The 72,089-nt window shown below is 37.0% G+C and overlaps 1 protein-coding gene and 2 non-coding genes across 3 annotated transcripts; all 3 read right to left on the bottom strand.

Moving 5' to 3' along the window:
- Positions 1-29,303: 29,303 nt before the first annotated feature.
- Positions 29,304-68,968, bottom strand: PHF6 (PHD finger protein 6). Its single transcript, XM_052663596.1, has 10 exons — positions 68,831-68,968; positions 68,488-68,589; positions 55,953-56,086; positions 55,644-55,687; positions 46,218-46,387; positions 45,924-46,067; positions 40,564-40,668; positions 37,996-38,129; positions 29,758-29,887; positions 29,304-29,427 (listed from the first exon to the last, which is right to left on the bottom strand). The coding sequence occupies exons 1-9, from the start codon at positions 68,966-68,968 to the stop codon at positions 29,758-29,760; spliced, it is 1,101 nt and encodes a 366-aa protein (XP_052519556.1). The 3' UTR covers positions 29,304-29,427.
- Positions 33,485-33,591, bottom strand: LOC128070704 (U6 spliceosomal RNA). Its single transcript, XR_008201674.1, has one exon. It is a non-coding gene; the product is annotated as a U6 spliceosomal RNA (small nuclear RNA).
- On the bottom strand, positions 55,403-55,509 carry LOC128070731 (U6 spliceosomal RNA). The gene has a single exon (XR_008201700.1). It is a non-coding gene; the product is annotated as a U6 spliceosomal RNA (small nuclear RNA).
- Positions 68,969-72,089: the final 3,121 nt, after the last annotated feature.

Here is a 72,089-nt window from a genome sequence, read left to right as displayed (position 1 = left end):
ATGCGAAGAGTTGACTCATTGGAAAAGACTCTGCTGCTGGGAGGGATTGGGGGCAGTTGGAGAAGGGGACGACAGAGGATGAGATGGCTGGATGGCATCACGGACTCGATGGACGTGAGTCTGAGTGAACTCTGAGAGTTGGTGATGGACAGGGAGGCCTGGCGTGCTGCGATTCATGGGGTCGCAAAGAGTCGGACACGACTGAGCGACTGAACTGAACTGAACTGAACTAAAGAGTTGAGACCTAGAACCGTAAACCCGAACAGGGTATAAATCCGAAGGGAAACCTTAACTGTTCTTTGACTTTGTGTGAATCAGAATCACTGAGCCACTCTTGCATCTCAGTAAAATGAGGATATTAACTTGGATCGTTGAGAAATAATGATATGTACGTAGATGGTGTTCTATGAGCACACACTATGTTTATATATGTGTGTGTATATATATATATATGTTGTGTGTGTGTGTGTGTGTGTGTGTGTGGCACAACACTGAGGACGGTGCATGATCAGTAAATGAGAACTATTGCCTTCACTGGTCTTTATTCTTTGCCACCACAATTCTCTTTTTTTTTTTGCCACCACAATTCTTGATATGAATCTGGGGTTGAAAATCTTCCCCTACACTCCAGTAGGTCAAGCACACCAATAACAGTTGTTCCGTTTCTACTGTGCTCATCTGTGTAGCTCCAGCACCCACCACAGCGCCTAGCACATAGTTGGTGCCTGGAATGCTGGAGACCCAGGTTCGATCCCTGGGTTGGGAAGATCCCCTGGAGAAGGAAATGGCAACCCACTCCAGTATTCTTGCCTGGAGAATCCCATGGACGGAGGAGCCTGAATGGGCTACAGTCCACGGGGTCACAAAGAGTCGGACACGACTGAGTGACTTCACTTCATTAGGGCCACTGACAGGTATGTGGTGGGAGGAGATTTGTGAAACTGGGCAAGTCATTGAACTCCGAGCCTCAGTCTCTTTCTCAGTTACGAACTTTTTGTACCTATCTTTTGGTGATCATGAGTGTATTTCCATTGGGTATAGACAGACGTTGACGTTCATATCAGCACATTTTTATTACTTGTTCCTTTAACAAACACTGTTGCCCTGGGAAGTTAATTCAGAGAAGTTTCGGTTATACATTTGGCCTGACACATGCGGACTCAGCTGCCCACCTTGGCTTCTAAATCACTTGATTTATGACTTCAGAACCCTTCCAGCTTGCTTCTACTTCGCAGTTTCTTTCTCCAACCCCTATACTCCTGCATTTTAACAGAGATTTAAAATAAATTGTGAAAGCCAGTGATTTAAAGATAAAAAGAAACAAGTCATTATTTCAACCCTGTCATTGTAGGTGACAACTTGGAGTGAAAGCACTTGTGAAAAAAAAATCTAAAACAGCAAACAGTGCAGTCTACAAGAGGTAATCCTTTTGTTTGGTAAGTGAAAATCTGGTTCATATATGACATCTTTTGCTGATTTTGGACAATATATTTTAAATTGAAATGTATTATTTAAATTTTTAATTGTTTTAAGACAAGATGAAACAAGAAAATAATGGTTTTTACTAATTACTATTTTTTCTGTAGTAATTAGTAATAACCATTATTTTAACAGAAAATAATTTTGTCAGGCAAAATAATTTTCTCACATAATTTTGTCATTCTGGGTGTCAAATAAGCTAGGTATGCCACCATTCTTCACTAGAAGATCTGCATGCAGGAAGAAATAAAGAAAGCATGGGTATAACACAACATTCCCCTGCCTGCCACACCCCTGCCTTTCAAGAAACAATTTTGTAATCCACTTATGTGGACAGAATGAGGAATTATTTCTGTACTACAGCCAATTCTGAGTATATTTCTGCTCCACAGGTTTCTTTGTTTAGGAAGAACCTTGTTTTTACCATGGTGCTATGTATTTCTATGGGGAAAAAATCACTGAAAAAATCCGTATCCTAAATGTTGAATTTTCAAACTGAATTTACGATAGCCTTCTCAATGTCAGATGTTTCTCCATCAGAATAAATTCCCATTAGTTTTACTTTGATTCCATGAATTGGATGAGAAACTGAACAATTACTGGGATTAACTAATGGGATGGTTCATTTTATGTGCCAACTTTGCTGGGTTGTGGTGCCCAGATATTTCATCAAACATTATTCTGGATGTTTCTGTGCAGGTGTTTTTTGGGTGAGATTAGCATTTAAATCACTGGATTTTGAGTATACCAGATTACCTTTCCTTATATGGGTGGGCCTCCATTTCAAGGCCTAAATAGAACAAAGGCTGACCTCCCCTGCAGGCAAGAAAGAATTCTGCCAGCCAGACTGGAACTGCAACTCTTCCCAGTCTCCAGCCTGCTAGCCTTCTCCATCAGATTTTGGACTCAACCAGGCCTCCACAATCACATGAGCCAAGTCCATAAAATCTCTCTCTCTCTCTCTCCACACACACACATCCTATTAGTTCTGTTTCTCTTAAGAACCCTGACTAATATAACTGATTTTCAATTTGAATCCTCGCACGATATCGGTATAAAACTGACATCATTTAACTGTGAAGTTCTCCTGCTAGAAGAGCTACATCTTAAAAGCTATTGTTTCACTTTTCATCATGTACAAGGAAACTTGACATCAAAAAGTAAATGAACGTTGAAAAGTATTTGATCTAAACAAAAGTCATTCATAAGCAATATGAAGCTACCCTCTCTGCAGCTGGACCTCCTTAAGTCATCCTCTTTGGGCACAATTTTCTTAAAATAACTACAAACCTTTGAGGTAGACGATGCTGTCTCTGCAGGCATGCATACGTTTTCTGGTTTTCATGTGATCAGTGATATCACTGAGGAGCCCCACCCACGTGTGGATGGTAATTATCAATAAATGTTTTGTTCACATTATACATTTATGATCAATTTTCTTAAATAACAAGTTCAGTATTTTTCATTAGTTATGCACTTTAGTTTTTTAAACTCATGCTGAAAGGGTGGACTGCAAGTTTTAAAAAAATAAGGGTTGTAGATTTGCAACATGTAATGAATAACTATTGTACCAAGAGCATTCAGACTATTTGCTGTATTATGTTCTATGGCAGGACATATTTCTACCTCTATTTCCTGAATATATTTTACATACATGTACATATGTAATTTCCTATGTCCACTGGCCTAGTGGCTTCATGTATCTTGCAGGTTTTGGCATGGGCACACCCAGCTGGCACAGTCAATGTCCAGCAAGAAGCAGAGTAGTGAATACTGCTCTCCCAACCCCCACCCAGGACAAGAATGAGTTGGTTGTCTCTAACTCATAGTGTCAGTGCACCTGCTGACACCAGTGAATACCCAACACACTGTCCTTGAGAGGAAAAGGGAGAAGGTTTATCACTGGCTGTCCACTGGTTGTTGCTTAGGTTTAACTGTGTCAAAGTGAGAATTTGGTTCTCTGCATATTGCATCTCACAAGCTAGTAGACAAGACCAAGGCAGAAGCTGGAATCAAAAAGTGGTATGCAACTGACCCACCCTGGCTTATTTCGATTCAACTATTAATACTTACACTTGGGACTTCCCTGGTGGTCCAGTGATTAAGAATCTGCCTGCCAATGCAGGGAACATGGGTTTGATCCCTGGTGCAGGAAGATCCCACATGCCATGGTACAGCTAAGCCCATGAGCTGCAACTAGTGAAGCCCTCATGCCTAGAGCCTGTGCTCCACAAGAAGAGAAGCCACCACATTGAGAAGCCCACACACAGTGCAACAAAGAGTGGCCCCTGCTTGCCACAACTAGAAAAAGCCCACATGCAGCAACAAAGACCCAGCGCAGCAAAAAATACATTAATTAATTAGTAAAAAAAATACTTGATAGGAAAATGAAAAATCTGGGACAAATGCTAAATTGGACAAGATGCAGGGTAATACATAAACTGGGACTCTCTTTGGCAAACTGGAATATATAGTCCCCCTATAATGTTGTAGGCCAGGTTGAGGATGCTTTCCAATGCTCCTGATTGGCAGCTCCCAATCTCTGACCAGTTTTCTTCCTCTCCAGTTCATGTTGGCCACCATGCCTAACATAATTTGTGCTTCAGATTCACAGCAGTTCTCCAATTTCATCATCTAGCATTCTGTTCTTGGCTCTCCTTACAACCTTTACTTCCCACTTCAGTTTGGATTCCACCTGCAGCACTCTCTCACCACTGCCAGAGGTCCTTTGTACCCTCCTAATTCTGCTCTGCCACAATGGCAGTGCCACACCCTTGTTCAACCCACAGCCTGCTTTGCCCACCCTATTAGGCCATGAAGGGCTGCAGGAGAATATTCCACAACCATGGACATTGATTCCTCTACAGATTCATGGTCTCAAACTTCAACTGGGCCCTAAACACCCATGTACAATCCTTTACAAGTGCTTGGTCAGTTCCCCTTCTTATTCTCCTCAGGAATGTTCTGAACACATTCTCCTTCAACTCCATCAGATTCACTCTAGAACACAGATTCAACCCATTAACTTATGAAGAGATGGAAGGAATCAGACCTGAATCCCATCAGTTCCTTCCGCCAACATCTACACTGCTTCTTCACCTCTTTTCTCCAGGCCAAGAGATGATGAGTCTCTCCATACTTGCTCCATCTGCTTTTTCATTTCCCATCTCCTCTCAACAAACCTTCATTACCTCTGTCTCCTGCACCAACCATTGTACTGAAAAAAACTTTTAACAAAGAACACCATTGACTACTATCTCGCCAAATCCAATGGACATTCTCTTTGGCCTTATGTAATTGTCCTTCACATTGCATTTGATACTCTTTATCACTTTGTTCTTGAATGTCTCTATATCTCTTTGGCTGCTGGAGCACCGCCTACCTGATTCTCCTACTGCCCTATTTCTTCTTGCTCCTTCTCTCAAACTTCCCAGTATACCCTTCCCATGTTAACATCCGATACAATCACACTTAGTGCAATGATCAAAATCAGGAAAGTAACATTGCTACAACAGTGTTAACTAATCTAGAACCCTTATTTCAATTTCACCCATTGTCTCATTAATGTCCTTCTTGGACCACGACTAGTTCCAGGAAGGCATACTGCATTTCCTTAACTCTCCTTCATTCTGGAACAGTTCCCCAGTCTCTGTGGTCTTGACATTTTTGAAGGGCACTGGTGTGACTCTGAACAGTGTCCCTCAATTTGGGTTCGTCCAATGGTATGACATCATTAGATTTCAGGCAGTCCACTTTGGGTCAGAAATTGTCTTTCTGTCAATTCTGACAGTTGTGATGGTGTGTTCCTCACAGTGCTTCACCTTAGGTGGCACATGCTACCCATCTGTCCCATTATGGATGTTCACTTGGATTACTTAGTTAAGGCAGTGTCTGCTAGGTTTCTTCACTATAAAGATACTATTTTCCCCTTTGTAACTAATAAAGATTTCGAGGAATGATACTTTAGGACTATGTAAAAAATATTGTTTCTCATAAACTTTCACCAATTTTAGCATTCTTGCCTGAAATAATTATCACTGGGATGTTGGTCAAATGTTGATTTCTCCTATTAACATAATTCCTTTTTAGTTTAGCTTGAATTCCATTACAATGAAGAGCTTTCCTTTCTCCCTATTCATTATTTACATCATCATAGACTCAGAGATTCCAATTTTACCTTATACGTAATGATCCACTAGTAACATGACTTTGTTACCCAAATTGCCCAAGATTTGGCCATTGGGAGGCCCTCTATGTTGGCTCCTGTATCTTGATATTTCCCCACCGTTCTTTGAGCACCGTGTTTTTCTTTTTTAGGCTATTCCACACAGCATCCTAGTTCCCTGACAAGGGATCAACTGGTGCCCTCTATCTTGGGAGCATGGAGTCTTAACCATTTGATTGCCAGGGAAGTCCTGAGCACTTTCTAATTTCTGGTACTGCATGATTTTCTATGCTCATCATGTGCTTTCCCAGCCCTAGCCATGGAATCAGCCATTCCCCGAAAAGCCCTGGTTCCTTTAGGTTGTAACTTTTAATTCATGATGGTAAAAACCAAATGTCTTATTATAAGCTTTCAGAGATTCATTCATTCATGCCTCACTGCCAACTGGCAGGATCTTAGTTCTGGACCAGGGATGGTACCCCGGCCCTCGGCAGTCAAATCATAGAGTCCTAACCACTGGACTGCCAGGTAAATCCCAAGAGTAATTATATTTTAAAAACTAAGGCTTAAAATTTAATGCCATCTATCAGTATTTAGTATGTGTGCTGTGTGTGTGCTCAGTTGCTGAGTCATGTCTGACTCTTTGAGACCCTATAGACTGTAGCCCACCAGGCTCCTCTGTCCATGCAATTTTCCAGGCAAGAATACTGGGGTGGGTTGCCATGCCCTCCTCCAGGGGATCTTCCCAACCCAGGGATTGAACCTGCATCTCCTGTGTCTCCTACATTGGCAGGCAGATTCTTTACCACTGAGCCACCTGGGTATGTGTATGTATACTTAAGTTTGTACATTTAAATACTGATATATGTACATTTTGAGGTATGTTAAATTCTTTTTTGAAGAGAACCTTACATAAAATAGAATTAGTAGCTCACAAAAATAAAAAATGGCTATATACTGAGTATACAGTTTGTTCTCAAGGTGAGGCAATAAAAAAATTAATTTCTACATGAAGACAGAGTTGTTGCCTCACCCAACATAAATGTGTACTCTTAAAAGGTCTACCTTTCATGCTTCTGTGCTGCATTTGAGCGTTTTTGCTATAGAAAACTGTAAAAATCAGCAAATGAAACAGAAAGAATAATAAGGGTTCCTTGCTTCTAGAGAAGCTAAAATCCCTGAGGTTATGTTACTTTCTGTTTTGGTTTTCAGAAAGCACTGTTACTCTGGTTATTAATACAGTTAAAGCTGTGCTACTTGACGTTCTCAGGTATCTGTATGCTAACATGACATCTCTTTCTGATGGTGCTCTTTTCCAGGATCAGGCTCAAAATTCAGAATATTAAAAATAGACAGGGTATTTTACACCAAACTATCTTTAACACCTTCTTGGATGGCTGCTAGCACCAAAGGCTTACTCCTTCATCTCTTGACCCACAGTGTGTTATCACAAACAAAAGGATTGAGGGGTGTGTGTTAGAAATTATTAGGTATAATGATATGCTTCATATATTTTTAATGAGTTCAACAGTAAACTGTCTTATACAGTTCAGGCTCCCATTGTAGGGAAAGTTGTAAGTCAAAGAAGCTCAGGTTATTTTAGGTTAATTTTGTATAGGCCAAATACTACTATAGGAAATTGTGTCTTTTCAAGCTGGGCAGTAACAGGGAGACAGATAAACTGACTTCTAAAAAAGATTTTATTGTTGAGCTTAAAATACCTCTGTTGTTTGAAAGTGATTATTTTATGGAACACATGGTACAGGACAGATTGTAACACTGAAGATTTATCAAGGCCTTCTCTGTTCATATGTTCTTGCCTCAGGGTTATCATACACTAAGTAAATAAAAAGTTACAAGTAGGTTCATTCGCTTGTGTACTGTTCTCTAATCAGACATTCCATTTTCCTCCATTCTGATACTTTTGGTTATTCAAATGAAGCAATCATTCCATCATTCAGCACAGTAGTCACTGCTCTCCCTTCATGCTTACTTAAAGGGCCCTGCTATAAATAAGATAGAGCTGTGCTGTCTAAGAGAGCAGCCACTAACCACATGTGGCTCTTTAGATATAATTTAAATGAACTAAAATAAAATCAAATTAAAAATTGGTTCCTCAGTCCTACTTAGCCACATTTCTTTAAAAAAATTTTAAATTGGAGTATAATTGCTTTACACTGTTGTGTTGGTTTCTGCTATACAACATGAATCAGCCATATGTATACGTATGTTCCATCCCTCTTAGACCTCCCTCTTGGTGGCTCAGACGGTAGAGAATCTGCCTGCAATGCAGGAGACCCAGGTTCGATCCCTGGGTTGGGAAGATCCCCTGGAGAAGGGAATGGCAACCCACTCCAGTATTCTTGCCTGGAGAATTCCATGGACAGAGGAGCCTGACAGGCTACAGTCCATGTGATCGAAAGGTCAGACACAACTGAGTGAATAACACAACACCCACCTCCCCCAATCAGTTCCCTCTAGGTCATCACAGAACATCGGGCTAAGCTCCCTGTGTTATACAGCGGGCTCCCTCTAGCTATCTATTTAACACATGGTAATGTACATGCATCAAAGCTACTCTCAATTCATTCCACCCGCTCCTTCCCCATGTCTGTTCTCTGCGTCTGTGCCTCTATTCGGGCTTCCCTGATAGCTCAGTTGGTAAAGAATCCTACATTGCAAATAGGTTTATCGGTACCATTGTTCTAGATTCCATTTATATTTAGCCACATTTCAAATGCTCAACAGCCATTTGCAGCTAGTGGCTATTGTATTTGTGTGGACACAGAACATTTCCATCACTGTAGAAGTAGAGTGGGTCTTCTGGAAGGAATGCCAAAGAACAGTCTCAGAGCCTCAGGAGGAAGGAAGCAGGCTTCTCAGTGTAAGCTGATACTGATCCCAGGTGTATAAAACTGACAGACTGTTCCACTGTACCAAAGACTCACAATTTCCAGGACTATTTTAGTGTAGAGGGAGATGAGTTCACAAAAGCAGATGACTATGGGGGGAACACATGTATACCTGTGGGTGATTCATGTTGCTGTATGGCAAAAACCATCACAATACTGTAAGTATCCTCCAATTAAAATAAATTAATTTTTAAAAAAGTAGATGACTACTCCAAGTGGAAAACAAAATAGGACTGAGTAAAATGGATGAGAAATCTATGTATGGCAAAACCAATACAATATTGTAATTAGCCTCCAATTAAATTTATATTAAAAAAAAAGAAAGAAATCTAGTTGTGGTTGTTTTAGACTCTTATCAGAATTGCTTTCAATATTCTATTTTCCGACAAAGGCCCCATTCTTTTTGCTCCATTTGTAACCCTCAGTTTAGCAGGAGGCATCAAGGTCCTTGAAATGAACACATCTGCTCAAAAGTCACTATCAGTGGACTTCCAACTGAAACAACATTTCTAAAACAAAAGCATAAATTCCTCACACTGATACGTTATTTCCATTATCTGAGGGAGGAATAGAAACAGGAGAGTGAGAGTTGTGGGCAAGGATAGGGAGCCCTGGACTAATCTCCTGCAGGAGTCCTGTCTTCAAGCCCAGATGACAAGATTTTGTGTTCTGGTATCCCTGGCTACCTGGGAAGATGGGGAGTGGACCCTCTCAAGCTCCTATCAGTCAAGCACAAGAAACCAGAGGTCCCTGTGTAAGGTACACTTGAAGCTAATGCAGGATGGGGGCATAGATAGTAAAGGGGCCTGGCAGGGCACTGCCAGCACAGAGCCATAGGCTACACAAAATAGCTACCAGTGGAAATGAAGTATGGGATCTTCCTTGGAAACACCTTCCTAATATAGGAAACTAGTTTGAAGGAATATTATCAGTATGACTAAAATAATGGTAAAAGTGACTTTGTTACTACATAATTAAGACTATGCCTAATTTCCACCATTTATTAGAAGCAGCTGCTTTGTAAATAACTCATTTTCACCAGTAGCTATTGCAAAATAATTTAATGTTTGGCTGAATCCAGGTAAGATTCTGTAATTTTCATGAATATATAGAAATGTTTCCACTCAACTTTGTGTGTGGACTTTTAAAGGCATTCTATCTGACAGATGTTTGTGATAATTATTCAGCAATTGTATTTTGCCTCTATTATTTTGATTGTACCTCCTAATATTCTTAAGTATCTTTGGGAAGTTTAAATTAGCATTAAACTAGATGAATAAGCACTTGATTTTAAATATCTACCAGAATTGCCTGTAACATATACCTATATAACACAAAATATAGGGGTACTTATAAGTGAATTTTGACCTTTAAGATGATTTCAAACAAAACCTCAAAAACTTGTGTTTGCTTCTTCCTCCTCAAATCTGTGGAAATTCAGATAATAGCAAACACTTAAATAGCACTTACCATTGGAGAAATTTAAACACTGGAGGGGTTCAATAATATTATTGTGATTATATTATTTTAAAGTCTTCATGCTATATATATATATATATATATATATATATATATACATATAAAATAATGGGATTTGATTCAAAATAAACCATGGTGTGTGGGAGAGGAATAGGTAGGGGTGTATATGAAACAAGATTGGAAATTAGTAATTGTTGTATCTGGCTACTGTGTTCACAATAAAAATTTTCTGCAGGGCACTTAGTTATGTGAATTAATGGACTTTAAAAAATGTGCACAGAACTTTGACTTGGGAGTTTCTGTTTAGAAATTTACCTCAAGGAGATAATCAGACAGGGCAGAAAGCTATATGTTTAAGAATGTTCATCTCAGCATTATTTTTAAATATTTTTTACTCATGTATCCTATAAGAAAAAAAGAAATGTTACTTTAACAAAATGAAAAAGAAATCTAAGATGAAGACATGAAATACAAAGCAAAACAGTGGCAGGTGAAGGGTCCAAACAGCTCAAAAGACCAATTTCTTCTATTTTGGGTGTATGTCAGTAGAAAAGGTAGAGAATCCTCTGATTCTTGATTCCTAAATGGGAAAGGAGAGAGTCCTTTCTAGGCCACCCGATCCAAATATAGTTTATACCCTTTCCTCCAGATGTGGTTCCTTAGTGCAATATCCTGATGACTCACCAAGGCTTACTCCTGTTTCCTGAGATTGGGCCTTCCTCAGGCTCCCTTAACAAGAACTGCTGTTTCTGCTAGTGTGTTTAACTTTAAAAATAAGTAATAATTTCAAAATTACAGATAAGTTACAAGAGTAGTACAAAGAACTCCCGTACATCCTTGACCAAGACTTACCAACCTGTGACATTTTGCTCTATTTGTTTTATGTCTTTTTATACATACACACACATGGATTACTTTTTGAACCAGTTAAAATGCATACATGACACACCTTTACTCCTAAACACTTCAGTATGTATTTTCTAAGAACAAGGATATTCTCTTATATAACAATAATAATCACAATCAGAAAATTAACATTGATACAATATCATCTAATAGTCAATCCATATTTACATTTAGTTAACAGTCCCCCAAATGTCCTTCACAGCAAGAATTCTTTTTCTGAACCAGGATCCAACTCAGGATTGCACACTGCTTTTAGTTGTCATGTCTCTTTGGTCACTTTTAACTTGAAACAGTTCCTCTGCCTTTGTTTTTCAAGACGTTGACTTTTCTGAACAGTACAGGCCAGTTGTTCTGTAGAATATTCTTCAATCTAGAGTTCCCTGTTGTCTCTTCATGATTAGATCAGCCCTCTTTGCACTCGCAAAATAATGGCAACAACATAACCTGCAAACAACTTAACTGTCTGATGATAGGGAAATGGTTAAATAAACTGTGATACAACCACAAAATGTACTATCATGCAACCAACAAAAATGATAGAGTATATTTACTGAGCTGTGAAGACATTTTTAATTGAAAAAAGCAGAATACAAATCAATAGTTATAACTTAAGCCCATTTTATATAATTACATATATGCATAGAAACCCTGAAGATTTTACAAAAAAATATAATGGTGACCTATGGTCAACAGGAATATGATGGATTAAATTATTTTTTTCTTTTTTTTTTTTTGGTGCCATGACTGAGATGATGGATTAAAGTTTTTAAAATTTATCTTTATTTTCTATGACTATACTGTCAAATGCAATCTACAGATTCAATGTGATCCCTATCAAATTATCAATGACATTTTTCACAGAACTAGAACAAAAAATTTCACAATTCATATGGAAACACAAGACTTCAAATAGCCAAAGCAGCCTTGAGAAAGAAGAATGGAGCTGGAGGAATCAACCTTCCTGACTTCAGACTATACTACAAAGCTATAGTCATCAAGACAGTATGGTACTGGCACAAAACAGAAATATGGACCAATGGAACAAGATAGAGAACCCAGAGATAAACCCATGCACCTGTGGGTACCTTATTTTTGACAAAAGAGGCACAAATATATGATGGGGCAAAGATAGCCTCTTCAATAAGTGGTGCTGGGAAAACTGGACAGCTACATGCAAAAGAATGAAATTAGAACACTACCTAATGCCATACACAAAGATAAACTCAAAATGGATTAAAGACCTAAATGTAAGACCAGAAACTACAAAACTTTTAGAGGAAAACATAGGCAGAACACTCAATGACATAAAGCAAGATCTTCTATGACCCACCTCCTAGAGTAATGGAAGTAAAAACAAAAATAAACAAGTGGGACCTAATTAAACTTAAAAGCTTTTGCACAGCAAAGGAAACTACAAATAAGGTGAAAAGAATGGGAGAAAATAGTGGTAAAGGAAACAACTGACAAATAATTTCCAAAATATACAAGCAGCTCTACAACTCAATACCAGAAAAGCAAACAACCCAATTAAAAAGTGGGAAAGGGACCTGAAGAGACATTTCTCCAAAGAAGACATACAGATGGCTAACAGGCACATGAAAAGATGCTCAGCATCATTCATTATTAGAGAAATGCAAATCAAAACTACAATGAGATATGCCTCACACTGGTCAGAATGGCCATCATCAAAAAGTCTACAAACAATAAATGCTGGAGAGGGTGTGGAGAAAAGGGAACACTCTTGCACTGCTGGTAAACTGATGGATGTAAACTGGTAAACTGGAATGTAAACTGATACAGCCACTATGGAAGACGGTATGGAGTTTCCTTAAAAAAACTAGGAATAAAATCACCATATGACACAGCAATCCCACTCCTAGGCATATACCCTGAGGAAACCAAAATTGAAAAAGACACATGTACCCCAATGTTCGCTGCAGCACTATTTACAACAGCTAGAACATGGAAGCAACCTAGATGTCCACTGACAGATGAATGGATAAAGAAGTTGTGGTACATATATACAATGGAATATTACTCAGCCATAAAAAGGAACACATTTGAATCAGTTCTAATGAGATGGATGAACCTACAGCCTAATATACAGAGTGAAGTATGTCAGAAAGAGAAATATAAATATCATATACTGACACATATATATGGAATCTAAAAAGATGGCACTAATTAATTTATTTTCAGGGCAGCAATGGAGAAACAGACATAGAGTATAGACCTATAGACATGAGGGGAGGGGAGGAGGGAGAAGGGGAGATGTATGGAGAAAATAATATGGAAATTTACAATACCATATGTAAAATAGATAGCCAATGGGAATTTGCTGTATGACTTAGGGACCTCAAACAGGCGTTCTGTGACAGGCTGAAGGGTGGGATGGGCAGGGAGATGGGAGGGAGGTTTGGGAGGGAGGGGACATGGTGTACCTATGGCTGATTCTTGTTGATGTATTGAACAGAAAACCACAAAACTCTGTTAAGCAATTATCCTTCAATTTAAAAATTTTTTAAAAACTTAAAAAATTATCTGCATTTTCTAATTCTGTCATATGAGCATCAAGTCATCTGTGAATAGTGAAAATATCTTTTAAAAACTTTAAAAAGTAACAGGATGGCTTCACTTTTATATCTGAAGGATCACCATGTGGAAAAGGAAATATTTATTACTTTCCTGTACCATGAACCAGCTAATTTCACTTAAAATCACTTCATCTTATTTGCTCTTTATGACAATCCAGTGGTTTAAGGGATATATATTACATATAACATGGATACTATTTTGACAGAGGTGTAGGGGCTGAGACTGAGAGGAGGAAGGTACCTTGCTCAGAGTTTACCACTTACTGGACACAAAGCTAGGACTCAACTCAGGACTTTCATAAAGTTCCTAATTTATCCACCTCACTCTGCTCTTGTGTGGCTCTTTTTCAGGTGTCTGGTGCCTGACTCTATCTGCATAATGGACTTAGAATTTTGACAGTTTCCCAGATTTTAGTCTTACCATCATACCTCTGATGATTTTCATAGGTTTCATAAGTAGGCACATACCTTAATTTTTTCTACTAAGCAAGATTTATATATGTGTATCTATGTATACTGGAGGAGGAAATGGCAACCCACTCTTGCCTGGAAAAATCCCATGGACAGAGGAGCCTGGTAGGCTTTAGCCCATGGGGTCACAGAGTCGGACACAACTGAGTGACTCAGCATCTATGTACATGAAATGATTTTGCTTTCTGATGTGCCTCAAGCTTTGAGTTATCTTTATTATGTGGCATTTTCCCAAGCAAGGTGGCTAATCAACTTCATTACCTCATGACACCACTGGCCTCAACATCTTCCTTCTCTCAACTTTCCCTTCCACCATTTTACCTCTCAGGTACCTACGGTTCCGTCCACTCTCTTTGTAGGTCCTCTGCCAAGGAAAGGAAAACAGATGTGATTTTGCACAGGCACCTATTAAACCTCTGCTATTGGGGAGGGGCTAGGTAGACAGTCCACGCACAGTCCCAACCAACAGAAGGACTTTTCAGTATTGGTCTTGTCATTTGGTGGGTTACTCTTCTCTTCGGGTCATCTGCAAAAGCAGATTGGCAGAGAACCGTGTGATGGTGCGTGGACTATCATGGACACTAAATAGAGTCAAGGAAGTTAAGTAAAGTAGGAACTCAAAAGCGCAAACTGTCTTTAGCAACAGTCACTGGTGAACTGTGCCTGAGTGGTTTTAGTGTAGTTGAGAGAAATGGAGAGATGTAGACAGAAGTGCGTACAGTGAGCTAAAGAGTGTATAATAAAAATATTGAAGTGGAATCAAGTGAAGACTTGACTTTCAAGAAAATTATATGAAAAGAGAAGGGAAAGTAAAACTAAAAGGGAGCACAGGAACAAGGGACAGCGTATTAGGGGATGGAGATCTTCAGTCTGTATTCTCTCCTCTAATTCTCACAGCTCTATGCACAGAGTACTAGTTTCAACTGCATTTAAAAGATGAGAGATAATGGAAGTGGAGAGTCAGCAACCTCATCAAGGCCACCGAAATCTGGAGGCCATCTGTAAGTACAAAGGACTGCAGACTGATGTGGAGAATCTGAGACCAAACACCAGTATTTATGGGCATCAGTCTGCATTGGGATTTCCTCTAGCAGGTCATCTTCCACCAAAGTAAGAGTATGGTGAACTCTAGGCAGAGGAGAGGCAAACAGTGGAAGAGAATTACAAGAAGTGGGAAGCTGAGGCCAGTGGTGTCAAGGGGTAATGGAGGTCATTAACCATCTTATCCAAACTGGGTAGTTAAGGAAGCAAGACCAAAGAAAATGAAGGAACTAAGAGTCTGGTGAACATGGGCACAGAGTAGAAGTTAGCAATCTTGGCAAAAAGTTCAAAAGAAAAACATACAAACAAGCAAAACCCAGTAGAATCCAAACTAGTTTATCAGTGGTAAAAATAGATCCAAAAGACAGAATGAGATTCTAAAGAAGTATATGTAGAAATCAAAGCAGATCAATTTTATCACTATGATTGATGGTATCATTAACAGGCAGATAAAATTCAGGTCAGGACAATTTGATGTGACACTCATGCTTGAGTAGCCAGCACACTGGGTAAAAACATCCAGAAGAATAGCATAGTGTCCCATTCGAGACTCAGCTTCAGTGAGTGGAGCAGACTGTGGATACGGACTGGAACTCATCAGCAGACCACACAGGTGACAGTTTGGTCAGCTGATTGTGGGGACAAATGAGAACAACACAAGAGGGCAAAGACCAGGACACCATGAAACACTCAGATCAGGGTAGGGGGAAGAGTCAGGAAAGGAGTAGTCTTGAATGGGTGGTATAGATCATGGAAATAAGAGTTTCCAGGAGGGCATCAAAGGAAAAAAAGAATAAAGATAGGAACGTTTTAAAGTTTTATGTCAACCACCTTTCTAGGAAATGGCCTACAAACAGTTGGCTGCATTTCCAAGTTTCATGAAATGGAGTGACTCTAGTTACTAAATGTAGTAAAGGCGGACTAAATCCTTTCCTACCTTGCCTCTTTCCCAGGGTAAAAGAAAACCTGTCAAGCCTTTTTCCTAAGCAACGTAGGTTTTCTTTAACCCCTTTCCCTGCCCCTTGGCCCCCACCCCCATCTCCACCGCCAGCATACTGGATACCTGCCCTAGGCTGCTTGGACACATGGGATAAGCTGAATCACTTAAGAACCATTCTTCCAAGGGAGGTCTGAGAAGACTATTGTGTTTGAGGATAATGCCAAAATTTCAGCTCTTTGATCTGCAAACTTTCAGACACTGCTTATCTTCTATGCTTGGTCTCTAACAGAGAACATGAGACCAGGGTCCGAAGAATTACTGCTTCCTGGTAATACTAAATCAATACTAAATATAGAACATAAGCCTATTTGGCTTAAGGATCAGGAACATTTGAAAATAAGCCTTTCTGTTAAGTTGTCTGGCTAAACTCTGAAATGAAAATAATACCAGTCTTCATTATCATTAAAGTTTCAAGTTACAAAAATGAACCCTCTAGTGTAGTTATTTAATACTAACATGATTAAAATCTTAAGTAAGTGGGTAACTGTTTCCAAGGTAGTATTAATATTTAGATTGTATTACTGATCTTTTTTTAAAAAGCATGCAGCCATAATAGGGACTCCTAACATTTTTACCAATGGCATTGCATTTGAAATTTCTTTTAAAAAATATTTACTGTTATCACAATATGTTACAATGTTTCAGCAGTCTTTCAGTTACTTAAACTTGTATAACTGAACATATGTTTCATTATTAGATTTAATACATATGGGGTCTGGGCAGATATCAGAGGGTGTATTAACATATTATTGACTGGGGGATTTTTGCAGAAAATAACGTGTATGGTTGGCAATGTGTTATGTAAGTGAATATTGAAACACTCTGGTCAATAACATTTGGGTAACAAAAGACATCTCTGGTCAATAAGTTGCTAATGAACTCTGCCCATCATATGGTATTTTCACTGCATAACCCATCTCAGTGGTTAAGCTGCTTTAGTCACAGTCTTTATTTCCCCCTCATGTATATCCCTTGGTTTCTTGGTCATTAGAGTTGCCTTTTGTAAACCAGTGCTTGGAGTCACTTGTTGTATCACCAAGGCAGTCCTGTGAACCATGGCATGATGCTTTATAGGCCCTTGACTTGGCAACTACATGCAGGATCCCAGGCTCTGCAGGCATGATTTCTTAGTAGTAATAGGAGATTTTCACATTTCTAAGTCTTGATCGTACAAATTGAGTTGTCACACAGCCTTTATGAGAATGTTTTCAGCCTTTTACAGATTTGTAGGAAAAATGGAGTTACAGACTAAATGTGTAATCACTGCACCTGCATGTATCTTACTGATATTACAGAGCCAGGTGTGAAGTTTTGGTATTTCTACTTTAAACTTGCTGAAACAGAAACCCCCCATGTCATTTCTTGAATGCTTATTCATAAAATTACTTTATTACAAATAGTAAGATTCTCTGGCTAATTTTAAGAGTAATTCTATTTTGACTTAAGAAAGGAGTTCTGATCTTTGAAGGACATTAGTTGCTAAACTACAGACTTAAAGGCTCAGCTAAATGAACAAAATACATTTCATTATATTCCCATTATTTTTGCATACCAGACTTAAGCTTTCATAATGAAAGTTTGAATGAGAATTTGAAAACTTGATGTGTTGTGTGCTCGGTCGCTTCAGTCGTGTCCGACTCTCTGCAGCCCCGTAGAGTGTAGCCTGCCAGGCTCCTCTGTCTGTGGAATTCTCCAGGCAGAGCTACTGGAGTGGATTGCCATGCCCTCTTCCTGACCCAGGGATTGAACCTACATCTGTGTCTCCTGCACTGCAGGCAGATTCTTTACCACTGAGCCACCAGAGAAGCCCAAAACTTGATTACTGCTAGATAATTTAGGAAATCTCAATCTGGTTTGTGCTTTAAAATAGAGTAGTTATGTTATGGCCATATCACCCTGAACACGCCTGATTGCAGCTATAATTGAGTAGTTGTTAATTGTTTTTTTAGTGACCTCTTTGAAGGGAAATTTTTTAAAAATCATTTTAATTATTTTTAAGTGTGCACTTCAGTGGCATTATTAAGTACATTCACATTGCTCTGCAATGACTAGTATCCCTCTCCGTAACTCTTTTATCGTTCCAAACTGAAATCTGTACCTATTAAATAATACCTCCCTAATCCTCCCTTCTGCTAACCTCTAGTAACCATGGTCCTATTTTCTGTCTTTAAATTTGACTATTCTCACTTTTTCTCCTGTATCGTGGAAAATAGCTGATTTTGATGACATTTTTAGAGTTTTTAATTCTCTTTTTTCTACCTCAAATGTGAAACTGTCACAGTGGAACAGAAACAAATGAGGAAAATTATTGGCAACTCTAGAGGGTTTTATGTTTCTAATTACTGAAAGATGACAGTTCTTCTGAAGCAGTAAGGTAGCAAGATCTACATCCTGTATTAATTCCTGTTCTTTTTCTCATCCCACTCTGCTGTTCACCCTGGGAAAACCCAAACTATAACAGCTTAGTAACTTCTTTATCTGCCTTAAGCTATTTATGTTGCCATGCCATGTGGACTTTAATTCTATTTGGAGGCTGAAGGCAAGTGGAATTTTAAGGTTTCCTGACCTTTTCATATGTCAAAGTGGGTGGATACTTAATCCTATAGTAAAAGTTAAACTTATCATTTAAGCACCTGTTTTTGAATATATCTTTTTTTAAGAGGTCATGAAAGTACTTTCTTCTCTAAAAACTAAAGACAAGCAAGAAAAACTTAATCTTTTTTTGTTCAGTAAAACAGAATTGTGTTCTTGGGTTCATACTCCCATGCATGACTGGATTTCAGAAACTAGACCGAGCTATTTTGCTAGTCAAATTTCAGAGGCCTGTGTCCTCTTACTACACACGTAAGTCTTGGTAGAAGGGGAACTTCATCTTGTAGGATTTCAGTGGTTCAGTAAGAGCCATTAATGTAGTTTTTTTTTTTTTCCCCTTGTCTTAACTATTTCTCACTTTAAAAACCGTTGCCAGAAAGAAATCTGTTTATCAGGGGTGCTCTTACACGTGTTATTTTTATTAAGTTTACTTTTGTATATGTTCTTTGGTGAGCTTGAGGCAAGAGGGCCAGAGGGATATTTTGGGGGAGGTGATGACAGGGTATTACTGTTTGGAGAGGTGAATGAGTTACCTTGATGTTACATAAAATTAGGCTTGTAGACTCTCATGGTTACATTGAATGCTGCTAGGAAATGGGGTCAATCTTAGGTCAGTTTGAGTTTTGATTGCCAGTCTGATATTACTAGATTCTGAACACAGCATGAAATTGGGCATATCTTTTGCAATAAATGAGGGATGTTTTTTCCTTGTATTGTGAGAGCTTACCTAATAGTTCCTCTATATATTAAATATCTTTTAACAGAGGAAATTGAAAATGTTAACACATTTAATGTGGTAAAAAATTACAGAATACAAAATTATAGCCTTCATTTTAGATCTTGAAAGAGTAGACTGATTACAGACAAAATAATTAGATGTAAAAAACATTTACTTCTTTTATATGTTCACATTTTGTGAAAAACTGAAATAATTTTTTTCTAAGAGCTCAAAGGAACCCTGAGATCATCCATTCAACCCCTTCCTGACTTTGTTTTAGATTGTCTCTTATTTAATATAAAATCTTTTTGTATCATTTTACTACAGAAGTAATCTAATTATTTAGTCAAAGTAGGTTTTTTTTTACTCCCTTTGAGGATGTAAATTATATTGCTTACTGGCTCTACTTAGAGTATTACACTGATTTTACTTTACCAGTAGTAACAGAATTTTCCTTACACGTGCTTATTAGACTTTGTTAGGTTGCATTGTATTATTTTGCAGTGAGTCTTAAAATTTACTTCATTTTTTGATGGATTCATTTATGCACTTCATGTATATGTTGGTAATCAGGTATAAGTGCATTTATGTTTACTGTCACACAATCCATCATAGGGGTAGAACTTGTGTTGTTATTATTGTTTAGTCTCTCAGTTGTGTCTGACTCTTCTGTGACCCCGTAGACTGTACGGGCTCCTCTGTCCGTGGGATTTCCCAGGCAAGAATACTGGAGTAAATTGCCATTTCCTTCTCCAGGGGATCATCCTGACCCCAGGGATTGAACTCAGGTCTCCTGCATTGCAGGAGATTCTTTACCGTCTTAGCTACCAGGGAAGCCCATGCATACGTTCAGGTAAATACTCTAGTTAGGAAAATTGACCAAAGTAAGGAGACTAGGACTACCCTTGGTTTGTACAGGCTTCTACATTTTAGGCCTTTTGGAGGGGACCCCTGACGGCAAAGCTGACCTGTTCTGACAGTAATGAGCAAGGTTTTCTAGAGGAGTTCTTAACAGAGAGCCTGAACTTCCCTCTAACATTGAAATTTTAGACCTCTTCATCTTACAAGTTAGGTCATTGTAAATCTGAAGTTGGTAGTAGAAAAATGTTCTTTTAATGACCGTGCACTGTTTTTTCCCTTGGACAGTCTGGCAGAAAAAACTTTGCAGCAGTTATTTTGAGAAGGTACCTCCAGTGTCTAATATAAACCCAAGTTTTCTGTTAACCTAGTCCTGAAAGAAAATATTATCTTGTATTTTCATTGCGTTCTGGACTTATAACAAGTGTGTGCTCATAGCATCTATTTGGTGACAAAGAAAATAGAGACTTAAATTAGTGGTTCTTTGAAGATTGTGTAGCTGCAAAATATGAAAGGGCTGGATAGAGTTTAGGTTGTTTACTTTTGTTCTGTTTGTTATCTCTAAAACAACCTGTTTTAACTAAGCCAGTTTATCATGAAAGACTGGACTATGAACCTCAGTGTTCTAATTAACATAGTTAGATCTTAATTCATTTTAAGATAGTTTAGAGGAACCATGTCAGACTTTCTTCTTGAATAATTCCATTCATATTGAGCTGTAATGTTTTCAGTGTTAATTTTTACAGTGAGAAAGTTTCTAAAAATGGAGTAAATGTTTTTCATATGTTGTGCATACAGAAAGTCTCAGATCAAATACCCCTTTGTCAGATTTTGGACTGGACTTAAGGAAATTTAGCTTTTTAAAGATTTGTGGTTTTGGGGAATACTTGATAATGGATTTTTAGTGGCCATTTTTTGTATCAAGATTATCCTTATGCAAGTTTACGTCTCCGCTCTCCCCTCAGAGTAGTTTTCAGGTATTAATATTCCATATAGCTAAACATAGTTTGCTTTGATTTGTTTACACTTATCTCATTTCCTATAAAATTCACTAGGTTGAAGCTTATGGTTTTTCTTTGAACCTGAAGGTGTTGCTGCCCTAATAGTGTTATTAGACATTATTTCATCTAGAAGGATAGACCATACCTGTTCACACTAGAGGCTGTTATCTGATAGAATCACATGGCCGGTAATTGCCTCCTATTAGTGACTTCACTTTCACTTTTTACTTTCATGCCTTGGAGAAGGAAATGGCAACCCACTCCAGTATTCTTGCCTGGAGAATCCCAGGGACAGAGGTGCCTAGTGGGCTGCCATCTATGGGGTCACACTGAGTCGGACACGACTGAAGTGACTTAGCAATAGCAGCAGTGTAGTTATCCTGTTTGTGGCTACTCCTTAAAGACTTAACTATTTCATAAGCATATAAAAAAAGGGAAGGAAACATGACCAAAGGTCAAGTTATTGGTAAAATTAAAAAAAAAATTTCTTTGTAAAAAAAAAAAAAAAGACAAAAAATAAAAGAAAAAAATAAAAGCTATCTGCAATATTATACATCTGACTTAAATCTATTTAAGTAAAATAGTTGTTTGGCTAAAGTCATAAATACCCAATTAGCACAAAATGTTAAACTAATGGCATCAAGTCCTGGTTCCCAATCAGGAAAGGAGTACATCAAGGCTGTATATTGTCATACTGTTTATTTAACTTATATGCAGAGTACATCATGAGAAATGCTGGGCTGGATGAAGCACAAGCTGTAATCAAGATTGCCAGGAGAAATATCAGTAACCTCAGATATGCAAATGACACCACCTTATGGCAGAAAGCAAAGAACTAAAGAGCCTCTTGATGAAAGTCAAAGAGGAGAGAGAAAAAGTTGGCTTAAAACTCAACTTTCAGAAAACTAAGATCATGGCATCCAGTCCCATCACTTCATGGCAAATAGATGGGAAAGCAAGGAAATAGTGAGAGACTTTATTTTGGGGGGGCTCCAAAATCACTGCAGATGGTGACTGCAGCCATGAAATTAAGACGCTTCTTGGAAGAAAATCTATGACCAACCTAGATAGCATATTCAAAAGCAGAGACATTACTTTGCCAACAAAGGTCCATCTAGTCAAGGCTATGGTTTTTCCAGTAGTCATGTATGGATGTGAGAGTTGGACTATAAAGAAAGCTGAACGCTGAAGAATTGATGCTTTTGAAATGTGGTGTTGGAGAAGACTCTTGAGAGTCCCTTGGACTGCAAGGAGATCTAACCAGTCCATCCTAAAGGAAATCAGTCCTGAATATTCAATGGAAGGACTGACACTGAAGCTGAAACTCCAATACTTTGGCCACCTGATACAAAGAACTGACTCACTGGAAAAGACCCTGATGCTGGGAAAGATTGAAGGCGGGAGGAGAAGGGGAAGACAGAGGATGAGATGGTTGGATGGCATCACCGACTCAATGGACATGAGTTTGAGTAAACTCCAGGAGTTGGTGATGGACAGGAAGGCCTGGCATGCTGTAGTCCATGGGGTCACAAAGAGTTGGACACGACTGAGTGACTGAACTGAACTGACTGAATGGCATCAATTCATTCTTGACTACATTCAATTTATTCTTTAGAAACTTTTTTGATAACCAAATATTCACGTTATTTTCCCCCTAATTTATTTATTTACTTATGGCTATGCTGGATCTTCCTTGCTGCGCAGGTCTGTCTCTCGTTGTGGCGAGCAGGGACTCCTTTCTAGTTGCACTGTACAGGCTTCTCACCCTGTGGTTTCTCTTGTTGAAGCACAGGCTCTAGGGCACTTGGACTTTAGTAGCTGCAGCACCTGGGCTCAGTAGGTGTGGCTCCCAGGCTCTAGAGCACAAGCTCAATAGTTGTGGCTTATGAGCTTGGCTGCTCCTTGGCATGTGGGATCTTTCCGGACCAGGGATCAAACCCATGTCTCCTGCATTCACAAGTAGATTCTCTACCACTGAGCTACCAGGGAGGCCCCTATTCACGTTATTTTTACCCTTATTTCTTATTTTATATTCAGACATGCAGGTAACTGGTGTTTGAAATTCTTAAATGAAAAAAAATTCTAGCAGATAAGCTAAAAGCATGATATGTATATCAAGTCATTTTTTCTAGTTAGTCTTAGATTTTATTCATACAAGGACAAACCAACTAGTTGAAAAGGTCAAGTGATTCTACCTTATTTTTTACATAATTGAGCAGTTGTTAGACAGTGTTTGGGGAGTAGGAACCATCTCAACAGAAAAAGGTCATAGGAATTCTTCAACAAAACAGTACAAAAGCCCTTCAAGTACACTGAACTGAGTCACATCTGACCCTGGACACACAGAGAAGATCCATCTGGCGACAGTGAACAGCTATGAGCAAGCTGTTACTTTTCAGAAAGCAGAATGAAGGGAAACGATTCACCAATAATATAAATAATAATACATACAAAACTGTTCATAATACATACAAAACAAAACCTTTTGACTTAATCTTTTCACAAATGAAATATAGTGTCCAGTTTTCCAAAACAATTCATATTCCACTTTGAGATATAGTCTATTTGGTCTTTACAACAAAATCAGAACTCCACAGAATTCTCTATAGAGCATGTATGTTTTTTTAAAGGCTCCACACCTCTTTTTCATTAAAAAGCACTCCTTTGGAGTAGCAGAGCAGGGAAGCTTAGTCCCTATAGGTGGACTTTTAAATTGGTACAAATTTTTTGGATGGTGATTTTTTAACATCAAAACTTTAAATGTACATACCCTTTACTAGAAGTTCCACTTCTAAAATATAGCCTAAGGAATGAATTGCTTAAGAACATGAAGATATACATGAGACTGGACAGAACTCCAGTTCATCCATACACTCCAATGCCATGGTGCTGCTAAACAGAATGTGAGAAATCTAGTTGCGCTGACCCTTTATAGTGTTGTTCAAGTGAAAAAGACAAGGTGCAGAACTGGAAGTACAGCATGAGACTGTTTATGCTAAGTTATATCTTAACATAAGCATTTGGCAGAATACACATCAAGTATAGGGGAATAGGCTGGTGGAAAAGGGGGATTTTAGCATTTTGCGTTATGCATCTGTATATTTTCATGTTGCACAATGACTGTATTTTTTTAAACTGAGGTAAGGTTCACATAACATAAAATTCACCCTTTGAAGTATATAATTTGTGGTTTTTAGTACAGTCACAGAGTTGTATAACCATCACTACTATTTAATTTCACACATTTTCATCACCCCCAAAGAAACTCCATGCCAGTTATTTCTTACCCGCCCGCCCCCCCCCAGCTCCTGGCACCCACTGATCTGCATTCCGTCTCTATGAATTTGCCTCTTCTGCACATTTCATATAAACAGAATCCTACACTATGATGATCATAGTGTAGTAAGCTGGCTTCATCCATGTGTAGTATGAATCAGCACTTCATTTCTTTTTATGGCTATATATGACTTTAATAACTAAAAATCTGTAAACAGCTCTGATTTTAAAGCTACTCAAACAGAAAAACCTTACCCTTTAGTATATATGACTTTATAGAAACTCAACAGGTCTAAATCCAGTGTCCATATTACAGTTTATTTCTACCTCCCTGCTCCTAACACTCCCTTGAACATTTTCTCTCTCAGGTCCCATTTAAAAGGTTGCCTCTTCAAACAGTACTTTTGTTTTCACATAAATCTATTAGACTATTATCATCACACAGCAGAATGCTTTTTGCCCAGTTGTACCTTCCCTAGCTCCCCACCACTGGTCCCACCCCCAACATAAAACACATTTGTAAGTCTATAGACGTGTATAGGCAAAGGTAGAATTTGGGAGTTTATGGATCCACTATCTTGACAAGGACCTGGGTCTGGTTGACTTCAGTACTTTTACCACAGGCAGAAATGTCTGCTACAGTGTAACAAAGTAAAATGCTATCATTAACTTCCATAGTAACTTATGATTAACTTCCATAGGTATTTTATAGCTTTCATCTTCTGAATAAAAATCAAGACTATATTTTTGATTTGTCCTTCAAGTTTGGTTACCTCATTATCTGAACAAGGCAAAATTATGTAATACTGGTTGATACATAAAGCAGCACTGTCACAGGGACTGGGTTTTTCTCTTAAAAACATGGACTGGCCATAGAATTTTCCTAGGAAATTCTACCGCATTTATGCTTTGGAATGACCTCAGCAATGCTGAAAAAAGAAAACAAAAACACCCCAATCCCAAACCCCAGCTGTAAACAGTTTCAATTAGCTAAAGAAAAGCACCCAATTCTCTTCTCCATATTTTTATTGGGTAATTAAAATGAAGCTAAGTAATGGATTTTCAATGTGCGTGCATGCGCACACACACACACACACACACACACACACACACTCACATAAACATGACAGGTAACATCTGCAATAAAGCACACTATAGTTCTAGTTCCAGCATTAATCAGAAATCTCTTGCTTGATTTTTTTCCTCTTTGAGTAGGGATGCAGGCATGCAGGTTAGAAATTATATGTATGGAATGAGCATATTCTACCAACTAAAACTTTGATTTCTGCCCTCAATAGGACCACCCCAATATATGAGCACTACTGCTAGAAATAAGTTGTCCACAGTAAAGGGAGTACATTTAAATCTTTAAGGTGGAATTCCTTTATGACAAGGATATTAACCTTGCACCCTTATGAGCAAGCTGATAAACTATACTAGGAGTTTGGGTTTATCTTTAAAATCACCTTCTAACTAGGTTTCAGAGGATCTGATGTAAGTCACAGGTATATGAATCCTGTAATGATAAAAGAAACAAGATGTAATGCAGTTCTATCATACTTTAGAAAGATTTGCTGTTTCTCTTGCTGATTAAGGCCTTATGTGTGAAACGTCAAAATTAATTCAAATTCACATTTTTCTCTCTCTCATACTTATTTAACCACAAAGTTATTAAACAAGCTAGGCATTTCACCTTGAAATAATAGCAAGACTAAAAGGAACATAATACTATTGCAGTTACAGATAAGCTTCATCATACCCTTGCACAAAAAAGACATAAGTACAAACATGAAAGTCGTAACTCATTTATTGAATGAATAGTATATGCAAGAATACCAATAAAAGGAAACTAATACTACAAACTACAATTTTGAAAATAAAGCCAATATAACAGGAACAAAATATACATAATATGAGAGGAATGTTTGATTTTGACCCATAATGCATTCCTTATCTTTACAATAACCTAAATGTCTGTTAGAACAAAACTGTATACCTTGGTCTAACTTTAGTGCTTCTTAAAAAAGCAACAGCATTCTAGAACACTTTTCTTCTGCTTTGAGATATTTAAGATTCACACATTTGTTCAAGTACATAGATTCTGATTCAACAGTAGATCTACATATCTTGTTATTCTCTTAGTATCTTGAGTAACACGTACTCCTGAGCAAGTACTATCTGAAATTCTCAAACTGCTGATCCTTGAAATAAAATGTACTTCAGTTGTGGGTTTTTAATAAATTGAGATGAAAGTAAAACTCACCCTTCCCACCCCCCTCCCCCCAGGAACAAAGAGCTCATTAAAGTATAGAAACTCAAGTCTATCTTTCTACTCTAAAGAACATTTCTTACTAACATTTCTGGTAAGGCAATAAATGCTCCAGAATAATCTTCAATATATGCTTGCAAAGATTACACTGTTTAATATTGATAACAAAAACAAAACAAAAAAAAGGGAAAAAAGGAAAAAAGAAAAAATGCTTCAAAATTTTAAGCTAAAATATGCATAAAGGACAGTCATGGCAGTATTTTTGGAAATGATGTAAATGTTATATACTTATCAAATAATGTCATGCTTAAAAACTACAGTTAAGGACTTAAGAGATGAACAGTAAATACACTGCTGAGGTCCATTTTTCTAAATATTCATACCACAATGTAATTACTACCCAAAAGATGATGATGCTACTTGGGAACATAAGTACTGTACAATTTTTACATTGTAAGGCACTTTTACTCAGCATGTGACGAAAACATGGATAGAGAATCAAAATATTGGAAGTTTACAACCAAAGGTGATTATTCATGTGACTTCAATTTACATTTCAATTTTTAATGAAAGACTGTTTAGCCAATGACACCACAGTGAGAAAAATAGGTAGCCAGCCACTTATCTAGCCAACCAAATGGTAAAGTGCTATTCTGGTTGCTAGTGGCAGAGAAAGGGTTGAAGAAACCCATACAAAGTCATACACTTTATTACATAACAAATTTATTAACTGACAGCTATAGTATTTGAAGATCATTACATGATTATTGACTGGCCATTATTACCCCTTGGCACCTTCCATTTTTCCTAAAAATATCATTACAGTAGTTGTCCAAAAATGAAGGTGCTCTATTATTCCGTGGGTAAGTCTATGGCACACAATGTAAAAATGATCTAGACACAGTGATTCAAAGATTTAAAATAATGGGTTTCAAGCTGCTGTAAGGAAATAAAGTACAGATCCTTTGGGAAAAGTCACATAGCTTGGTAAACAAACATCTAGATCTCTTGTTGCACTTCAAGTCATGGTGAATTTTGAAAATTCATCACATACATACACAAAAAAATCCAATGGTATATTTAGAGCAAAAGGAGAACAACGTATAGGGCAATCCACTACTAAAGCTAGTTTCCTTCTAAAAATAATAAAAGATGGTTAAAATAAAGCAATCATTGAGTCCCTTGATTTAAGTAAATGTGTGAATACACACTTGACAAATGTGACTTTAAGGGACTAGCAGTTATTAAAAAAATCAGTCATTAAGCACAGTGTAATTTTCCACCTGTTACATTTTTAAGATGCTTTTCCATAAGCTGCAGAACATCTCAATGTACAGTCAAGTTAACATGTTATTTCTTGTTGGCTAATCTGCTTTAATGTGGTAGGTTAATAAACCAGAAATCAGAATCCCTACCTTTGATACTGAGGTGCTATGGTAATATTAGGCAGAACAAAACTAAAGTTTTTTTTTGGTTTTGCCATAAAGAAATAGATAAATGTGCTTCAGCAGGTAAATGGAAGAAAATATCACTAGCTAGAAATGCCAGTGTGAAAATCCTTTCTAAAAAGCTGGGTTCTTAGGCTTTGAGAAACAATTCTGATGATCAATAAAACAATACCGAACGTTACCAGAAGAAAAATAGGTCACAGAAGCCTATTTTATAGATAAGCAAAGCAATGAATGAAAACATTAAAAACATTAAATAAAGTTTCTAAAATAGTGGTCACAAAATTAAAAATAAATACTGTTTTATGCAAAGACTGTTTTTTTTTTTTTATTCTACAGCACATGAGACCTCCTTACATACTTTGGGCCAATATATGAAGTGTTCCACAAAAACACGGCACTTGAGAGGAACAAGTTTCAGACATGGTGGCTAAAGTCCTTAGTAAGTGGTAACCCCTTAAATCTTAAAGAGGTTTCATTTGCTGTTGCCAAATGTTAGTTTAAACTTGAAAGGATCCAATCATTTTGCTAGAAGCTCTTTGTATGACATGAAAAGAGAAGAGGTTTACTGTCAAGAGAATTTTGGCATAAGCACTGGAGCTCAAAGCTTATAATCACCAGTTGCCCGAGTCCATGCTGGTCAGTGAGAACAACTTTAACAGGAACCAAATGAAAAGCTTTAGCACACTTCTTGGAAGAGATTTTTTAGCATGTGCTGTCAAAGCCAAGAGAAAAAGAAGGTTCTCTTCATTTCTAGCCTCCGTTACTTGAGCGTGGAAAAAAAATTCAAAAATTCCCATGTGTTGCCACCAGAGGCATGTTTGCACTGTAAAGTGAAATTTGCTTACGCTTTCCCTTGAGTATGAATCCACTAAACAAACTTAGACATTCTAAACAGTAGAACTTTGTTCAGTCCAGAAATATAGCTTACTTCATTTCAATGTCTGCTTTAACTGTTGACACTATACACAGGGTTAATAGTGTTTCAATTGCTTCCCAGAAACTGCAAACTACAGCTACGTAATATCAACATGTCAAATCTGCCATCTAGTGAAGGCTCATAAAACAAACAAGATGCTTTTAGGCAGTTCAATGAAGGATCTAAGAGTTGGGCAGTAAAAAGTTACAAACCCTTTTTGATTTTAGAAAACAGTGAAAAAAGAATAGTAGTTATGGATGTCTTATTCATTCCCAGTTTTCTAACTCTGTCCCATGAACCTGTTTAAAAGATGATAAAAAAATGTAAAATATGATGCTTGAAGGGAGCACAATAAATAAAATGTTATTGAGGAGCAAGAATATCTTATTGGTTTGACACTACAACTACATTTATTGATAAAGTGGATAGCTTGTTTTTACAGTTACAAAATCAGCTAGTTAAAAGAAAAAAAAACTATGCAAGCCTACATATCCTCAGCATTCTAGTAACATGCTTAACTAAATATAATAGCATTAAAAAAAAACCAAACTGCACATTATTAGTTCAATATATATTTATCAGTGTGTACTGTATTTTGACAACACAGCCAATATAGTTAACTTTCATACCTAGTTTCCATTAAGCTGCTGCTGAGTTAGTTGTTGCTGATCAATTTCTACTTTTCCTCGGCTTTTACTCTCTCGTTCTTCATCTTCTTCATCTCTCTCATCATTTCCACTATGATTTTTACAATATAGTCTACAATGATGAAAGATAAAAATCTCAAAATGTTTTGTCATTATTGATGAGAACATATTTACATCATTAGTGGATGAGGTTGATGACCATTTAAGATATGGTCTCCTCATCCATGCTTAAAAACACTCCACAATTAGGTAAAGGTTCATTTCTATTTAATAGAAAGGAAAGCACTCTATTAATGAGATACAAAACTTCATCTCAAATAAAACCTCTGGTTTAGGATGAAAGGACATATGTCCAAATATAAGGCAATTCCTCACTTTGCCCAATGAGATTAAAAAGGTTTTCAGCCAACATAAAATAATATCAATTTTCAGTATATATGTGAAAGTGTCAGTTGCTCAGTTTTGTCTGACTCTTTGTGACCCCATGGACTGTAGCTCACCAGGTTCCTCTGGTCATGGAATTCTCCAGGCAAGAATACTAAAGTGGGTAGCCATTGCCTTCTCCAGGGGATGTTCCCAACTCAGGGATCAAACTCAGGTCTCCTGCATTGGCAGGTGGATTCTTTACCATCTGAGCCACCAGGGAAGCTTTACTATTGGTGCTTTACTATATATGCACCAACATATTTTGCACAATCATCTCCACCATAGTCAAAGAAGGGTGGGGGATGATCTGAGCTTAGTTTTAAGACAATTATACACAAGATGACAAGATGGAACAATGCTTAAAAAATGTTCAGTAGATGCCCTCTTGTGGGCAGTGATGGATAAAAGATGATCACATAAGAATTCATCTGCCACAGACAATGTAAGAGAGCTTTAACATGAAAGTTTCTAACAAGTGAGTAGAATAAACGGCAGAGGTGGGGTCGGGGGGGCAACAAGGATAATTGACTTCTGACATAGTTTTGCTCATCACTTTTTATTCTTAAAACATTTTCAATAATTTTCAAAGAACTAAGGAGAATTTCTACTCTTCAAACACTGCACATTAGGAATCATTTTTTAAATCATGACTTCAAATATCAAGAGTAAGACTTTTTTATAGTGTACCTGTGAAGTATCTTCCTTCAAAATACAACCTGAATCTAATTAAGCCTTTGAACCAAGTTATCAATGCAAGAAATAGAGGGGTACGAAATGAGGTATATAAAACCACAAACAAGCGAATAGATAAAATCTAGGACAAGGGGCTTTTCCAGGACAACTTATCAGGGTTCTTCAATAAGCAGGAGGAAAAGGCAAGAGTGGAGTGGGGACTGCTCTTTATTGACAGAAACTTAAAAGAGACTTCCATTAAATGCTATATAAGGACTGTGAATGTATTGAAATGTGAAGAAATCAAGGCCAAAAGAACATTTTCAAGACAACTGGGGAAAGGTGCAAGTGGACTGGGTATGAGATGATACTAAGAATTCACTGTTACTTTTAAAAAGTGTGATAATAATCATATAGTGATACTAAAGTATATAAGGATAAAATGACAGAAGATCTGGGATTCTGCTTTAACATAGCTCAGAAAGAAAAAAAATGTAGATGAAACAACTGTGGCAATAACTTGGTACCTGCTGAGACTAGGAGTTGTATAGTTTTAGAAATTTTTATAACAGAATTTTATCTAAAAGATAAGCTCTTTGTTAGAAAAATATTCATCTTTTCTGGGATTATTTTTCACTCAAGGACTATTTCCTATAGGCCTATTACATGTCTTTCCCCAGTATGGACACCTAGGCCACAGGAGTCAACCAGTCCAAGAAGATCTCTGCTGTCACAGAACTTACTGTTTTATGGTGGGAGGCTAAAATTTTAGAAAACTATATATTTATATAGTTTAGAAATAAAATAAAACAGGATACAAAGATCACTATATAATCTTCCCTTGCTCTTTTAATATGAATATCTTCATGATCCATCCTAAAGGAAATCAGTCCTGAATATTCATTGGAAGAACTGATGCTGAAGCTGAAACTCCAATACTTTGGCCACCTGATGCAAAGAACTGACTTATTTGAAAAGACCCTGATGCTGGGAAAGATTGAAGGCGAGGAGAAGGGGACAACAGAGGATGAGATAGTTGGATGGCATCACCAACTCAATGGACATAAGTTTGAGTAAACTCTGGGAGTTGGTGATGGACAAGGAGGCCTGGAGTGCTGTAGTTCCTGGGGTCGCAAAGAGTCAGACATGACTGAGCAACTGAACTGAACTGATTCATGATCCAGAGAGGACTGGTAAAGAAAGAAGGGAAGGAAGCCATTTCATACAGAAATATTCCTCCTTTCATTTCCTCCTATCTGCCCATTCTTCTCTCCCCAAACTACTCGGTTATGGACTTATTTGAACTCAATGGTCTCCATGAAAAAAGCTAGATTCCACCTTCTAGAAACAAATTTTAGAAACAAATTTCAATGTGAAAAAATTAAAAGAACATTTCAAATCATTATAGATCCCAGTCCAAATATTTCTGTTCAGAGATGACCACTGCAACATGGTGTTCTAACAACTAAAAAAAAAAAAACACATCTAAACATCTAAAAGAACTGATTAAACAAGCTAAATCACACACTCAATGGAATACTAAACAACCATTAAAATGGTGATGTACTGTTTAACATCACAGAAAAAATGCCTCTACTAAAGATACAGGAAGTGGAAAATAGGTTATAAAATATTATATATAAGAAAGTTTGGATTTTTAAATGTATACATGTAAATAATCACATAAATGTCTAGAAGAAAATATTCCAAAAGATTTAAAAGTTATCTTTGATGCTAGAATTAAAGTTGATACTAAGTTTTATTTTTATCTATAGTTTCCATTTTCTTTCGGAAATGAAAATGGATAACTATTGCAAAAAGAATATCTAAATAAAGTGAAAATTTAAATACAATAATTCTCCATATATTTGATTTTCAATATTTTAAATGAGCTTGTTATTCTAAAATATTATTGGGGGACTCCCCGGTGGTCCAGTGGCTAAGACTCCATGCTCCCAATGCAGGGGGCTGGGGTTCAATCCCTGGTCAGGGAACTAGGTCCCATATGCCACAACTAAGACCCAGCCCAGCCAAATAAAATAAATAAGTAAATAAAATTAAAAATAAAGTATTATTGGCTACTTTAAAAAATAATGTATTGCTCATGAACTATATAAAGGAGAATATAAAATTGTCTCTTCTCCTTCCCTATGCAATGAATAAGAGGTGACAACTATTACATTTGCTGACTATACTCCTAGAAATTTTTCTATGTATAAAAACCATGCGACTTCCCCGGTAGTCCAGTGATTAAGACTCTGTGCTTCAAATGCAGGGAGCATGGGTTTGGTCCCTGGTCAGGAAGTTAAGATCCTACATACTGTGCAGTGTGGCCAAAAACAATCCTATAATGTGATGGGATCTAAATATAATTTGGACAAATAGGCTTTAAAAAATCCACGTATCTTGTATGCATGTATACATGTATACACATATCTTGTATGCATGTACTTTTCATATGCTAAAACAGAATTATGCAACTTTCCCCCCCTGACTGGAAATACCTCTTTCACAACTCTGCACGTGGGTCTACTTTATTCTTTAACTGCTGCATAGCATTCCACTAGATGCTTGTATGTACTAAAATTCATTTACTAAGTCTTTTTTTTTTTTAAATATGGAATGCTTCACGAATTTGCGTGTCATCCTTGCGCAGGGGCCATGCTAATCTTCTCTGTATCGTTCCAATTTTAGTATATGTGCTGCTGAAGCGAGCACTTACTAAGTCTCTTGATGGAATTCTGATTTTTTTCCTTTCTTTCTTTTCTTCTTGCTATTGTAGGTGAAATGTTAATAAAAATATTTCCCCTTTCTGCATGAGAATTTCACCTTTGGTTAACTCTTTAGCTCTGTTCCCCTGGCAACTTAACAAACATTCAGTTCAGTTCAGTTCAGTTCAATTGGTAGACTATATCGGGACTGAGGGCTTCCCTGATGGCTCAGCGGATAAAGAATCTGCCTGCAATGCAGGAGACAGAGGAGACACAGATTTGATCCCTGGGTCAGGAAGATCCCCTGGAGAAGAAAATGACAATCCACTTCAGTATTCTTGCCTGAAAGATAAATCCCATGGACAGAGGAGCCTGGCAGGCTATAATCCAAAGGGTCACAAAGAGTTGGACAAGACTGAGTGACTAAGCACATCATTGAAACATTACGACTTCTCTAAGCAGAAAGCCTCCAACATTGTGAACATTTCCCTTTCCAAAATTTGTTTTAATGGCGTCCAAGTCCTTACTGGCAACACACACAGGTTAACCAGGAGAGGAAACTTCCTCTGTAAACTCTGCTTCCCCCCAAATAAAAGCAAAATATTTAAATTCTCTAAAGAACCACAGATATAAAATGGAGAGCAGTTTATCACTGGAGACCTAAACCTTAAAACAATATATATCTTTTACTACTAGTCTGCTTGTGTGGACTGAGCAGACAACAGTGCAAGAACATGTATGTGTAAGAAGTTTCATTGCATTGTTAGTGCCAATACCCACTAAGGCATCTTCTTAGATTCTAAGATTCCAACAAAGATATGGATCTGTCTTCAGTGATCTTTATCCCTGGGCCAGTACCATATTATTTTCACTACTATACTATATGATTGGCTTTGACATATAACAGGAAGATTTCTCTTCTCAACTGCATTAAAAATTTTCTTGGCTTCATGTGATAAAGATTAGTTGGCTACTCCAACATCTATCCCTGCCCTTACCTCCATAGTACTAAACCATATTTTGTTTGGGTAGCAATGTGTCCACTAAGGGTATATTTCCCAGACTCCTTTGGACACGTGACTAGATTCTGGCAAATGAGATGCTGAGTGTATGGAAATTCCAGGAAGGCTGATTAAAGCCTGACTCAGGTGGAGCAACAGCAACCTTGTCCTTTCATGTTCCTTTGCCCCTGCTTCCTCCTGCTTCCTATGGAAGGAGGAGACAATGGGAAGAAGGAAATGGGGACCAATGATAACACTGAAAAGCTGCCTACCACTGCTTTCCCCTGGACGTCTTTCAGGAGAGAAACAAACTTCTATCTTGTTTAAGTTTCTATTTCTTTTTCCAGTTATATAAGGCAACAATCATTACTAATAGACAATAATACTACATTTACTTTTTTAGATAAAACTGTCAAAAAGTTGAGTTTTGTTAAAATTGTATTAAAATATATAACTTGGGAAGAACAGGTATCTTTCAAAGTTGAGTCTATCAAGGATCATAATATAGTTGGTCATTCACTGGGGTCCTGTGTAAGATGCTATTTTTTTAAAACAAAGTTCACCTTTGGTATATATACGTGTGTGTGTGAAGAGGGGTAAGAGTTGGAGAGGGAGTGGGAGACAGTTTTCCTTTACATTTTTTAACTAGCTATTTGTTGTTTAGTTGCTAAGTCATGTCTGAATCTCTTGTAACCCTATGGACTATAGCCTGCCAGGCTACTCTGTTCATGGGATTCTCCAGGCAAGTGTACTGGAGTGTGTTGCCATGGAACTGTGGGGGTTTTTCTGTCATGGAATTGTTTTTAAAAATTCATCTCATATTCAGCAGCCTTACTGAGTGAGCTCTTATAAATTGTTAATAAATTCAGAGTTGATTTATTTGCATTTTCTTGGTAGACAATGAAATCAATGATATTGACAATTTTTTCTCCTTCACAATATTTACTATACATTTTCCTTTCTTTCCTTGTTGTACTAGCTTAACCCTCCAGAAGAACAGTGAAAGTGACTTTGGTAGTTGGCACCCTTGTCTTGTTGCTGATCTGAATGAAAGTGTATTGGTACAGTGGTTCTCAATTAGAGATGAACTTGAGAATCACTTAAGTGAAGTGAAGTCACTCAGTCGTGCCTGACTTTTTGCGACCCCATGGATAGCAGCCTGCACCAAGCTCCTCTGTCCATGGGATTTTCAAGGCAAGAGTACTAGAGTGGGTTGCCATTTCCTTCTCCAGGGAATTTTCCCAACCCAGGGATCGAACCCAGGTCTCACACATTGTAGACAGACGCTTTACCATCTGAGCCACCAGGGAAGTCCTGGTGAGTCATCAAATACATGGTTTGGGCCCCAGCCTACTGTGAGGGTAGGGCCCAGGCATGACCATTTTTAAAGAGGGCTCTCTCTACCTTCTGGTTAAGAACCGTGGTCCATTTACTTTAACGCCAAAGCAGCTGTTTTTTTCTCTTAACACTCTAGTAAGACTCCTAGCTTACAACCAAGAGCACTTTTGCTACCTTACTTTAAAATTCAGAAATGGATGTTGAATGATATCAAACGTCTTTTCAGTTTCCATTAGAAAGCGCTAGGATTTTTCTTTAGTAATTGTAATGGGTCACATTTCTAATTTTGAATAATCTTGAAACTGTTAGACTACAGCCCTGGACTTGATTTTCTAGTATTTTATTTTGGATTTTGGTACATATATTTATAAAAGTAAGATCAGTCTCTAGTTCTTAAATTTCTGTTGTTAAATGGTATCTTTGTCAGGTTTAGTGTCACAACTATGAGTGTTACAGAATGAATCAAGAAGTTTTCCATTTTTTTGCTATGTGCTGGACTTTTAAAAATAACATGGGAATTATCTGTTCCTTAAAAGCTTGATGGAATTCATTTGGAAAACATGTGCCTTTATTATTAAGCAAAGTTTGGCCAAGTTTATAACACAGCATTAGCACCTCCTGCAGTTACCCAAATGGCTTGGTGACTGCTGACACAAACTGCTTTGTCCATGAAGTAGCTGACTCTGGGTCATTGGTTTATTGCACACTGGGAATGTGAGAGCAAAGAAGTCCTTTACAACTTGCAAAGACAAACCAAATAAATAAATATTCAGGGATCCCTATCAACTTACTCTCCATTTGACTAAACAATCGGAACCATTACAGATTCATACTGATACCACTAGTCCAATGCAGCACAGGTAAGGAGAAGACAATAAAAAAATGAAGGTAACATATAATCCCAAATCTCCAAACCTTACTCTTTCATCAGTCTTCCAAGAGTACCTTTAGACTTCTATCTTCACAACTACTATTCTAATCTACCAGCAATTCTCACCTGGACTTTCAGCAGTAGTCTCCTACCATCACCCCCCCACCATTTGCACCCTGGCTTGGGTACCATCTTAGGGCCTTGCACACACTGTTCTCTGCCTAGAACACCTTCCCAACACCCACATCCATTTTGCCTTTCCTATCTCAGCTCAAGCACTATTTCCTTAAGGAAATTCCTAGACACTTCTCTACTACAGACTAGGTTAGCTCCTCCTCGTTAATATGCTCTCACAGCACTTTGTAACAGAACTTTTACATCAGGGGTCCCAACCCCCACCAGTACCAGTCCATGGCCTGTTTAGGAACCAGGCTGCGCAGCAGGAGGTGAGCGGTGAGTGAGGAAACCAAGCTTCATCTGTATTTACAGCTGCTCCCCATTGCTTGCATTACTGCCTGAGCTCCACCTCCTGTCCGATCAGTGGCAGCAGTGAATTCTCATAGAAGGGCGAACTCTACTGTGAATTGCACGTGCAAGCGATCTAGGTTGCACACTCCTTATGAGAATCTAATGCCTGATGGTTGGAGGTGGAGTTGAGGTGGTGATGCTATCGCTGGGGAGTAGCTGCAAATAAAGATTATCATTAGCACAATAAATGTAATGGGCTTGAATCATCCTGAAACCATCCCCCCACCCCACCCCCCAAGTCCATGGGAAAACGGTCTTCTGGTTCGGAACCAGAAACCTGGTGCCAAAAAAGTTGAGGACCACTGTTTTATACCGTTTATGAAGTTTGTGATTGTATATTTATTTATGTGGCCATTTGACTGATATGTTTCTCCCACTAGACTGTGAGCTTCCATGAAGACACAGTCTGTGTCCATTTTGATCACTGTTGTATGCCCAGCTCCTAGCCCAATGCCAGGCACATAGGAAGCATAACAAACACCGGATAAACAAACTAATCCAGAGATGTCTAGGCACAGGAAAATGCCATTGCAGTACTCTGTACAGAGTCCTCAGTATTCTATACTTGGCTAAACATCACCTAAGAAGAGTGAGCAAGTAAACTAATGTCATCTATTTAAGGGCAGTTACTTACTGACAAGTTTAGGAAAATGGACAATTGTTGTTCTCTTACTTGTAAATTCCTCGTGACATATTTTCAATGTATTTAGCTTTGTCTTGTACTCCACAGTGGTAATGGTAAGTCTTAACACAGGCTTTTATTTCACATCCAATAGTAGCACCGGGCTGACTGCAAAGTGTACATTTCTGTTTAAGGGAAGAGAAAGAATAATTATAAGCAGTATTTCCAAGTTTATGCAATCTTATTTTTTCTATTTTAGCCATATTTCAGCCAAACATTCCATGTTACAAAGAAAAGTTTTGCTATTGAAAGAGAGTGCACTGAACTTATAGTATAGCATATATCTTAAATAATGTTGCAATCTAAATCATACTTTGACTTTCTAATACGTAGTCACCCCTGATGTTTCCATTATTTAACTCTACTAACCATTAGCAATCTGACATTGAAACATAAAGGGAACACTCCTTAACACCGGCAACACACATAAAAATATATTCTATATTTTAGTGGTTGGCTTCTTCTCTTCCCTGCAATCAGTCCCTTTCTTATTATGACCGGGGCAAGAATGAGAAGATAGGAAAGCAATGCCCCCCAGAAAGGGATTGCTACCAAGTAGGCAAAAGGGCAGAAAGAGACTAAGGGGCTGAAATTCTCGTAAGACTTAAGGTGATTGTTGGCAAAGAGTTTCATAGTCAAAGAAGTTTGAGAAATGCTAGTTTTTAAACAGATTACTTGATTGCAGAACTTCTAACAGCCTCTCCTCCAGGAAGGAGGGTATAGTAAACCATTTCCAAGTTTATTGAATTTCAGATGCCCTTTTAATTTTGGAGCAGTGGGAGAGCATCTTGATGGAGCGATTTCCTTTGAAGCACATATGGGAAAATGCTAGGTTAGTGCTGACACTAATGGTCAACAGCGTAGAAGTAAGCAAGATGATCAAGAGAACTGAATTGTTATCCTAGTCACCTATTTGACTTCAGATGTATGACATAACAACATTGCTCAACATAATATGATTGTTTTCCCCTTTATTTTTTTTTAATACTCCACATTCTGTTTTAAAGGAGTTTCCTTTTTTAAAAGAATAATCAAAAGTATCAAGAAACTGAACTGGATTTAAATGGAACAGATGATATCAATAATCTTTGCACCTTGAAAAATGCAGTTCCACAGAGAAAAATTCATTTCTAATCAACTCAGACAAAGGTCAGCAATGTCTGAAACAGATCGAAGGGGAACTTCACAATGGAGGGATTGACTCACCACCTGAATCCAAGGATCAGACATTATGACTTGTCTGATGTGATAAAATATGGACAATATAGTCCCACCTGTGAAGAGTTCTTACCCCCCAAAATGTTGAAAACTGAATCTAATCAGTTTTTTACATCTAACTTCCACTTTAAAAGAAAATCTGGTGGATAGAGGGACAAGGTAAATGGCATTGTGAAAAAGCAAACATGTGGGCTGTTCTACAGGACAATTAATTCTTTTTCTTCAACAAGTCAATGGCATACAACAAAACAGAAACAATAAAGACAGAGAGGATGGAGTGCCCTAAATTACTTAAGGGATATGTAACAACCAAATGTAATGTGTGAACCTCCTCTGATTCACACAAACCAACTTTAAAAAGATAGCTTTAAGACAACTGGGGAAATACAAACTAGGTATTAAATGATACTGAAGACTCATTGTTAATTTGTAAATTGTAATAACATTGTGGTTAGGTAAGAAAATGCCCAACTTTTAAGAGATACATACTGAAATATGTAGAGGTGAAATGATATGAAGTCTCAGCTCTGCTTTAAAATACTTCAAGAAACAAGAATAAAAGGCATAGATGAAATGAGTGCCGCAAATTCTTGATGAGTCAAGGTGATGGATAGACGTGTTACTAGTCTTTCTAACTTTGATGTTTGAAAACTTTCACAATAAAAATTTTTTAAATAAAGTCATTTCTAGAGACAACTGCTGTCTTAAATATTTTGCATTCCTAGAACATTTTATAATATTCATAAACTGTAAAGGAGTAAGTGATCAAATAAAGATGCCAATATTTCTTAAAGCTATTTATTAGTAATTCAGTATGTTTAAAAACACGAGAGGCACATTTTATAAAGGAAACTTTAAAGCTATGATAAACATATTAAAAGACAACTATGTATGTGAACTTTAAACAGAAGGCTCTGAAAAAAATCTTTTCCTTTTATTTAAAAAAAAGAATGAATAACAACATGGGGAGGTTCTCAATACTCTATTGGGGTCATGAAATTTTTCTTAAAGAGAGCTTAAACAATTTAACATTTTAAACTTAATACGGTGTGTCACATTCACATCTTCATTTATTTTATTAAAAGACTCTCAAAATACCCTGAAATATAAATCTCTATATAGTTCTCTTAAGTAATGAAGTTACATAGAAAGAGGAATAACTTTCAGTAACATCAGCATTCTTTACTATATTACAAATGAGTCAAATATATACTTTGCTTTAACACATGAACTACTTTATATTAAAATTTTTGGTAACTGGATGAATTTAAGATATGTTCTAAATTTAAAGCACAAAGTCAGAAGAGTAATGTTGCATAGCATAAACATAAAAGCACAGACCATTCTTTTCCCTCGTTTAATCTCCTGCAGTACAGTTTTAATATCAAAATCTCCAAATTCTGCTCTTGAAGTTGTTGTGAGCTGCACGGTGCCAGAAGAAAATAACTAGAGAAGAAAAATGTAAAAACATGTAATATTCAGAATCCTTGTGAGAAAAAGATTAAACAATGTGTGCACAAATGTGTTACATTATTTTAATATCCTGAGAAAGATGACTTTTCCTTAATCAAATATGACTCAAATATTTTTTTTAATCTAGTCACATGTCTGATTAAAATATAACTCAAAATAAGAACAATGGAATAAAACTAATATTGCCAGTACAGAAACAAGATTAAATGCTTCATTAAACAAAAAGAGTTCAGCAGTGTCATCCTGTCATGTCAACTATTTTACATTTCCACAAAGTTTAAAAAAATTGTTTCAAATGACAAATTACAACCACAGATACAGATCAGAATCACCTGGAGATTTTTTTTTCCAACTAGACATGTTTGGGATCTACTCCAGGGATATGTATTTTGGAAAAACCTCCCCAGGTAAATTTGATATGCATCTCTGATTAAGAACTCCTGAAATAAGTAATATGATTTTTTTAAAAATTTGGGGCCATGTCACATGACTTGTGGGATCTTCCTTCCCTGACCAGGGATTGAACCCAGGCCCTCAGCAATGAAAGTGTAGAGTCCTAACCACTGGACCACTAGGGAATTCTATAAATAATATAATTTTTAAAAGCTAATCATCAATGGGATAAATAATTTCAATACAACCTATTTCAAAAATGCTTACATATACTATATGTCAGACCTGTATCTAAGGATGCAAAGATAAGATATAATTTTTACCCTCAAGGAATTACGGCTTATAAATGAATAATTGCAATACAGTGTAAGAAATACAATAAGAGAAATTTTTACCAGGTTATAGTGGGGTCTAAACACAGCTTCTAAGACAAGTTTATAAAGGTGATGTTTTTAGTTATAAGACTGTTAATTATGGATTATCTGGAACATAGTAACTACAATCAGGATTACTTTAAATCCCACTAAAATCATAAACACTATATATTTTAAAATCTAGAGTTTATGAAGATTTGGGATTATAGAACATAATCTAAAAGAGATGCTCAGAGGGCTCAAACAAACTTTGTGTGCACCAGGACCCAGAGACCCCACAGAGACTGAGACAGAACTGTGTTTGAGTGTCCCTGTGGAGGTATGGGTCAGCAGTGGACTGCTGCAGGGGCAGGGGCTTTAGATGCAGCAGACCTGGGTGTGGCCGCCTTCTTGGAGGACGCCACCATTACCCCCACCGTAGAGCCGCCAGAACTTACAGAGGACTGGGGAAACAGACTCTTGGAGGGCACAAACAGAAGCGTGTGCACGCTAGGACCCAGGGGAAAGGAGCAGTGACCCACAAGAGACTGACCCAGACTTGGCCATGAGTGTCCAGGAGTCTCGGCAAAGGCATGGGTCAGCGGTGACCTGCTGCACGGTTGGGGGCACTGAGTGTAACAGTGCCTGCATGGGACCTTTTGAAGGAGGTTGCCATTATCTGCATTGCCTCCACCATAGTTTGGCCCCAGGTAAATAACAGGGAGAAGGAAATGGCAACCCACTCCAGTATTCTTGCCTGGAGAATCCTGTGGATGGAGGAGCCTGGTGGGCTGCTGTCTGTAGGGTTGCGCAGAGTCGGACATGACTGATGCAACTTGGCATGCATAGCAGGCATGCAAATAACAGGAAGGGAACACAGCCCTACCCATCAACAGAAAACTGAATTAAAGATTTACTGAGCATGGCTCCACCCACCAGAACAAGACCCAGTTTCCCCCTCAGTCAGTCTCTCCCATCAGGAAGCTTTCATAAACCTCTTATCCTTCTCTATCAGAGGGCAGACAGACTGAAAACCAGTCACAGAGAACTAACCAATCTGATCACCTGGACCACAGCCTTGGCTAACTCAATGAAACTATGAGCCATGCCATGTAGGGCCACCCAAGACAGATGGGTCATGGTGGAGAGTTCTGACAAAACATGCTCCACTGGAGAAGGGAATGGCAAACCAAGTCAAGGTATTCTTGCCTTGAGAACACCATGAACAGCATGAAAAGGCATAAGATAGGACACTGAAAGATGAACTCCTCAGGTCGGTAGGTGCCCAAAATGCTACTGGAGATCAGTGGAGAAGTAACTCAGAAAGAATGAAGAGACAGAGCCACAGCAAAAACAAAACCCAGTTGTGGGTGTGAGTGGTGATGGAAGTAAAGACTGATGCTGTAAAGAGCAGTATTACATGGGAACCTGGAATCTTAGGTCCATGAATCTAGGCAAAATGTAAGTGGTCAAACAGAAGATGGCAACAGTTAACGGCGACATTTTAGGAATCAGCAAACTAAAATGGACTGGAATGGGTGAATTTAATTCAGATGACCATTATATCTACTACTGTGGGCAAGAATCCCTTAAAAGAAATGGACTAGCCATCATAGTCTACAAAAGAGTCCAAAATGCAGTACTTGGATGCAATATTAAAAACGGCAGAATGATCTCTATTCGTTTCCAAGGCAAACCATTCAATATCACACTAATCCAAGTCTATGCCCCGACCAGTAATGCTGAAGAAGCTGAACAGTTCTATGAAGACCTACAAGACCTTCTAGAACTAACACCCCCCAAAAATGTCCTTTTCATTATAAGGGACTGGAAAGCCAAAGTAGGAAGTCAAGAAATACCTGGAGTAACAGGCAAATTTGGCCTTGGAGTACAGAATGAAGCAAGGCAAAGGCTAACAGAGTTTTGCCAAGATAACACACTGGTCATAGCAAACACCCTCTTCCAACAACACAAGAGGAGACTCTACACATGGACATCACCAGATGGTCAACAATGAAATCAGACTGATTATATTCTTTGCAGCCAAACTTGGAGAAGCTCTATACAGTCAGCAAAAACAAGACCAGAAGCTGATGGTGGCTCAGATCATGAACTCCTTATTGACAAATTCACACATAAATTGAAGAAAGTAGGGAAAACCACTAGACCATTCAGGTATGACCTAAATCAAATCCCTTACGTGGAAGGGAGAAATAGATTCAAGGGATTAGATCTGACAGACAGAGTGCCTGATGAACTATGGACAGAGGTTCGTGACATTGTACAGGAGATAGGAATCAAGACCATCCCCAAGAAAAAGAAATGCAAAAAGGCAAAATGGCTGTCTGAGGAGGCCTTACAAATAGCTGTGAAGAGAAGAGAAGCAAAAGGCAAAGGAGAAAAGGAAAGATATACCCATCTGAATGCAGAGTTCCAAAGAAAGCCTTCCTCAGTAATCAATACAAAGAAATAGAAGAAAACAACAGAATAGGAAAGACTAGAAATCTCTTCAAGAAAATCAGAGATACCAAGGGAACATTTCTTGCAAAGATGGGCACAATAAAGGACAAAAATGGTAGGGACCTAACAGAAGCAGAAGATATTAAGAAGAGGTGGCAAGAATACACAGAAGAACTATACAAAAAAGATCTTCATGACCCAGATAATCATGACGGTGTGATCACTCACCTAGAGCCAGACATCCTGGAATGTGAAGTCAAGTGGGCCTTAGGAAGCATCACTACAAACAAAGCTAGTGGAGGTGACGGAATTCCAGTTCAGCTATTTGAAATCCTAAAAGATGATTTTATGAAAGTGCTGCACTCAATATGCCAGAAAATCTGGAAAACTCAGCAGGACTGGAAAAGGTCAGTTTCCGTTCCAATCCCAAAGAAAGGCAATGCCAAACAATGCTCAAACTACCGCACAATTGCACTCATCTCACACGCTAGCAAAGTAATGCCCCAAATTCTCCAAGCCAGGCTTCAACAGTAGGTGAACCGTGAATTTCCAGATGTTCAAGCTGGATTTAGAAAAGGCAGAGGAACCAGAGATCAAATTGTTGACATCTTTGGATCATCAAAAAAGCAAGAGAGTTCCAGAAAAACATCTACTTCTGCTTTACTGACTATGCCAAAGGCTTTGACAGTGTGGATCACAACAAACTGTGGAAAATTCTGAAAGAGATGGGAATACCAGACCACCTGACCTGAGAAATCTGTATGCAAGTCAGGAAGCAACAGTTAAAACTGGACATGGAACAAGAGACTGGTTCCAAATCGGGAAAGGAGTACGTCAAGGCTGTATGCTGTCACCCTGCTTATTTAACTTATACACAGAGTACATCATGAGAAATGCTGGGCTGGATGAAGCACAACTAGAATCAAGATTATGGGGAGAAATATCAATAACCTTAGATATGCAGATGACACCACCCTTATGGCAGAAAGCGAAGAACTAAAGAGCCTCTTGATGAAAGTGAAAGAGGCAAGTGAAAAGTTGGCTTAAAACTCAACATTCAAAAAACTAAGATCATGGCATCCGGTCCCATCACTTCACGGCATATAGATGGGGAAGCAATGGAAATAGTGAGTAACTTTATTTTGGGGGGCTCCAAAATCACTGCAGATGGTGACTGCAGCCATGAAATTAAAAGACGCTTGCTCCTTGGAAGAAAAGTTATGACCAACCTAGAGAGCATATTAAAAAGCAGAGACATTACTTTGCCAACAAAGGTCCATGTAGTGAAAGCCATGGTTTTTCCAGTAGTCATGTATGGATGTGAGAGTTGGACTATAAAGAAAGCTGAGTGCCAAAGAACTGATGCTTTTGAACTGTGGTGTTGGAGAAGACTCCTGAGAATCCCTCAGACTGCAAGGAGATCCAATCAGTCCATCCTAAAGGAAATCAGGCTGAAGCTGAAATTCCAAAATTTTGGCCACCTGATGCGAAGAACTGACTCATTTCAATAAGAACCTGATGCTGGTAAAGACTGAAGACAGGAGGAGAAGAGCATGACAGAGGATGAGATGGTTGGATGGCATCACTGACTCAATGGACATGAATTTGAGTAAACTCCAGGAGTTGGGGATGGACGGGGAAGCCTGGCATGCTGCAGTCCATGGGGTCACAAAGAGTCAGACACGACTGAGAATCAGACACGACTGAGAGACTGAACTGCGGATGTAATATAGAGCATAGACTTAGTCAATAATATTGTAGTAACTTTGTATGATACATGGTAACTAGTCTTATTGTGGTGATCATTTCATAATATATAAAAACACTGAATTGCTATGGTGTATGCCTGAAACATATAATATTGTAAGTCAATTATACATTTTAAAAAGATTTGGGATTATAGGATATGCTATTTCTAATTCTAAAACACCAATACTGTGGAGGGAAGTTCTATATTTGGTCACTAGCTAAATGCCTTTCCAAAACTTGGATTTAAAAGCATATAAAAAGAACCGTACTTACCATGCACTTATAATGTGCAGCTGCCTTCTTGGCATTAAATATATGCAGTTTTCCTCTTGCTTGATTTTCTTCCTCCCCTACATGACAAAATCCACATTTAGGCCTGGTGTCACTAGGGCTGCTTCTATGTGGAGACCGATCTCTCTGCAATGTGAAAGAAAAAGAGAAACTTGAAAAAAATCCATCAAAAATATGCTATCAGTACCTCAAGCTTAGTTAACACTTCAAATGATTAACTTTACCTATAAACACAGGTAAGCCACAAAAGTAAGAATCCAACATTTTTCTACTTACATAGGAACTACTTTCCATTTCATCCGTTCCATGAGAGGATGTAGACCTGGTATCTTCCGACAGTCCTTTAAAATTAGTTTTTCTTGGCCTTCCTTTGCGACTTTTCTTTTTACTTTTAGGCGATGAAGGCTCCAGTTCATGTTCATTAAAACTTTCTTCTAAATCAGCTGCTTAAAAATGAACAAAAGGTTTATTCACATGGACCAATCCTAAAATGAGCATTAGTTCATGGGTCCTTAGAACATAGGTTTTTCCTCAGAATATCACCTCAAGATATGAGGAGAAATGGTCTGTGGTATGTTTGATGTAACAGCCTAACATTTCATATAAATGCAATGAAAATCAAATACGAAGAAAGTTTTATTATAATCATGGTAAATTAATTATTTCCATCAAATTTATAATTCTAGGCAAATGAGTTTTGTGATCCCGACTGTGCACATAATTCAGTAAACATTTCCAAATACGAATAAGGGAAATTTTAGAATTAGATCTTGTTGGACTTCCTTGGTGGCACAGTGGATAGCAATCCGCCTGTCCATGCAGGGGATACAGGTTTAATCTCTGGTCCAAGAAGATTCCACATGCCATGAAGCAAGGAAGCCCATGAGCCACAACTACTGAGCCCACAATTCAGAGCCCATTAGCCACAAACACTGAGTCCGTGGGCCACAATTCCTGAAGCCTGCACACTCTAGAGCCTGTGCTCCACAAGAGAAGCCATTACAGTGAGAAGCCCACACCACAACTAGAGTATAGTCCCCACTTGCCACAGCTAGAGAAAGCCCATGCAAGGCAACAAAGACTCGGTGTGGCCAAAATAATAATAATAAAATAAATAACTTTAAAAAAAAGAATTAGATCTTGTGTTATTGTGTTTTTGTTTTTTTTTTTTTTTACCATAGGTTTCATAGAGTTTTCCCTCACACTATTGGTGAAATCAGAAAAATTACCCAAAATTTAAACTTACCATAACTTGGAAAACTAAATGCAAATAAAGTAGGTATAACATGCATGTGTGCTCAGTCCCTCAGTTATGTCTGACTCCTTGTGACCCCATGGACTGTAGCCTGCCAGTCTCCTCTGTCCTTGGAATTTTCCAGACAAGAATGTTGGAGTGGTCTGCCGTTTCCTCCTCCAGGTAGTGGTGGTGGTTTAGTCACTAAGTCATGTCTGACTCTTGCGATCTCATGGACTGTACCCTGCCAGGCTTCTCTGTCCATGGAATTCTCTAGGCAAGAATACTGGAGTGGTTTGGTTTCCTTCTCCAGGGGATCCTCCCAACTCACGTATCAAACCTGGGTCTCCTGCACTGCAGGCGGATTCTTTACTGACTGACCTACCAGGGAAGCTCAGTCACCTCCTCCAGGGGATCTTCTCAACCCAGGGATTGAACCTGTGTCTCCTGCATTGGCAGCTGGATTCTTTACCACTGTGCCACCTGGGAAGCCCATGTGTATGCGTGCTGTCCAATATAGCAGCCACTGGCAGTATGCTTTTTTAAAAATTTAAGTCATTTACAATTAAGTAAGATTAAACCATCAGTTTCTCAGTCTGACTGACCACATTTAAGTATTTATTAGTCACATGCAGTAAGCTGAGTCTCTACTGGACATCAGAGATATAGAATGTTTCTATCATGGGAGAAAAGTTCTATTGGGCAGCACTGTTCTACACAGCTCTTTAAACTAACATGAAAATCAAAAGACCTAATTCAACAAAGAAGTCATCTACAAATGAGCTAACCAACTGATCAAGTAAACAAATATTAAGCCCTGGTGGCTCTCAGATGATCAAGAATCTGCTTGCAATGCAGGAGATACAGGAGACCCAGGTTCAATTCCCAGGTTGGGAAGATCCCCTGAAGAAGGAAATGGCAACCCACTCCAGTATTCTTGCCTGGAGAATTCCATGGACAGAGGACCCTGGCAGGCTACAGTCCATGGGATCGCAAGAGTCGGACACGACTGAGCGACAAACACTTTCACTTCCTAAGTATAAAAGGAATTTCTAACGTAAGCGGTAGGAAAGCTATGTTGCAGGCTGTCTGTACATATTTTAATGGATTAAACAAAATTAATGTAGAAGTTTCAGAACTGTACTTCTCAGCAATTTGAAAAGAATTTGTACCATTAATAGAGGTGTTTCATTTGGTTATTCACTAGAAATATTTTATTCATTGAGGGTGTACAGTATATAAGACAATGTATTTAGTATTCAAAAGATATAAAAACCATATATTCAGTCTTAGAGTCAAACTACAGAAAGTTTTAGGTTCAGTTCTAATACCTACTTTGATTTTTCTTTCACCATAAATTATTGACTATAATTCCATGGACTAATTTCTCCATGAGAAAGCATATTAACTCCTATTCTCAGATGCTGATCTTTCCTAATAAATATTTTAAGGGGTTTTTTAAAGCAATAAAAGCACATTAATTATGATAGGAAAAGGGTAATTTAAGTAGTGTACTTGCATATATAAACTCCAGGAACTGAGAGCATTAGATCACTTGCAGAACAGTTACTAAAACTTGTATCAATGTAACTTCACCTAACTATGGTAGAATCTGAGAGAAGAAAAAGGGGAGGGGGAGAGTTATACAGGCAAAAATCTGGATAACTCTCCCTGTGAAGACAGACAAGTCAATTAAAGATATATTCTAATCTTAACACCGTAGCAAATTTAACATCAGAACACACCACCTACTTTTTTAAACATTTAATCTGAGAATTCTTAAGACACAATTTCATTAAAGCTATTAGAATTACTTGTATGTACCAAAAATTAAAATGAAAAATCATAACCAAATGTTTCAATTATCCTGGTACATACTATATCATATATGTAAAATACATAATATTCTGTCATTTACAATGAAAACAAAAATCATTAGCACTATAATAATACTACATTGTTACTGTTAAATACCTATAAAGAAATTACTTAACTGATTCCATTATCAGGCCAACATGTCTAACTCTCTACATGGCATATCTGTCTGTCCTAAATATGAAATCATTCAGTATAAAATTTCAGGGGACTTTAATAGCAATAGTAAAAAAAAAAATCACAAGAGATTGACAAAATTTATCTATAGACTCTTAAACTTCTGAAAGTAAAAAAATAAGTGATAAATTTAAAAGGCAAACAATAAACTGGAAAAATATCTTCTGTATTTATGACAAAGGATTAGTATCTTTATGATCTGATAAGCTCATAAAAGATTAAGAATCCAACAGAAAAATATGATCAAATAATTCATAGAACATAAATGGTTAAATATACTTTGAGAAAATTTGACTTCTCGGGAGTCAAAGTGTAAATTAAGTGATATATCATTTTCACCTATCAAAATAGCAATCTTTAGTTATAAAAAGCTACAATAAATCCAACAAGAAATGTGTTAGAAAGACAAACATAAAAGAAACCCCACAAATATACTGAGATAAATGATGCTTCTGGATGAACCAGATCAAGATGAGAATGGTATCAGTTCTTGCTAACCTTATTTAATGAAATGTTGAAAAGACAGAACTTAAGTTGATTTCCCAGTTTTCTGGAACAGTAAATGTATAATACTATCTTTTAAAAAAAGATATCAAAATATACCATAAAGCAAAAGTACTTAAAAAAACACTGGCATAGGAATAGACCCATATCAGCAGAAGAGAAAGCTAGGTTGAAAACAAACCCACATGGATATGGAAAATCAGAGTATGATAATGGTGGCATTTCAAATGAGTTGGGGAGAGACATAATGGCACAAATGGCTACCTATTTTCTAAAAATGGAGATTCCTATTCTCATACCATATGAAAAAAATCAGAGATGGAGCCAAAAAATCTAGTAAAATAACAAACTATAAATGTAATAGAAGAAAATGGAAGAGAATTTTGGGATTAGGACACCTAATTAGAAGCCATTTAGTGGCAGGGAATGAATACCTATACTTTACAGAGAGCACTTAAAATCAATTTTGAAAAGATAAACCTTGAAAGAAAAACATGTAAAAGACAGAAGTGACAGTTCACAGAAGAAATATAAATGACCAAAAAAAATGGGCAGAAGCACAACCTTATTAGTGATAATAGAAATGGGAATTAAATGGGATAATCATATGGGTAAAAGTTATAAGGCTGATAATATCCAACAAAGGTATAGGGAACTGGACACTCTCATACAATGTTGGTACATATTACAGTACTTATTTCCAATGTTAAATGCATAGACTATCACCTGCCATCCCCATTTCTAAGATTTTATCCTACAGAATCACTTGCGTAAGTACATAAGCACATATGTATACGGAAGATCAATGCAGTTTTATTTGTATGTGGAAAAAGCAGATATAGGTGAGTTTTTAAAACACTTTGTTTGTATTTATTTGGTTGCACTGGGTCTTAGTTGCAGAATGTGAGATCTAGTTCCCTCACCAGGGATCAAACCCGGGGCCCCTGCATTGGGAGCGCAGTTTCAACCACTGGAGCATCAGGGAAGTCCCAAGGTGATTTTTTACAGTAGAGAAATCTATAAGTAAACTACAGTTCTATTTATTCTATGGGATATAAATAACACTATTCAAAAGAATGAGGTTGATCTGTATGCAGACAGAGAAAGGTGTCTGATATATCACAGAAAGAAAAGAACAAGTTTCACAACATCACCTATATATATACTATGATGCCATTGTATTATGAACAGTGCATAAATGGATACATATGTAAGATTGTACCTATGTAAGAAAGGTTCTGAGAAGACATACAAGCCATTACTAGTAGTTACTCATAGAGTGTGATTCTGGGGTAAAGAGAGGGCTTTCTGAATTACTTTAATAGTACTATTGTACTATTTAAATTTTTTTAAACAATGGGCAGTATACTACCTTTGTATTTAAAAGAATTCATAACATACAATGTGGTGAAAGGAGGGGGGTAAAGTCAGCCACTGCTGATGGGAATATAATCTAGCACAATCTTTCTAGAAAATAGCATGGCAGTGTGGATTGAGAACCTTAAAAAGATTAAACCTTTTGACCCCAGCAATATTATTTTGGGAAATGTATTCTGAAAACTATTTGCACATGAAAATGTTGGAAGCTAGTCCCAGCACCTTTGTTTAAATTTTTCATGGTTGCTTACTGGTTTTTTCCCTATTCAAAACTGTGAAAATATTTTACATTTTTTAAAGTTATCATTTTTAATAATAATTGTAAAAGAATTAACTGCATGAAAGAAGGAAAAATCTTCCTTTCCACCTTCCAATTCCAACTGCTCTGCACTCCCAGCTCTTGTCCTAATTTTCTTGCTTCTCTTTCTTCATATTTGCTCCCTCCCTTCTCAAGGTACTACTGTTAAGGCTTCTTTTCTCAATCTCAAGGGTAGAGAGCTTGGTTTTGAATCCCGGATCTGTTGTCAGAGACTCTGTGTCCTTGGACCTGAGACCTACTTTAGAGGGTTCTTCAACTAAAAGAGTTAAGGTACTTAATCTGGAACAGGGCCTGGCACATAAGACACTCTCAATAAATGTCAGCTGTTATTTTCTATGCATATGCAAATCCAAGCATACTGCTCTGCATCTTGCCCTTTTCCATTTAATATATGAATGCAAATACCCAAAATATAAGACCTAACATTTGAGTTTTTACTATACCAGATGTGCTATGCAGTTTACATGCATTATTTCATTTGAGTCTCGAAACAACCCCATGAGGTTGTATCAGTCATCATCCTCATCCCCCATTTTACAGATAAGAACAGTAAATTCAGAAAGTTAAAATTATTTTGCCCAAGATCACAAAGCTAGGGAAGAGCAGAGCTGGGACAGACATGTGTCAGTGAGTGACTATATGCTCTAGAAGTATTAATACCGACTATCAAGGAAATAAACATTTTTATATGCTCCTGCAAGGTAGAAAATCAATAGCTATACATATACTTATGTATGCATATTAGTGCTCTTGAAGGACACAAAAGAAACTGATCCTAGATGTTGCCTTCAGCGAAAAACTTTGGAAACTGGGAAACAAGGACAAGTATGAGAGGAAAGCTGCCTTTCCAGTACTTAGTAAATCTATTCTATGCACCTAAACTTAAAAGGTTTTTAAAGACCTTGATACCATATTAAGATCTCCCTAAATTTCCATTTAATAAAAGTAATGAAGATTGGAAATTGCTATCATCCTGGGTGATTTCACTGTCCACATGGACAATCCAAGCAACACGTAGTCATTCAGTTCCTTAATCTTCACTAATGTCCTCCATCAACCACCTAATCCCTATAATCACACCCAGATACCTCATAATCACCTAAAAGGATTCTATCTCTGAAATCACTGCCTCATACCCTGGGACCACAGATGATTGCTCTCCTAAGTAGTTTCATTCTCATTGTTCTTCAATCTTACCAGGACTTCCAGTTTATTAATTCCTTTCAGTTTATTTCTCTCTAGCAAATATTCTAAACTTCCTATCCCTTTACTTTTTTGTTGAACTCACTTGGAAAAAATCCTGATTCTGAATGAACCAACTAGCCACTTTCTCTGTGCTACACCCAGGATCCCGAATTGCTAGAGGAAATGTCACACATCTGACGGCATCATTTTATAAATTCAGGGTTACTAACCTCAACTGCTCCAATAAGGTCTGGAAACTTTACACTTCTTTATGTAAACTTTCTCCCCTGGTCTTCACAACTAGTATTTCAAAACTCTCTCCAACTTCCAACCCTCACCCATCCCCCTACAGTTTCCCTCACAGAGAAAACAGACCTAATAGGAACCACCTATCTTCCTTCTCTCCTATTACAGTGGAAAGGTTCTCCTTATCACAGGGCAGTTGTTCCACCTGTGCGCTCAATCCTCCTCCTTGTACCTTCAATCTCTTCTTGTCCATTGAATCCTTTCTTGTAAGCATTAACAACTCATCTCCCTCCCCACAAAGGCCAACTAAGTGAAAGAAACCAATCTGAAAAGGCTACATATTGTATGATTCCAAGTATATAACATTCTGGAAAAGGCAAAAGTATGGAAGATGGTACAGAGATTCTCAAATTTAATATTTCAAAACACAGTTCATGTTATATCAAGCTAACATAACAGACTGAATTATATAGTATTTATCACTTTAAGTATTAAAAGTAGGTACTGAGCCACAGATGGCAAATGATCAACACGCTACCAAAGGTATCAATTCCTCTTTGCTCTATAGACTAGTGCGGTACAGTTCTCAAAGACAGTCCCTGAAATACAATCCTATAACTCCCCACCATAAATTACAATCATAAAGTAGAACATATGTTTCCCATTAGAATAATGAAATAAGTGGAAGTTCTGTTTCTGATAATGCACCCAATATCTAATAAATTCAAGCTAGATAAATGTGATAAAAGTCTAAGTTCAATAAACAGAAATTGCCATATTTTTAAATTGCAAAGTTATGCTCTCAAGTTCTACAATATGAGTTTATACAGACACTACATGTCGCTAATACAGAGAACCCCAATATGCTATAAAGTATACACCGAACCCAAATTTCAAACCAATTGTATCATAAGTTTGAATTGTAGTATTCCTGCCAGTACTACCAGAAGAAAAGTCCTCTCGAAAAGTATGAATTTAGATCTTCCTCATTAAAAAGTTTCTCAAAGCAAAACGGTGGTTAAAATTATTTCACTTTCTGTAGTCTGCAGTGACTTATCTCCACCACTAGATGGTACTATCAGCTTCAGAAAGTGAGGGAATAAAAGGGGCGATGTCTATATGACTCTGTCGCCACCCTTAAATACCCTGCCCCAGTATGCTGATACACTTGCCAGATCATTAAGTCTCAATCCTTGGTTTACTACATATGCTCACTAAAATTTTGAAGAGAATCAAATAAATACATTGTTAAAATCTGAAGCAATGGAAGGTGAGAAAGCTTACGTTTAACCTTTCACTAAAGCTTTTTCAACTCAATTCCAGAATTAAATGAAAAAAACTGAAGGAAAACACTATAAAGTTTATCAGTTGTACTTTATCAATTTAAAAAGATTCTGTTCTTATATTTGTCCAATATCTTATCTTAATAATAAGTTTTTGCTAAAGACAACCTTTAACCAGCACTTCTAAAGTATTTACATTAATCTGGTCCTAAAGGGAAAACAATACTATTTTGTATTATAAAACCAAGACCTAAGATGTCAAAAAGGGCCACATATTTTAATGTGCTAACACTGATAATTAGGTAAGTCTTTATAAAAGAGACAACTTCCTAAAACAACAGGCTCAAATCATTCTTAATTCTAAGCAACAGGCTCTCAGAAGCTTACAAAAACTTGAAAGATCTCTAATCTAAATGAAAGGATAGAACAATCTCAGATTAAATCTGAGCTTTTCATATTGCTAGAAAGAGTATCAAAACCATCTGTATGAGAAATGTGAAACAAGTCAGAATTCAGTTTCAGAACTTTCCCATACCTTTTAAAAACCAACTATACAGCTTGGCTAACTATATATAAACATGACTGTCCTGGTTTTGTACAAATTTAAGTGGAAACAAACCATAAAATAACTTAAAAGGTTTGTATTTTTAAATTGATTACTTCTTATGAACATGTCTATATTAAGGGGGGGTGAAAGTACTGCAATGTGAATAAAAATTCAACAGAAAGATTGTTTATCACAAAATGTACCAGTATTTCTAGTCCACGTTTTCTTTATCTGACAGTAGCAAGGACTCTATATAATTATTACTTTTACAATCCACTAACATAGTTACCTGAACACAGAAACCCATAACCACTAGCATCATTTCCCCCTAAAGATAAATATATTCTCCATGTACTCTTTACAGGAATTTAAGGTAAAAGTTTTCTTTAAAAATTCAGATCTTTTTCACTATTAGTTTAATGTAAACTTTTCACATTCGTTTATCCAAATGCTTTTCTCTTTTTTTCCCATTGTTCTGGTTGATCCGTAACTTGAGTAATTTTTATAGTGCCTTAACTTAATTTAAAACGAACAAACATGTTCTCTATACTTAAGTATCTTCACTATAAATCTTAATAACAGGAATAAAAATTCATTTGCAGATATAATAAAACTGCTCCTCAAAAGGCTTTGAACCTCTGTAGGAACTGGGTTAAGTATTCTTAAAAAAAAAAACAACAAAAAACTGAAGTATAGTTGATTTACAATGTTGTGAAAAATATGGAATGCTTCATGAATTTGTATGTCATGACTGCACAGGGGCCATGCTAGTCTCCTCTATATTGTTCCAATTTTAGTGTATGTGCTGCTAAAGCAAGCACCCGAGCGCTTTTCTTAATTCTTCAAATAGCATTCAATTTTAAGACACCTCTTGTGGTGAAAATTAACATAGTATAATTCACTCATATTTTACTCAAATTTCCTCTTGAAATTAAAAAGTGGCTGAATGACGTACCTTCAGAATTATGTGCAGTTTTCTTGTGTTTTCGACAATAAACCCTACAAAAAATGAAAAGATTAAAAATTACCAAGTAAACAAACCAACTCATTTTTCAAATTAAGAATGGGCAGTATACTTCACCCCATTCACTAGATTCCAAAAACCTTATCATTAAACTTTCTATGCCATTTCTCGAAGCAGTCAATTCCCTACCAAAAACACCCTTTACAACAGATGATGAGATGCTTGGAATCAGGCAAAAGTTTTTTGCAAAGACCTAAAGAAAGTATGACTTAAAAAAGCTAAGAGAAGTTAAATAATTACATGTATATTCCTTGTGAAGGTTTCTCTCGTATTTGAGCTTTATCATGCAATGCACAGTGGTAGTGGTATGTCCTGTGACAAGTTTTCACATCACAACCAATTGTTGCTCCGGGACAATGGCACAAAGAACACATCTACAGCAAAACAATAAAATATTATTATTAGTGTATGGTTTTGCTACAGCTATGGTATCAGGTTAGAGGCATAGCAAATCTCTGTCAAGGAAAAGAAACTGGTTATTGAAAAGTTCTATAACTAATATTGTTATTTTTCTTATTTTTCTCACCTAGAAATAATTCAAATAAAATTCTACTGGGAGTATTTTTTCCCATGCTAAACAATGACAAAATTAATGGAATATTATTGATGTCTATTGTTTTATTGTGGTCAAGAGAAAATCTGAAATGTTGCAGGAATGTAAACTGTAGACCTTTTCACAATCCAGATCTTCCTGGAAATGAGTAACTGGGGAAAATGGCTCATACCAGAAAAAACTGTCCTTCACATTTCCACTTATCAGTGAGAATTTTTAGAAAAGAAATCTCACATACTATTTGGGAACCTGGTAAAATCAATTTCAAGTGAGGGAGGGAAAGAAGATAAAAGAATTAGGTAGATTTTTAAATCCCTCGAGCCCTAAAAATATTCTGTGATGTCAAACTGATTGTGAAAACATGCTCATCTATTTTAATTTAATCCGTTACTTACCTCTCACAACATACTTTAATACAATTTACCTCTAACTTTACTGGATAATTCATATCATTTAACTAGCTCATATCTAAATTTAGAAAAAAATTCTTTAAGAAAAGTACATAACGATGACTGTTAGTGGTTCTGATTAACATATCATAGTATACTGTACTATGGTGGTGGTTTAGTTGCTAAGTCGTGTCCAACTCTTGCGACCCCGTAGACTGTAGCCTGGCAGGCTCCTCTCTCCATGGGATTCTCCAGGCAAGAATACTGGAGTGGGTTGCCACTTCCTTCTCCAGGGGATCTTCCCCACCCAGGAATCAAACCCAGGTCTCCTGCACTGCAGGCAGGTTCTTTACCAACTGAGCTACAAGGGAAGCCCATTATGAGTGGACTTTTAATGAGGCTCTCTCCTAAGCTATAAACGCCATGCCAAAATAAATTCACAGGAAGGTAAATCTTAAAAACTGTTCACTTGTTTTTTGGTAGGGATGCCTCATTGGGAACTGTTCTCATTCCTCTTTACTTGGCCCCTAAGTAATTTTGGTGTACCAAAAGGCTAATGTAAATTCTAATAAAATACCTTCTATTTCTCTAAGCAAGTCAAACACTCAACCTTTCATTCAAGCTATCATTTAAAAAAGACTCCTATATAAGTCAGAAACAGAAACATTCTCAATACAGGTACTTCCCAGAAAACACGAGGGCCAGTGCCCATTATTAATGCTAAAGAAATACACCACTTCCTTAAATAAATACAGAAACTTCAAAGCAATACTGTAAAAAGAAACACTGTGCCAAATTATCAAGCAAGGAAAGTTGTTAAATCCTTTTGGGTGGCTTATAAATTGTTAAGGACATGGAACATTCGTACTCAGCTTACTTATGAGGTTCTATTATTTTAGTAAATTATACTTCTAATTAAAAAAACATAGACTTATTATAGAATTGCAGAAAACACAGAAGAGCACAAAGAAAATTAAAAAATCATTCATACCAACCAAGTGTAGACACCATTACAGTACTGCAATGCTTATGTGAAAGTATTTTTCTCTGTAATTCTATACATATTAGTCATTTGGTTTTTAACTTAATAAATTGAACATTACCACTACATTAAGAACTGTACTGCAAGTAGCTCATCTCGAAATTACATTGAAAATGGGTTTGCTCAGGTACATTTTGAAAATATCGAATGCAATGAGCAAGCAAAAATACAAGGAGAGGTATTGTTAAAAATCCTGTACCAGCTCAGCACTGGCACACATAGAGTGAGATGGGCACTTCCAGACACTGCTGGAAATTGGTATACTCTCTGGACAGCAACTTGCGTTATTTATCACAGAGCTTATTAAAAGTTTATATACTCTCTGATCCAATAATTTTCTATTAACCTAGTCTACAGAATGGGGACACTACTGTTACGTTCAAGATATCATTGCTATATTGCAACCCCTGAAATAATACTTGAACTCCTATGGGACTTAAGATAGACTATTCATTTTGGCTGTTACCATTTTACTTCTTTGTATGACTAATTATCTTTGTAAATGTACAGATTTTATCCACTGACTGCTTCTAGACCAAGTTTTTTTGAAAGATACACACTGTGACTACCATGTAATACTCAATAAACATTTTGATTTTAAGCTTACTATGTTACTGAAAATTTTAATATCATATACCATATTTTTCTCATTCATGTTTTTAACATCTGCAGACTTGACCACTTATCTTCAAGTATGTCTAAAAAGTCTGATTTGAAAAGGTAAAATGGAGAACAATCCAATTGAAGGGACAGAGAATGAGCAGAGAGAATGAGGAAGAGATAAAAAGACAATTAAAGACATAAAAATCCCAATTAAAGTTAAGAAACTAGATAGGTGGCTAGTATACTTTTCTTTTAAAAAATATTGTGGAAAATAAAATAAAGAGGACTTCTGGAAAAAAAAAAGTTGAATAATAGGAAAATAACCCCTACACAGCAAGGCACTAGCTGGTTGGACCAGAGTGATGTTATCCTGTATTCCTCTTTACACAAAACATTTATTTGCCCTTCAATCAGTCATAGGCTCTATTGGGCCCTCATCAGAAAAGTGTTAACCTGCCATTTAACATCATGCTTGCACTGCAGTCAGAGTTCTCTCAAATGTGGAGAAATGAAAGTTAACCTGATGGCAACACATTTTTCAAGGACAACGGTGGACTACTTCCTCCTTGAAAAAAGGTCTTTTCCCACATATCAAATACACCTATCAAATATTCTGTTGAAGGCCAACTTCCTGTCTTCAGGATAGGCATAATGTCAATTCTCAGCTTATCCTGCCTAACCCTGATTTCAAGTTCTTTAAATAGAGGTGAAAATTTCTTTGTTGTTAATGATTTTTTTTTTACTTTTATCCCTCTATTCAGTTTGCTATCTAGTAGACCTAACAAATTCAACAAATTGTCTTCCAAAATAGGGAGATTAGAAAACAAGACTCAACAGATGTTTGCATAACATGGTATCTTTTTATAATTTTTTTAATAAAAATTACATATATTTAGGATATACAGCATGTTTTAATGTATATATACAGAGTGAAATAATTACTATAATTGAGCTAATTAACATGCCCATCTCTCCAATATAGTTGCCATTTTTTGGTGCACTGGTATAAGCCCCAGAAGTCTACTGTCAGCAAATTTCCAGGATACCACAGAGTATCATTAACTATGGTCATCATGTTGTACAACAGATCTCTAGACTTATTCATCCTACGTAAGTGCAACTTTGAAACTTTTGACAAACATCTCCCATTTCCCTGACTCCTCCAGCCCCTGGTAACCTGGGTTCTACTCTCTGGGAAGCTATACTATATTAAGTTGGGCCATACAAGCAGAGTCTTAAGGAGCTAATCCACAAACAAAAGAGGAACAAAGTCAAGCATGAGAGTAGATGAACAGAACTGAAAGGACTATGACTTAGCTAAAGTCCTGCAGGAGCCTGAAATTCACTCTACAGAAGGAAGAAGTCTTAAGTAATAAAAGGACAAATACTGCTTTGTTAGCAGCTATGGGGGAAACTCAGGGAAAAACTCAATTAAGACCACAGACAGAGACAAGGCAAAATAAATGAGATACCAACTTCTAGGACAGGTAGAAAGAAACGGCTCTTGAAGAAAAGTTCTACGACTTAGTTTGCCCAGCTCAATTGCTGTGTATCTACTATGTACGTCAGTAGCTGACCACAAGTGTATAGGTATAAATTCTCACAGCCAAGTACTTACTACTCTCAAGACATTTGTTCCAAGAAAACTGCTACAAATGTACAGAGAATGCAAGAGATTTCCAAAAGAAAAGTCTGTAAGGAAAAACAGGACCAAAAGCACTTGGAGTTGGGACTAGAGTACCTAAGATATTTTCACAGGAGAGATGAGACAAAAAATTAAGTGAGAGCAGTTTACCTTACACTGGTGTTTGTCACTTTGTATTTTCTTAAATAACAGAAAACAATACCTCTAGTTATTAATAATAAAATAATTAGGTCTAAATGGAAAGCTAGAAAGCAAAACTCAACTCTTAAAGTTGTCTAAGTCATTTAAAAAATGACTTGATAGATTAGGACCTTAAATTCTCCAAGTGCTTCTAAAAAACAGGGCCGCTGAAAAGTACTTTATTAGAGTGACAGACTAAATCTAAGCAGTTACTGAATAAATAATTTCAGAAGTCTTTTAGAAATCAGAGGGCAAGGAACTAATAATAAGTAAGCCTATCAAGCTCTTACTTAACCTAGTCTCCTGACCTTGCTCTCAATATCACATACTCCAACTCCATCCAACTTTATGAATCATTATTATTAGGGGAAGCACACTGATTGAAACTGCCCACCCTGGCCAGGCACCATAGTAACCATTTGCATGAGTTGTTTTATGACAGGAGATCCTGATAAGGAACACGGAACTAATAAGCCACCAGCAACAGGAAGAGTTCGGGAAAAGTCAAAAGGAGACACCACGTGTCCATCCACTTCCCAGAATCCCTCTAGCTAGCATCTATCTTGGCTGAACGACGCGTGTGCCACCAAGGAAAGACTGCGAATTACAATGACTGACCAAAGACCACCTGGAAACTAATCCCATCACCATAAAACCCGAGACTGCGAGCCACAGAGCACAGCAGTTCTCCTGGGTTCCTTTACCCGACTGCTCTCCACCCGGGTGCCCTTTCCCAATAAAATCTCTTGCTTTGTCAGCACATGTGTCTCCTCGGACAATTCATTTCCGAGAAGAGCCCAGTTTCGGGCCTTGGAAGGGGTCCCCCTTCCTGCAACATTATAAGGAATAGAAATTCTCTTATTGGAGCTTTTGAAATTTGTTTTACTTATCTGAAAGATTCAGATTCAGAGTTTTTCGGAGCTCAGATCTTTATGTTTAAGCTCTTCTAAGATGTAGGTCTTACAGGCTGAGGGTACATACTGCTTGCTATACTTAATCTGTGAACACCAAAAATCCATGCTCAAATAAGTACCAAGACATCCCCTCCAAATCAGACATAGATTATTTTATATTATTGGTTGGGTTATCTTCCATTACTACAAGTAATTACATAATGACATAAATTTACAGTATTCTCAACTGCAAAGAAGTATTAAATGAAAGCAAAGGAGAAAAAAATTTGAATTTTTAAAAGATTAATTTATTCAGTAATAGCCAAAGACCTGATTTTCTCCATCATTAGACTTGAAGTTTCTCTTTGGCCTCACATTTATTCTCTTTAGTCACCTCCAAAGTAAAACAAAGTTATTTTTCTTTTTATAAATGACAGGTAAAATATCTGTACACATTTCATCTGCATGCCATAATCTGAGCTTTGAAAACAATTTACAGTTATATGAATACCTTCATGCTGCATGTACACTTAGTTACACAGATGACAATGAAGCCAGGGAAATTTTCTGGAAAAAAATTTACCTGTTTACCCCCAAAAATACTCTAAGGCAAGCCCAATTTGGCCCATCACCTGTCTTCACAAAGAAAGTTTTACCGGAACACAGTCACACTCACTTCTTTGGGTACTGTCTATAACTGCAACTGAAACAATATGGCTAGCAAAACCTTAAATATTAAGTATCTAATCCTTTATACAAAGTGCACCAACCCCTGTCCTAAGGCAATGATCCATAACTGAGTGCTCATCAAAAATCATTTGGGAACCTTTTTCAACCCACCCACCCTTCTTTCTGATTGCTGGTTAAGTATCCCTGATCTAAGGATTTAGTAGCACCATTAAGTCCATGGGCATTTTGTGCTTCTTTGTATGTAGTAAGCAGTGGTAACATTCTATACACTTTGGGTGCTTCATTTTACCCTTACTGAATGCCAAATAAGCCACATACTCTAAATAGCACTGGAGGTGATCTATGTATAATTATGGCAGATTTGCACTGTTGTATGGCAGAAACCAACACAACATTGTAAAGCAATTTTCTTTCAATTAAAAAATAAATTTAAAAAATAGCACTGGCATTTACTACTCTATACTTGTTAAAAGTACTTCCTCCTCCTTGAAACTCATCCCTCTTTTGAGTTCTACAGTATCACTTTCCCAGTGGAACACACTTCAAATGTCACTCTCTCTGAAGTCTTCTGATTTCTCAGGTAGAATTAATTATGGTCCGCTCTCCCAGATCCCCTGTGGCATTCTTTACATTCTAAGGCTAAAGTACATTTATTCATGATCACATACAAAGTGTCTAACATTGTGCTTGGTACAAAGTAGGTGCTCAATTAAGTATCTGATAAATTGACAGACAGATGATTTCTAGACTCTGGATAGAGGCCTTGATGAATACAATGCCTAAGGAAAACAACAAAAATTTAACACCCTACTGGGAGAATGAAGGTTGAAGAAACATGGAAACATCCTTGTTTGAGGCATACACAGCTCTTCACCATCCTGAACAAATAAGCAACCTGATCTTTCCTTCTAGATTTCTCTCATTCCTCTTTAAACTGCTAGAATTGCAAACAACACTCAAACACTGATTAACCAAAACAGAGGAATTTTATGCCTATACTCTTATCTCCATGGTCAATTTACACCTAGCCCATTATTAAAGCTTCACACTATTGTCCCATTGAAGCCCTTCCCTCCTTCAAATTCAGCCAACAATTAAGGAGTGCCCACTTAATAAGAGTACAATTGAGCACAAATGAGATGTCAAGCACCTTGCTAAGTGTTTTCCATGCATTCCCCCGCCCCCACCCCCACTTAATCCTATGCTGGGCAAAAAGAATAGTCTCTGCTCTCCCAGAGCTCATAACACAGTGGAGAAGAAAGGCTTGCGCACCTGTAACAAATACAATGCAGGGTGTTAAACCCTATGTCAAAGACGAAGGTTGAGCTGGACTCAAAAACCGGAGTTCTGAGAGGCAGCTAGGAGCTGAATAATATCAGTACATGCACAGCAGTGGGGGACAAGTGGAGGATATTCAGGAAACAGCTAGAATGAGATAGAGGATGAGATAAACAATGAAAATGGTGGGTTAAGTTATGCCTTCTGAAGGGTAGATATTCTATAGGCAGAAAGGAATCAGTAAAGGTTTGGAGTCAGGGAGTGAGTGATATTAGGTTATAAAGGTAGAGACCAAGTAATTACCAGCAGTATGCTGGAAGGATGGAAAGAGAAAGACTGGATATAGGGTCGCAATAAGAAAGAAGGCTGAGACATCCCAGAAATAGAATCGATGTGAGTGATATGGAAGAAGGAAGGTAAAGGATTCAGAAAGAGAATCGGGTTTCAGGGCAAGGAGACGATGAACAGTGGAACAGACAGGTTGAGTTTAAGATGCCTGCAGGACATCTAGGTACAGCAGACAAGTATGCTGCCATTATTGTATTTCATTTTCCACAATATGTATCACTTGTCTCCTGAAAAATCCTGCTTTGCCCTTCCCTTCCCTTCTTACCTGAGTTGAAATTCCTATCTAACGTTTAAAGACCCTGCAATCATCCCACCTTTCTCAATTCTAATCTATTACTGCCAGTCTCAGTGGCCCATTCTCATACAGTTAACCTATTTCATGGACTCATACTTTTTTTCCCTTTTAAATCTTACCATCTCTGGGATATAGTCTTAGCTACTTAAATTGGCATGACTCCTCCCACACAAAATAAAAAGGTGTATCTATAAATTGTCGTACTGCAGATCATATCTAGATTATGATCTCTCAAAACCAGATATCCTGTTTCGCTGGGGTGCCAAGCACTCAACTGGTAGAGAATAAATAACAAAGTCAGTATGTAGAATTGTAGAATTGGTCTTTTTATTTTCAGAGGCTACTAAAAATATCTTGCAAGTAACAGAGACTCAGAATATTCTTAGATAGTATGTAGGTAGGATTTTTGTTCTAAAAACTAACAATGCTACTAACAGACTATATTAATAGCAGCCTGATAATGTCCTAAATTCAGTATTATTTCCATCTTTATTAGAAAACTATTAAGTTTTAATTTTAAAATGTGATTTTGGGTTAGGGAGCTTAAAAACAGTCTAGCATAGCCTAGTGATTAAGATTTCTGGCTTTGGAGTTAACTGGCCCTGGATTCAAATTCTAGCTCTGCCACTTACCAGCTATATGATCATAGTCAGGTTACTTCTCTGAGCCTCAGCTTCCTAATCTGTAAAGTGAAAATAAATACCTTCCTATCTCACAATATGACTGTGAGGATTAAAAAGGATCATCTATTTAAAGTACTTAGCCCAGTCCCTAGTACATACTAAATGTTCAATAAATGTTAGCTATCTCTGCTACTGAAGAAGAAAACAGGAAAAATGTTCAGATGATTTCTCAAGATGTGAGAAAAATTTAGTTTAAAAAGGAGAAAGTTTAGGAATGATCTGAGGATAGTCATCAAGTATATGAAGGACTTTTCATTCTTAACACAAGAAAAAAAATACTTCCCTTAATGGAAAGAGACAGACCTAGAATAAATGACTCTAAATTAAATGAGATAGTTGATTTATATAGAAGGACAAATTTCTCAATTGTGAAGAGTGTTATATAATATTGGTCCTGTTTCAGCTTGCTTGGGTAGAATCACAATTTCTTAATAGGAAAGTGAACTAAATGGCTTCTTAACAGCTTTCGGTCTTAAGAGTTCTTGATATATTTGACACAGGTACCAATTAAAACAGTTCATTATTTGATGTAGATATCTTTCTTTTGATGGGGGGGGGATTTTAGTTCCCTGACCAGGGCTTGAATCTGGGCCCAGCAGTGAAAGTGAGTTCTGATCCCTGGGCTGCCAGGGAATTCCCGCATAGATACTCTTAATGATCTCACCACCTAGCTCCATTCATCAAGAGTATGTTCTTCAATGTTTCTCCCAAGTGTCTCCTTAAACAAAACAAAAACAGCAACAATAACTCATAATTTTACTTGGAAATTTGCATTTCTTGGCTAGATAGCTGGAGAATAAGAGTAAATGGTACAGATGTTGTATCTCCACATATGGATTCAACAGGAACTAGAAACCATTCTGGAAAAAAAAATTGTCTTAATTGCAAAAAGACTTTCAAATTATAAAAACCTTATATGCTAGCAAATGTCTTGATGTAAAAATGATAAACATGTTCATGCAGAATGGCTTTTCTCTTCAATTCTTGTAGCTGACGTGATCATCTTGGAAAGTGGACTATGGCAGCAAGAACACAGAAACTAGCCACCTGTACCCCCTTCTTTTTTGTGGCTTCCCATCCTCTCAAGACTCTGATGCGCCTGGCCACCTATATATTTACACCTTACACCCCAGCCTCTTCTCTTTATGGTTTCCTTTGGGGCAAGCACAAGATACAGACTGGAACCTCCCTTAAAAGCACCTATGGACCAGCACTCTTGCTTCTCATTATTTTCAATGGCTATTGACCCGCTTCTCACCTAGAAATCGAGATGAACAAGAGCCAGGGCAAACAGACTCACAAGATAAAACGCCTTAAAAAGTGAATTGTGCTTAGTTGCTCAGTTGTGTCCAGCTCTTCGTGATCCCATGGACTGTAGTCCACCAGACTCCTCTGTCCATAGGAATTCTCCAATCGAGAATACTGGAGTGGGTTGCCATGCCTTCCTCCAGGGGATTCTGCCATATGGCAGGTGGATTCTTTACCATCTGAGCCACCAGGGAAGCCCAAAAAGTCAATTAGGGAAGCTGATTATCTAGTTCTCATACAGTTTACCTACTTAAATGAAACGCTTCACTTTTTCTCTTGCTTTCTGATTTATGCCCTTTTAATTGCTTAGATTACACAGGGAAAAGTAAAGAAGAAAACCAAAATCTGGAATTTTGGTTACTTGACAATATTTCATGTAAAAATGATATAATGGAAGGGCCAAAACTAAGGGTAAAAAGGAGACTTAAAAATTATTTCAAAATTTAATATATAAATGCTACTCTAGTCCTAGGCCCTATGTAGATTATTTAAATTCTGACATTTTAAGAGAAGGAAAGGGAGCAAAATTATACACCTGGCTCAAAAATTCTCTCCTTCTGCCACTATTACTCAAGGCTGGATGCTCACAGCCCCAAAATTTTGGCTGCAAAACACCTTTCCTAAGGAACATCCCTGGCAGTCCAGTGGCTAAGACTCCGCTATATCACTGCCAAGGGAGTGGGTTCAATCCCTGGTCGGGGAATGTCAAAAAAGAAAAGAAAAAAAAAATCCTTCCCTAAGGTAAAACTCTTTACATCTTTTATAGCACGTTTTAGTTATGCAACATCACTGTATAGCAAGCAGTGATACAGGATTATCCATTTATACTGCTGGTAAAAATACAAATAAGGTAATGACTTGTCTAAAGTTACATAATGTATCAGTGGCAGCTATTAACAAAACAGGCCTCATGAATTCTCAACCCAGTAGGCTTTTCATTAGCCTACAACGTTAGCAGGGTCTTATTATTACTTATGAACAATAACTACAACAGGGCTGCCATTTTTCAAGTGTTAACTATGTGCCAGGCACCATGCTAGGTCCTCTACAGTTTCTTTTTAATTCTCACAATATCCCTGGGAGGCAGGGACTATCGTTATCTCCTTTAGGCAGGTGAAGAAAACACGGCATAGCGGAGTAAAGAACTTGTGCAGGGTCACCCAGCTAGTCAGTAAGAGAGCTAGGATTCAAATCCCCGTCTGTTACTATAGCTTGTGGTCTTAACCTCCAGTTCTGTTCTACTCCCTAGATCAAGGAATAAGCTTAGTTATGAATAACTCACTAGGGCAAAAAAATTAACTCCCTACATCTTGCCATTAAAAATTAATCAAGACAATTTATAATAGTGAAATTTGTACAAAGTTCTGATGCTTTCTGCACAAAGGGGAAATTTTATCTAATTTAAATAAATCTCCACTGAATTTAGCAATACTGATAGATGTATGTTACTGCTTCTTATAAAAATAGGCATCGCATTTGTTAGTAACACAGTAACATCAGGGACCAAACTGCTCCTGTTCTGACTAGAGCAGCCACATAGAATAACAACAATGCTAACAAGTCAGGGTGTAGACACATTTTCTATGAATATTCATCATGCCAAGGAAAAAACAATGGGTGATAAGGGTTACAGTACAACTAGTTTCAAATAAATAGTACTCTTTCTTCATATCCAAATTTGTTTTTAAGGACTAGGAAATAAAAACATACTGCTCCGGTTCTCAAAACTCAGCAAGCACAGTAACATGACGAAATCTAAAACCACCAAATGATAAAAAGATCACATTTTTTTAAATGGGGCATTCTATTGTTATCTGCAGTTTTGGGGATGGGAAAGATAAACATTGTCATGGTTAAGGTCTCATTGTAACAACAACAACAAAAATGTCTGACCTCTAAATTCCCATTTCTGCCTATAGTGACTCTAGAGTTGAAGACTATTTATCCTAAGAACAAATCTCAAATGTTCTCTTTGAACTTCTTCATACTGCTTTTATTTTTAAACTATAGAAAACTGACTACTTTTCAAAATAGATTATTCCCAATATCAAAATGATAGCCCTCCTTCCCATCAAGATTCTTTATGAAGTATGAGATTACTCAGTGTCTACATGTCCTGCCAAACCCATCTATAAAATAATGAAACACTTGATAGTGAAGCTATTGAAGGTACATTTACAGATTCAATAAAGAGCTTAGAAGAGAAAAATAACCAAATAAGAAGAAATTGTTTCAATGTAAACTATAATGCATCAAATACCACCTGAGACAATACTACTTTTCCACCAGAACAATACAGTATCTTGCCAAACTGGTTACTTGGTAGTGAAGACAACTGCAGGAACATTACACTGGTGAAGTTTCGGAAAAACTGTAAAATTCACCAAAAGTTATCCAAAGTCATAAATACTGTGTTGTATAACTGAATCACAGTAAATATGGTGTTCAGACACTGCTAACATTTTCTTGTTGAAACAGTTCTGTCATCTTCATTTGTAATGATAACAATTACTTTATCATGGAAAGTAAAAACATTTCAGAATTTTAATTAAAAAAAAACTTGAATGATGACTTTAACATAAAAAATTCAGATTAAGCGAACTGCTTGTTTCTAAGTCAACACAGCCCCCAAGAAGATTTTAATACTTTTGGGGGGGGGGAGATAAATATACATATTGATTTACTCCTTTTTTGTTCACTGGCAGACAAAACTAGCCTTGCAATTTGCTGATTTGGGGGAAAAAATAAGACTGCAATTTTTAAAAAACTACACTCAGTTAATAAGGCAATACACTTTAAAATAAGCAATTTCCTCCTTAATGAGCTTAAAATAAGTTTTATTCTCAAGAGGCAGAAATAGCAACTTACCAGCTTCGTGCCTCTTTTAATTTCCTTTTGGACATCTTCAATAGAAAATCCACCAAGACTTTCATTATCAGAGTGTGATGATACCAAAGCGGATGAGAAGAGCTATAAATTACATTTAAAAGAAATTAAGGTTCATATAAAAAGAAATTACAGTGAAACGTAATTTATAGTGAATAAGATGCTAAATTTCAAAGGAAATAGTAAAGTAAAAATGACACAACATTAGCGAGGAAGCACTTCTTAGCCGTTTAACTGATTTTGGTGTTGTTTTGTTTAGTATTCAGGACTATTCATGGTTAAGATTCTCCGCTTCAGGTCTCTCGGCTGCTGCGGGCATACTTACCATACACTTATGGTGTGCTGCCACCTTCTGGTTTTCAGATATTAGTAACTGTCCACATTCCTTGTCTCTATTTGACTTACAAAAGCCACACTTGCGCTGTCTTGTAGGCCCTTTTTTCTGTTCAACAGAGCTTGACATGATTTTTAAATTGCCTTTAGAATGCCACTTTATGCCTCAAGAAAAGCTACAGAGGATAAGAAGGGCAACAAAATGGTTAATTTATTTTAAAAATCAATTTATACATTCATGTAAATTGTTTAATATTTGACCTAGGTTTTAATATGTATAATTAAAAATAGCTACTTAGTACAGACAAATGAACACTGAAACCTCTGTAATTTTACAAAGTGTACTATCTATGCATAAAGATAAATTAATGAAGTAACTGGGAAAAATCAAACTGCTCTCAAATTAAGGGACATGTGAAATAATTAGAACTACTTCTGCATGGATAAATAAAACATGAACAATGTGTGAAATTAAAATAGTCATCTGCTAAAATAGTCATCTGCTGACATAATTAATGAAAAACATTTTTCATGTATACCAAGGTGCCCCTTCAAGGAGACAAAGAATTATATATCTAAGAGCAGAGCAAAAACCACTGAGAACTACACAATGTCCAGAGTGAACAGAACTCTTTAATTGCACAATTCTGTAAAGTTCACATATTGATAATCCAACAAATGAGAAATAAATTTTATATAACCATGACTTTGGAACACTTATTTTTAAAATTTGAGTTCTTTTCAAGTTTAAAAAAATCATTTATACATCTTTATTAGTTTTTGCTACTGTATTCCTTTTGCAAGTAAAGGAAAACTTAAGTTTTACAGCAGTCTATTAAAAAACATAGACTTTAAGAACCAATCATTTATAAAAACAACTGTTATCTGACTCTGAGATTTACTCCAAAAGTCTGCTTATTAAAGTTACAAACTGACAGTGGTGTTCTATATGCAGTAACTTTCATACTAAAATTAGTAATACTGTATAAAGGATGGGAAATTTTTCTGAATGAGCCTTCAATTTAGTCAAAATTATAATTATAGGTAGTATAGTCAAACAAAAAAAGGGAAGAAAAGTTCTAACATGAAAGGTTTCAGATTTAGATCATCAGTCTCAACATGGATTCTTCAGAAGAACAAAAACAAATGTAAAATCAGTTATTTGAATTGTGCCGTTTTCCCAAATCAAAAGAACTAAGTAGTTCAGGACCTAGGTTACCATAACACACATTTCAATCAATAAAATCTCAATTTTTTAATCTTAGAACTTACTAAATTCTTTCCATTCTTTAATATATTTGAACCTTTTCATAAAATGCTGAAAACATGGACTCACTAACACTACACACTGGCTTTCTGAGGAGCGCTTGTTCACCAACAGCAGCAGCAGCTGGATGCCAGCAAGGTGGTAGCTGCAAACCAGGCAGTGCTTCACAATATAAAAACACAAATACTGAAAAGTGAACATAAAGTCACAAAGAAACAGGTCTTCTCATCAATTTATATCTAGGTTTTTCGGTGTAACGAAACTTCACAGGCCCTGACAGTCTCTGCATTGATGGGTTTAACAAACTCTTAATGCTATCAACAATTTTAAATACCTCCCTCTTTCAAATGGCATCGGATACTTTACAACAGTACTGTATTCACAGCACTGGCTATAAACTGTGAAACTGATTGAAAACAGGCAGCAAATACTTTTAGGATTAAAGAAAAAAAAAAGAACATAACAGAGAAACAAAAGAAACAAAAGGGGAAGTGTGTTTGCATTTGCTCAGGCAAATATGTGTTCAGTTGCTTTATCAAGAATATAGCTGCCAACATCTTTAGAATTAAATATGCAAAACACCAAAATTCATAAATAGCACCAGAATTTGCTACTTGGAGTTCTAAATTAGCTTTCTTTACTACTGTGCAATGAACAGTAAACACTCTGAAACACTGTAATGTATTCAGCATTTTTTCCGGTCATCCTTGGCTAGTTGAAAGGATGGCACCACTACGAATCCAATCTATACAGACATCTTAATGTGTAATTTCTGTACACCCCAGCATAAGCTATAAAATCAGCTTAAGATAAATTCCTAGATTAGAAAATTACTCTTTATTCTTAAAATTAATTCTGAAAATGGTGTCCCCAAAATTCCACCCATATTGAATTCTACCTCTTTCTGTTTATAAACAGATAAATGTCTCATCCTAATTTTGATATCTACTTTACTAGATATCAAAGACCCTAAAATCTAAAAGAGAAAAAAAGGTACACTTTATTTTGCATTCAAAAATATTCTAGTGTATCTTTTCTATAATCAGTTTAAATATAATCTGTTAAGTGAACAGAAACGCACACAAAAGTGCACCAAACCAATTAAAAACTTTCCCCAACGTGCAATGACTAAATGGATTTTTCCACTAAAATTCAAATAATGCATCTGTGCATATCTTGCTAATTTTTTTTTACAACCTCCTTGTAAAACACGAAGTGGAGAACATCACGGAAACAATGACTCCTAGCAAAAAATGTCTTTATCATAAAAATATAGATTTTTATCTAATGCTGCCACATTTGTGGTTTCTACTTAAGAAGAAAAAGGGCATTCCAAGGACCAATATTTAGTTCATAATGATCCATACAATACATGGCATTTTAGTTCTAGTCTAAAAGGTTTTTCCAGGCTTGCAGAGATCAAACTTTGATGCTTTCGCCCAACAATGAAACCTTTTCCTTAAAAGAAATACAGCATTATGAATACTGTTATAAAGCAGAAATAAATAGGCAAAGATACCAGCCTGAGAAACATTGTCTGAAAAAATAGAAAAGCCTGTTTAGTTAGGCTGAAGCAATCAGTGCATTTCTGATTTTCCAAGATGCTGTAAAACACCAAGGTGGCAATAACCTGAAACATCAAGGAGAGCCTTGAAGAACCAACTCGAGAGCTCATTCAATGTCTGGTATCTGAAAGACCATTTTCATAGAAAAACAAAACAAAAACTGCAGTTCCGGAAGATCAAACAATTCCACACGCAAGCAAGTTGAAATACACAGATCAAAATATATATAAATATGATCCAAGAAGCAGTATTTCTATCAGTTACACTGGAGAGAAATTAACGAGTAAGAGACGAACCGGAAGGGCACCTGAATTTGGTTGCACGATATTGTTACATGCTTCGCACTGTTTTTGCGGTTATTCAGAAGGAAACTGAAGGAATTTTCCAGTTGTTTCAAACCCAAGGGTAGAGAAAGAATT

The sequence above is a fragment of the Budorcas taxicolor genome, chromosome X (assembly GCF_023091745.1).
Source record: "Budorcas taxicolor isolate Tak-1 chromosome X, Takin1.1, whole genome shotgun sequence".
In the NCBI taxonomy this organism is placed as follows: Eukaryota; Metazoa; Chordata; class Mammalia; order Artiodactyla; family Bovidae; genus Budorcas; species Budorcas taxicolor.
Note: the sequence above shows the minus strand (reverse complement) of the source record. Positions and strands in the feature narration are given on the sequence as shown.

Coding starts and splice junctions, on each gene's coding strand:
- PHF6 (XM_052663596.1), bottom strand. CDS start 68,968: ATGTCAAGCTCTGTTGAACAGAAAAAAGGGCCTACAAGACAGCGCAAG. Junction 40,669..45,923: donor CTGCACATTATAAGTGCATG/GTAAGTACGGTT, acceptor TTTCTTCTCTAG/TTATTTTCTTCTGGCACCGT. Junction 38,130..40,563: donor TTAAACGAGGGAAAAGAATG/GTCTGTGCTTTT, acceptor TCCCTTAAACAG/AAATGTACACTTTGCAGTCA.